At 38.3% G+C, this 72,089-nt stretch overlaps 2 long non-coding RNA genes and 1 pseudogene across 3 annotated transcripts; 1 reads left to right on the forward strand and 2 right to left on the reverse strand.

Moving 5' to 3' along the window:
* Window positions 1–14,549: 14,549 nt before the first annotated feature.
* On the forward strand, window positions 14,550–17,084 carry LOC125234079. The gene is made up of 4 exons (XR_007177927.1): window positions 14,550–14,916; window positions 15,014–15,374; window positions 15,984–16,161; window positions 16,975–17,084. It is a non-coding gene; the product is annotated as an uncharacterized LOC125234079 (long non-coding RNA).
* Window positions 17,085–18,128: 1,044 nt separating this feature from the next.
* On the reverse strand, window positions 18,129–20,716 carry LOC125234080. 2 transcript variants are annotated; one of them, XR_007177929.1, is made up of 4 exons: window positions 20,412–20,716; window positions 20,089–20,325; window positions 19,455–19,608; window positions 18,129–18,287 (listed from the first exon to the last, which is right to left on the reverse strand). It is a non-coding gene; the product is annotated as an uncharacterized LOC125234080 (long non-coding RNA). The 2 variants fall into 2 exon arrangements; XR_007177928.1 differs by having other exon boundaries at window positions 18,135–18,287; window positions 20,089–20,716.
* Window positions 20,717–26,824: 6,108 nt separating this feature from the next.
* Window positions 26,825–26,924, reverse strand: LOC125234314 (annotated as a pseudogene).
* Between the last annotated feature and the right edge of the window lie 45,165 nt (window positions 26,925–72,089).

Below are 72,089 nucleotides of genomic sequence, written 5' to 3' on the forward strand. Positions count from 1 at the left end.
CAATCAGGTTTTCGGAACTTATGTGCGAACTGTCATTTGATATTTGCCAGTCGCTTTACGGTCAAGGAAAACATCGTGAGGAAACCGAACTAATTCCAATAAGGCCTAGTTATCTACCCTTCGGGTTGGAAGGTCAGATGGCAGTTGCTTTCGTAAAACTAGTGCCTACGCCAAACCTTGGGATTAGTTGTCAAAGCGGACCCCAGGCTACCATGTGCCGTGGCAAATGCCGGGATAACGCAAGGAATAGGTTACCTATACTTCTATGAAACTAGTAACGAGAAATACCTTTCCGTTTCCTGTCCCAACTACAAATACAACAAACACTTAACTTAAGCATATAATAAAATTAATATGATCCAAATAATTATCACAATAACCAGAGTACAGAGACACAATAGGACAAGTTTAGTATTTCTCACAAGCAATTAACGGTTGTCTATTATTTGCCCGACAGTCATTTAACATAATATTCATTTGCCCGAATCTAACTTGCCTGAATTTCATTTGCCCGAATGATTTGTTTACCATAAAAATCATATGACATACTCGTTGTTTATCCGAATATTACCTTCCATAATCATACAATGCCATACTATTTGTTAGCCATATTATTAAGTGCAATAATATGGTTTCATAGAATATTCAAACGCCATAAGCAATTATTGCCATATTAATTGTTACCCATATTATTACCTAACCTAACCTACTTTCTGATAGCAGTTTCATTTTCCAGGGGTCACAGTTCTAACCTAACCTGTGAGCGTCAGAATGGCGGGTGTACATCAAGCAATCCTGGTGTGGTATACGTCAGGAGTTAGTGCTAGCAATGTGCCAAATGTGCGCCAAAATTCGAGCAATGTGCTCTTTGAACTCCAGAGATATTTAAGAAATTAATGACACCCGCCATTCTGACGTCAGGTTGGCGGGTGTACTTCCAGTTCTAGCTAATGGCTGCTTACTCGAGGGTGAAAGTACTGCCTAAGGTTAGTGCTCGCAATGTGCTTCCACATGTATGAAACACACACTAATTCAGAGAGCCGTTGAAGAGTAATATGGGATTGAATAAATATATCTATAACGCCTGCTGAAATAAAATAGCAATGTTCATTGCCTGCAATGCAGCATTAACATGCAGGCGCTTTTCACAAAAAAGTGATACTCATAGATATATTTATTCAATCCCATATTACTCTTCAACGGTTCTCTGAATTAGTTTGTGTTTCATACACGTGGAAGCACATTGCGAGCACTAACCTCAGGCAGTACTTTCACTCTTGAGTAGGCAGCCATTAGCTAGAACTGGAAGTACACCCGCCAACCTGACGTCAGAATGGCGGGTGTCATTAATTTCTTAAATATCTCTGGAGTTCAAAGAGCACATTGCTCGAATTTTGGCGCACATTTGGCACATTGCTAGCACTAACTCCTGACGTATACCACACCAGGATTGCTTGATGTACACCCGCCATTCTGACGCTCACCCTAACCTAACCTACTTTTCCAGCAGTTTCATTCTCCAGGGGGTCACAGTTCTAACCTAACCTAACCTACTTTCTGATAGCAGTTTCATTTTCCAGGGGGTCGCAGTTCTAACCTAACCTAACCTACTGTCTGATAGTATTTTCATTTTCCGGGGGGTCACAGTTCTAACCTAACCTAACCTACTTTTCAAGCAGTTTCCTTTTCCAGAGGTTCACAGTTCTAACCTAACCTACTTTCTGATAGCAGTTTCATTTTCCAGGGGGTCACAGTTCTAACCTAACCTAACCTACTTTCTGATAGCAGTTTCATTCTCTAGTCCTTCTAGTACCTATTATAGTAGTTTTCGATTCTGCCAAAGCACATTATGGAAATTGACTTTTCTGGACGCTAATTTGTATGACAAATGATGGTATGGAATGTGGTAATTACGGATTTCGATGATTCTGACAAATTACATTATGGAAACTGACTTTATGGGAAACAAAGTTTCTGGCACTAGATTAATATAGTAAACAATGATTATGGCATAAGATGTTATGAGAAACAATATTATGATTGTTGAATAGGATGGCAAATAAAATTATGGCAAATGAAATTCTGGCAAATGGGGGTATCCCGCAATTAACATTCTGTGCAATACTAAGACACGTAATGAAAAGAACGCACAGCGTCATAAGTGCCTCTCACAACAACTCATTATTCATGCTATTATATGCTACGCCCATTACAGTGACCCTCATCAAAACTTTCTTTGATATCCCACCCTCTACATCGCGGATTAATTTTCTGCTTTCGCGAATGTAAATTATACACATTAACCTACAGGAGAGATTTATAAGCGCCTCACATTTATCAGCACCTGTGCTTGTTTTGAAATTCAAGTCTTAATTAATTTTTACATCCCTGTTACGAACTTATAAGATTTATGCATGAGGCAGATGAGCCTTAGACGGGATTTTAGAAGATGTAGCGCTGATCGTAAATATTCCAGACGTATTAGACTTAAGTCTGTACAGGTGCTTTTTTAAACATAATTTGATGAAAGATATGGTATCTGCTTACTTAAACGCGGTTGTTTTACATAGACAGAGCTAGTGTTGAACGCATGCGATCATGGAACGTAGAATAAAATTGAATAATTTATTGCATATCACATACCAGTTATAAAGGTCTTTAAATATAAATTGTGGTTAGTTTCATGTGACGTCCTGATGTATGAATATGTAATTACTATTTTTGTGTCATATTCATGCTATTAAACCATTTCCATAAGGCCATTCAAATCTTCTCCAACAATTATTTAAGAAAGTTCCACAAATGATCGTCATAAAAAAAACTCAACAGCCTGCGGTCAAGGGCTTCTTCCAAAAGGCAATTAGGGGTCATCAGGTCGCAGGTCCGAGCGATGATTAATGAGCGAGGAAGGCAATCGCTTTGTCCGCTAGGGCACAATAAGTGGGCTTGGTGGCTAACGCAAAATTGAAGGTAAATTAGAAAAAAAAAGAAATAGTCTTTTGAACGTACAGTCAACCAACTGGAACCCTAGGCCACTGTAGAAATATTTCATAGTGACGTTATACATCATATTGTAAGAAATCTCTTACTGCTTGTCATTTTGACATGGTTGTAGAGTGGCCTAGGTTTCCAATTGGTTGACTTTGACACTTGACTTTGACGCTTGACTTTGGAGTGTTAGCCTAACTACATCACGAAATAAAAATAAAATGTGTGTGTGTACATGTGTGTCTAAATTCGAGTCGTTAATTATAACAACCAAACCAAACCATAACGATACTAGAATGTGAAAATTCAGACGATTTCCTAAGGGTGAGCAATCACCGTTGCCTATAAACACCCGAAACACCGGAAGGATTTTACATATGCTGCGTATGCGTATTACTCTATTAAGTATGTATCTAGAGTATAACAACAAAATTATTTACCATATTTTGCGGAATGCCAGTACGTTTAAAACATACGTTTGTTCTTGAAATATTAAAACAGTTTGCTCCTTTTCTTGGGATACTTGCCAGGCAATAAGACTTTTATGCGAGACTCCTTAAGTTAAATCTTTCACAATAAAAGTTGATTGCAAATTCTTTTAGAACGTCTGGTAAGCAAACATGCACATCTTATGCCAGGTCTTCACGTGAAAACATAATCGTACTAGCATTTTGACAAGCAAGCTTTTGGGTTGGCACAAAAGTAATGAGACACTTGGTTTACGTTTTATATTTTTTATTATTATTACAATACAAAAAGCTTAGTCGATGATGTACTCACCATTAGCATCTATGACTTCTTGCCAACGATCCGGCTAAGTTTGGATGCCTTTCGCCCAGAACTCTGATGGCTGTGCCTCGAAAAAGTTGTTCAACTCCACCTGTACATCATGGAAATCATTGAATTGTTTACCCCACAAATGTCGTTTCAGGGCTCTAAACAAATGAAAGTCTGATGGTGCTAGGTCTGGAGAATAAGGTGGGTGGGGTATCGTCTCCCAGCCCAAGTTCTACAGCTGTTGGCGAACGGTAGATGCGACATGAGGTCGAGCGTTATCATGTAGTAAAATTACAGTGGCTCGTCTTCGTCGTTTTTTCTTGATAGCAAAAGATAGTTCGGTGAGCTGTGTTGAATATTTGTTAGCGTTTACCGTTTCATTGTGTTATTACACACTATTGAATTGAACTATTGTTCATGAAACAGCATGCCTTGCGAGTCCCAGAAACAACAAAGCAAAACTTTTAAGCGGTTCTTTTGACTCAGCTTCGGTTGAGTTGGTGGCGTTTCTTCTCGAGGCAGCCAAAAATCACGACGTGTATCGTTCTCATAATAAATCCATGATTCATCTCCAGTAACCAGATCAGTCAAAAACTCTTTACGTCGGGGTCGCAGCAAAAGTGATTCACAGATGGCGACACGGACTGCACAAGTGGCGTCGGTAAGGATGTGCGGTACCCATCGAGCCAAAACTTTTCGATACCCAAGCTCATGCAGATGGTATTCCACAGCGTGGTGACTGCAGTTAAGTGCTTCCGCTAATTCACGAGTAGTAGCATCAGGATTCGACTGTAGTTCGCGGCGTAAATCGTCATCATTGAATACAGGTGGTCGCCCTGTGCGTGACTAACTTTCAAGGCTCCTGTCTCCTGATTTAAAACGGTTAAACCATCTGGACACCGTGGCATGGCTTGTACTTCCAGCGCCCAATGCAGTGTTGTTATTGTCAGCCGCAGCCCGCGCACTGTGGCCTAACAGGTACTCGTATAAGTAAAGTGTTCGAACTTGTCGCTCGTCCATTTTATTTCAATCTAACCAAACCAATCACGAGGGCGGCTTTATATACCCTCACATTAGAAGTACCTAGAATGTTCTACAACATACTAGAATATTATCGAAAACAATTAACTTAAGAAAGGAAATATATAGAGTTTTGTAGAGTGTGTCATTACTTTTGTGCCAACCCAATAACCAATACATCACGAAACGTAGATAACAAAAAAAGAGAACAATAAAAATAAAAATTAAACAATTGATTTGGGCGATGATGTCACAGCGTGGTTCCGTTGCGTCGTTTGCCCCGGTGTATGATTTGGCAGGTTGCCCCGGAATCGCCGAAAAACCACACCTTTCGGCCATAATCGGTAAGATTTTCAAAAAGGATGCTAATGCTAAACTTTATCCTACAGGAGAAAGCCAAGAGACTTTGGAAAGTAAAATATTTAAGAGCAAAGACTACCAACACATTTTTCCTTTCGACATCCTATACTATGGATTAAGAGCCCAGAGACAACAGACCTTCCTCATTTTCTCAAAGATAAAACTTTGATACAATGTAGAATTTTTATCGACGTTTCATGTCGTAAAAAGGTTTTTTTTTTAAATACTAGCTTTCCTTAAATTTTCAAGGCTGACTTTTATAAATGTGATAGAAAAGACTAAAGATTTGACAATCATCATTTCCTAACCATTTACGACATACATGTCCTAACTTGTCTTATGTACAACAAAGTGTTTACATACATACATACATATATTGACGCACGTATTCCTAAGAGGCAAAACACATGAAAATGGCCAAGTTTCATGACCAATTTTAGCCAATCCATTTTGGAGTTAAAGGAAAATGGAATTGTGAAATTGGAGTGACAGGTTGCTACCTTATATTCTATCGCCCACGGCACAATTGAACCTTTATCCCAGTCAACTTCTACAATACCCACGATGGGAAAGAGGTGGACTAACCCATGGGCGTTCTTGTCATCAAATCAAACACGATCAAATAAGGTTACATGGTCTGAGACTAAGTGCGTTTTCACATTATCCGTTCCGATATCGTATGTAGGACCGATGTCCCATATATTACAGACGCCATCTTGGTTTTTTTTTTTCATTGAAATCCTTCCAACATGCGATATCGGATCGGATAATATCAAAGGAGAATACCAAACAAACAAAACGGTCCGACACAGATAAAAATAATAATAATATGTGTTGAAAAATCGTTGTTCTACCTTCAAAAACCAAGGAGGAAATAGTCGAGAGCTTTTGTACGGAGAATTCTACAACTTGGTTATGATTACTACAGTGGTCATAATGATCACTGGATACAGGCTATATCAGTTTGTTAACTGCCTACCTGTTGATGAAATAATAATAATTGTCTTTTGAAACCGATTCTCGGGTATTTATTTCTGTGAATGGGTTCCAGCAGGCGTTCTACATGACATCAAAGCCAAACGGCCTCTACGTTTTGGATCTATGTCCTCACGCACGCCTTATATTTATAAGGCGGTCTTTTGACCGGGCTCGGAAGACCCGAGAGTTTTAACCCTTAATTGGACAGTGTTCGCTGTGGCGAACATACATTTCAAAAAAATCTACTGGACGCATTTTCATCTTTGTTTATTTTTCTTTTGACTCAAATTGTATATTTGTATTTTTTTAATTGGTAGAAAATTAATTTATTACTGTCGCAATATTCGTATGCCAGCAGTGCACGCAAAATCGCAGCAAGACGGCAACCGCGAAGTATCATCTAGTTATTTATGACATTATATTAGATTTTTATGGTATCACTTTAATAAAAACGATATTTATCGGTTACCAATTAGGTAATGAATCGAACTAAAGAGTTTCTAGTTTAGTGTAAGACTTAATTTAGTGACAGTGGCACTTAAAAAGTCATGTTCGAGGTGCCGAACACTGCCATCTTCACAGTGAAATAGTAGGTTGGTTGCATGTTCGGCGTGGCGAACACCGCCAGCTACGCAGTGTTTGAGTTCCAGGCTTGCATGTTCGATGTGACGAACATTGCCAACTAATCGGTGGACTTTATACCAAAATATTTATTTCGCAAAAGAGCACAAAAGTAAATTACATTACTCTTACATCTGAATACGTAAAATGAATAGCTAACTCTAACCTAATTACGCACATCCCGATGCAAAAGTACCTACCCGTGCTCTTACCGCGTTACGTGTTGAACCGCGATGGATACCCTTTGCACGAGGAAGGTCCTACAGCGAGGATTTAGACCCCTCTTCATCATGAGGACAAAGTATTTTAGGGGAAGTGGGAAGATTCCCCAAAAATACTTTGGCCTCCGTACACCAAAACCCGCGCTGTGAGGCATCCATGCCCGAGGTTCGCTTCACTCAAAGTATAGTTAGGCGTGCAATTTTTGCCCTCGATGTCAATAAGTCTAACGGGCCTGATGGTATACCAGCTATTGTGCTGAAAACGTGCGCTCCGGAGCTAACCCCGGTTTTAACGCATCTTTTTCGCTTTCATACTGCTCAGGTAAATGCCCGTCATCCTGGAAGACTGCTTGAGTCCATCCAATTGCAAAGAAGGGTGATCGCACAAACCCTGCACACTATCAGCCCATTGAGGCCCAGATTTGAGAATCTCTCTTCTCTCCAAGGTAATGGAGTAAGTGGTTAATAACCAGCTCTTAGCGTACCTGAAGAGCACCAGCTTATAGTGACCGGCAATACGGCTTCCGCCATGGTCGTGGCGCTGGTGATCTTGTGGTATAGTTGACTGAATGGCCACCGCCATTGATACAAAGGAAGAAGCTCTGGCGGTTAGCCTAGATATCGTTACCTAAAGTTTTTGATAGAGTTTAGCATAAGACGCATCTTCCCTAGTTCCCCTCGTACGGGCTCCCAGAAGGGCTTTGCACGTGGGTAGCCAGCTTTCTAACTGGGCGGAGCAATTCAGTTTTCATCGATGATCAATGTTCAGAAATCCGACCCATTAACGGTGGTGTACCCTAAGGAGCTATCCTATCACCGACCTTGTCCATCCTTCATAACAATGATATGCTAGTAACTAGCAATATCTATTGTTATGCGGATGACATCACAGGTGATAGACAGTAGACAGGTCGTGAAAATGCCTATCGTGAGCAGATTTTGCTATGCAGAATGCAACTTGTGTCTCAAGTCGAGGCCTCTTTTGAGCAGGTATCCGAGTGGGGTAAACATAATCTTGTCGAGTTGAACCCCAGTAAGAAGATTTGCACATTTTTCGCATATAAAACCCCATTTGACATAACATAGCGCCTAGATTCCAGGACATTCCCCTTACCGTCTCCAAGAGTACCGGGATGTTCGGTGTCAACATTACGAAGGAGGTCTAGTTTCGGGGTCACAAAGTACACAAAGGACACACAAAGTGTAAACAATACTTTTATGTTCATTTTCTACAAATAAATTTGCATGTTTCTTAAAATTTATATAGCAAATTATTTCGCACTTTTTATTCTTGATTAGCTGGCAGTGTTCGCCACACCGAACATATTTTTCCTGAAAAACTGAAAGATTGTGATTTTTTTCATTATTTTTTCGGGGCTCCTTATGACCCACAAAAATAGTATTCAACAAAAAAAACGGTATTTTTAATGTTTTCTATGTCTGCCAAATTAAGGGTTAAACGGAGATACAAATAATAACTCAGACGAAGGATACTATAGACTTGACGCAAGCGTACACCCGTAAGGGACAGATATAGAATAATGGAGCGAATTTAAGAATCACTTTAAAAATGGCTGACAGTTTACCATAAACAACCTACGTAATTTGGGCTGATAATAAGCTTGACAAGTCACGTCCTTATTGTTTGCCACAAACTCGTTTGTGGCAACGGCGGAAAAGTGAAACTATGACAAAGACAAAAAATAACATTTTGCTCTCTGTCACTCTTATTATAATTTGTATGTGACCATCTCGTTCGGTAGTGGTATTATTATTTGGCTGTCTAGTCTATAGTATCCTTTGTTTAAGAATAATAATAAATAAATTGACTCCTCCTGTTGCGTCTTAAGTCCGAATCGCGCTATCGTTCTACGTAAGTGGAAACGTAGACGCTATGCACCAAATGTGCTTGTGTGAGTTAACGCAGTTGATGTAAAGCCAAGCGCGGGGGAGCGAAAAACACAAGGGAGTGAGAAGCCAACTGGAGTTCAGCAGACTCATTAGACTTGTCGGATGGTGGACAGGAGTATAGAAGAGTGCGGAGTATTCAGATATACCTTCTGTTTTATTGAATTCCGTTAACTTTAAGTGATGGTTCTTTAGATAAAATACATTAATTTCTCTAAGAAACTAGCGTCTTAACTTTTACGGTTTTTTCGCAAAAAAAATTTTGCGAATTTAACTGAAAGTGTTATGCAGGGTGGTTCCTCTGATAACAAACCTAACTACATGTCGAATTTAACGGAAAACAAAAAAAAAAACACGGTGTATAAGTATGTAGCATGAATTAAAATGTAAGATCACAGTCACTATTTCGAACCAACAGCGGGAGGTAAGGTATGACCGAAGTTTTGACCTCACAAGAAACGAACCACTTTTACGCACTAGTGTGGGCAAAAAGCAACATCTGTACTGAAATAGTACATACACGTGCAAGTTTGAAATGAGTGGCAATAAAATAAATCAGGATGCTAAAATAATGAGGCTTCTCCATCACATTCCATTGCCTTTGCCCCTGGATATCGGGTTGTAGTCGCGTCCCAGCGAGACCATTCAGAACAGAGGAGAGGGCCACTGGCGTTGCTCAAAAACCCCCTTTACACAATACTCGGTCCTGCAAAACAAAATTTGAGAGTTTTTATTTTGGCAAGTCGTTTCCTAAAAATATGGCATTTATTTACATTAACACATTTACATAATTATATGTAGAAAAAAATAATAAATAAAAATAAAAATATTTTTATTCTTTAGCACATAAACTGTTTACAGTAGCAGGGTAGATGTCTCTTTTTAAGTATCTGAAGATACTTGTGATAAGAGACACCGCTCTTTCGTAATAGTACTTATCTTAATTAATAAGGTGATACAGGTACTTATAGTACTAGATTAGCTATAACTTAACTCACATGCATACTACGAATACAAGAGTTAGAAAATCCTATTGAATTTACAAAATAAACAAATTACAAACTGAGTTTAGCAGTTCATTTGCGCATTGTGCGCGTGTGTGTGTGTGTGTGTGTGTGTGTGTGTGTGTGTGTGTGTGTGTGTGTGTGTGTGTGTGTGTGTGTGTGTGTGTGTGTGTGTGTGTGTGTGTGTGTGTGTGTGTGTGTGTGTGTGTGTGTGTGTGTGTGTGTGTGTGTGTGTGTGTGTGTGTGTGTGTGTGTGTGTGTGTGTGTGTGTGCGTGCATGCGTGGGTGCGTATGTGTATGTGTGTGTTAGATTGCGTGTTATCTGTGCTGTGTATGCTGGGTTCGAATCCTGGTAAGTCAATTCATTCGTGTGATATATATAAGTAATTGTATGTATTATAATAATTATGTACTATTATCTGAGTAACCTACAACCCAAGGGACTAATAACTACTTATGTCAAGAGATCTTCAATTTCATTATAGCTTTTATCTTTAAGCCACTTTATTAGCATTATCTTACATTCTTTAAGCCTCACAGGGTAAATGTTAATAATTTTATTTACCATGTTATACAACCTAGTTGATTGGGCAGAATACTGTCTTTTTGCATATGCTGTGTTACTGATAGTTACGGGAACTACATTAGGTTATCTACGCGAAGTTATAGGAATGTTTTTATATATAGTATTTTTATGTTTTTTTAAAATTACATTTAGCACGTACAGTTTTCTTACTGTTAGCAAGTCACAGGTTTCATAAAGTTCAGATGTAGGAAAGGTGAACGGCTTAGTGTACATGACCTTTAAAAGAGCCCTCTGAGCTCTTTCAAGTTCAAGGAATTTAGTTTTTGTGGCCCCACCCCAGATAGGTATACAATATGTGAGAATTGATTCAGCCAAAGCAACATATATTCGATTCAGGACAGTTTTTGGAGCAGCGTGTCTTAGGTTCTTAAACAACCATATTAGTTTGCGTGTTCTAGTCATGATGATATCTGTGTGAACGTGCCATGTTAGCCTTTGGTCAATCGTGCCATGTAGAAGAAACTAATACTAAACTTTATAGCTAGGTCATATCTAAAATAGTCCCTTGAGGTATTGTGCCAAGGATGGTAGCTACATTTTCTCGGTGTACATTTACATTATTTATCAAATATAATTATATTTTCCTTTAATATATAATATATGAGTATGAGTTCCTATAATGGAATTGTGATAGTATTACAAGTGTCAATTTCCTTATTACCTATTCTCATTAGGCCATTTAGGTCTGTTAAATTAATTAATTATCGATGTAACAAGAAACTACTTATTAGGGATTGTCTCTGACTCAGGCACGTGTAATGTTTTGAGTTCTTGACTAATATAAGTACCATGATAACACGTGATTATATGGGTGAATGAACTTTTTCTTGCCTGTTATCGCCATGGTTACGGTCCCCTGAGTCACGCTGGTTTTAAGCAAAATTATGCTACTTAAACTATGCAAACTTGCATTTTTCTGGTGTTAACAAGCCCTTTCCTTAATTTGCCACCTACAAACATCCGGACTACATGCATGCTTACATAATTTCAGTAGCATAATTTTGCAGCGTGACTCAGGGGACCGTAGTAACCATGGCAATAACAGGCAAGAAAAAGTTGATTCACCTATATACACGATATTACTACTTATTTCTATCGATATACGATATTTCGAATACTAAAGTAAAATTTTAAATTTAAGAGGCCTTGTTCCCTAAATACCGCTAATGAATTTAATACTTTTACAGTGTGATAGTACCTAACGTAAATCATAATATTTTCTCCCTGTTACTTGCTTTGAGAGGGTTATTGTGATATAATAACATACTATTTAGAAGTACCCATAGTGGAGAAATCTCAACCAACAATCACTCGAAATTGACCTTTTAGAAAAAAAACGGATTTTCACGTATATTTACTACACGAAATAAATTCAAGTTTTGGCTCCTTTACTTGCTCAAAGTATTAGATATAATCAACATGTAGAACGTTAAAATTACCTATACTTTCTTGAGTACCATAATTTGAGTGGAAGTATTTTTCGAAGGCGTAAGGCCTCTTAATCAAATTTTCATGATTTTGATTATCATCTTGAAGATTGTTCACTCGAAACTACCGAAGTTGGACAGCGGTTTCGGATCGAATCCTTTTGTAATGAGGAGGCACACTGACATTTTATCTCGCCAGGCGGCGCCTGTGCAAGTGCCTAGGCATGTCACTGTCATTCATATGTGTGAGAGAGAAAAACCGGCCAAGAGCGTGTCGGGCCACGCTCAGTGTAGGGTTCCGTAGTTTTTCGTATTTTTCTCAGAAACTACTGCAACTATCAAGATCAAAACAATTTTCCTAGAAATTCTTTATAAAGTTCTATTTTTGTGATTTTTTTCATATTTTTTAAACATATGGTTCAAAAGTTAGAGGGGGGGGGACGCACTTTTTTTTCCTTTAGGAGTGATTATTTCCGAAAATATTAATATTATCAAAAAACGATCTTAGTAAACCCTTATTCATTAGGGTTCCGTAGTCAACTAGGAACCCTTATAGTTTCGCCATGTCTGTCTGTCCGTCCGTCCGTCCGTCCGTCCGTCCGTCCGTCCGTCCGTCCGTCCGTCCGCGGATAATCTCAGTAACCGTTAGCACTAGAAAGCCGAAATTTGGTACCAATATGTACATCAATCACGCCAACAAAGTGCAAAAATAAAAAATGGAAAAAAATGTTTTATTAGGGTACCCCCTACATGTAAAGTGGGGGCTTTTTTTTCATTCCAACCCCAACGTGTGATATATTGTTGGATAGGTATTTAAAAATGAATAAGGGTTCACTAAGATCGTTTTTTGATAATATTAATATTTTCGGAAATAATTGCTCCTAAAGGAAAAAAGTGCGTTATCTAACTTTTGAACCAAATGTTTAAAAAATATGAAAAAAATCACAAAAGTAGAACTTTATAAATACTTTCTAGGAAAATTGTTTTCAACTTGATAGGTTCAGTAGTTTTTGAGAAAAATACGGAAAACTACGGAACCCTACACTGAGCGTGGCCCGACACGCTCTTATTTATTTTTTAAATACCTATCGAACAATATATCACACGTTGGGGTTGGAATGAAAAAAAATATCAGCCCCCACTTTACATGTAGGGGGTACCCTAATAAAACATTTTTTTCCACTTTTTATTTTTGCACTTTGTTGGCGTGATTGATATACATATTGGTACCAAATTTCAGCTTTCTAGTGCTTACGGTTACTGAGATTATCCGCGGACGGACGGACGGACAGACAGACATGGCGAAACTATAAGGGTTCCTAGTTGACTACGGAACCCTAAAAAACATATTATTTATCATCTTCTCGCTTCTTCTAATTCTTTATCTGTGCAATGGACTTTAGGTGGCGCCATCTGTCATAAGCTTTGAGTGTGCCTCCTCATTATCTAATGCATTGCGCTATCCCATTCGGACATTTAGGCTAGAATGAAGTAGGTTTAAGTAATTATCTATGGTATAGCGCGCGCAAAGAGACGTCAAGGCGTGCTGCTCGCAGTACGTAACGATCAGAACGCAAAATGACTAGTGTACTCGTACTATTATTAAGTCTATATCGCTATTAGTCTAAAACACAAAATGACCACTTTTGTGTTACCACATTTACGTAGGCAGGTTAGGTTCGCTAGGTACGAGTATCTTCAAATGGCCGAAGGACAACCTGTCCAGAATAGGTAACCATCCGCGAATAACCCCTACGCCACACCTGGGACACTGGCCATCAAATATACCTCAAAAGAGGCGCGTTCCTAGCACACAGTCTTAGCTCGTGTAGGTGAACGCGTACTATGCCTGTATGAGTGAAACTTGACAGGTCGATTGTTCGCGTTTTTGACAGGAGGTAGCTGTGAGGTAACCGAGGTAAAGAGGGGGTAGGCGGCACTTTCAGGGGGAGCGGGAGTAGCCATACTGTACGATAGTACTATCAGGGGCGGCTCACTCCGCGATTCTATCGCCGCGCTACAAGTACATGCCGGCGGCCGCGAGTTCGCGGCCCGTTCACTGGTGACGACCTTCACGCGGCGCAATAGAATTCAATATCGGCTGCTCGCGTGCGGTCCGTTTGTTAATGTAGGTAAGAATTATAATGGCGGCATTTTGTGATCATCAAAGGAGTGAACCATCTGTACTTGTACTATTATATATTCTGTGGTACTATTTATTATACTATGCGTACGCATACAACCATAGAATATATAATGCACAACTAAACATGTCGGTATAACATTATACTTATACCGCATACGAGTATGATGATGTCTCCGTACATTAAAGCTGCAACATTCTATATGAAAACCGAGTAAATGAGCTTTACAAATTACGGTATAATTTGTTTAATGGTGTGCACGAGGAAAGGCTTTTCAGTCGTTAGACGCGCGGAAATATCGATTTAAAATTACGATTATTACCCTATTAGCTTGTAAGCTTTTTATATTTTGCCTGAGGACTTTTTTACGGGAAGAAACGAGTAGACGAGTCGCCTGATTGTAAGCAATTACTGACGCTAATGGACACCTCAGAGCGGTTACCAGTGTATAGACGGCATTAATGATTCATATAGTTAGTGTAAAAATACTCTTTCAAAGGTCGCAAGGGTCCTGCAGGGCAATTATGGTCTGTCATTAAATATATCTCTATCGTCTACCGAAGGTGGAATTATATTGTAGCTCAAAGCATACTAAAGTTATAAATCGGGGTTTAATAAAATGAACGCGTCGATAGATAAATGATAAGTGTGTGAGTGACCACTATTGTCTTTTATAAAAATCCATTCAATAGCTGCCTTTATTTCGTTGCGGAATGTGTTTTGGAACAATAAAATGCACGGATTTTTCAAATTGACAGCTGTGACACCTGTCAAAGTTTGATTTGACATATTGACAAATGTCACATACACCCGAAAAACATAGAAGTCAAAGATGAAAGTAAGTTGTGTGTTGTAAAAACTAAAGGAATTCCACCAAAAATGGTAAGTTTAATGAAATAACAATACTTAGTATATTAATGGTAATATTTGGGTTCTTGTAGTTTGTTACATTATTAATTGCTTTTGTTATATTTTTCAGTTGATGCAAGACGGACAAGCGGGCAGGAGAATGATAGTGAAATATTTAAGAGGATACGTACCCGGGAGCACAAACGTTTACGATAATATCGTTATCTCTATCGCTCTTCAATATTGGCGCGACAGAGCCAGACTGTGTTTCAATCGGCGTCTAGCGACGGCGAATTTCCTCTGAGCAATTCAGTCAGGGTATGCTGCAAACATACCAAGGAGCCAACAAGGAATGTTGCCTAGGCTTGCCGCGAGAGATGTGAAATGCCATGACACAGACAAATTTTAAGTGGGCATGATATATAATTATATACTCAACAACAGCGGGCACTACAAGGCTCTGGCATAGAGTACCTAGAGCATGGAATGAGGTACATAAATTAAATATTTATAAATATTATAGGATGTTCTTACACATATTGACTGAGTCCCATGTTACGCTCAAGACGGCTTGTGTTGTAGGTACTCAGACAATGATATATATAATATACAAATACTTATATACATAGCAACAAATCCATGACTTGGGAACAAATATCCGTGCTCATCACACAAGTAAATGCCTTTACCGGGATTCAAACCCAGGACCGCGGCTTAGCGAGCCGGGTCACTACCCGCTAGGCCAGACCGGTCATCTCATGCGAATACTATAATTTCTAATGGTTATGTAGGTACTAGCTGACCAATATAAAAAAAAAAGTGAATGACATTTCAAACAGATAATTCTTAAAATTTATTATTGAAAGAATGATAGTGTATAAAGGCAGTATAAACTTCCATAACTTAATTCTAATTAACACAAGTCACATTATAATCTATTGCCTCAAGCACGAGAGGCCTTGGTCACTTTTTCTTTCATATGTGTAATTTATTTCGGTTTTAATTCCATAACTTAATTGATACATAATAACTATAATAAATGTCTCTTGTTAATCATATATATATTTTTTCCCAAATCCAGTTTCTAATAATTGTTGCAGGCTACCATTGCATAGTTAAATATGATGTGGCTCCTTCTTGTCATACTTTCTACAGCTGCAGAAAAAGAAAAACAATATGACAGTGAACCATACTTCGGCCAGTGAGGTGTAATTGAACTAAATGCCATAAAACCAACTTGTTTGAAATAGTTTGAATTGGTCCAGAAAAGTTATAAGTGTGAGTGTTACTTTTGTAATAATTAAGCCTTTTAGCGTGCCTGCGTGGTGACAGGTTAGGAATTTCACCACCCCTTTCTTCCCGTGGGTGTCGTAGAAGGCGACTATGGGATATGGGTTAAATTGTGGTGTAGGCGAGAGGCTGGCAACCTTTCACTGCAATGCCACAGTTTCGTTTTCTTTTAGCCCCTTATTTGCCAAGAGTGGCCCTGAAGCTTTAGTGGTTTCATGTGCTCTGCCTACCCCTTTATGGGATACAGGCGTGATTATATGTATGTATGTTAAGTCCTTTATTCAACATCGTGAGGAAACCGGACTAATCCCAATAAGGCCTAGTTACCCTTCGGGTTGGAAGGTCAGATGGCAATCGCTTTCTTAAAAACTAGTGCCTACGCCAAATCTTGGGATTAGTTGGCAAAGCGGACCCCAGGCTTCCTTGAGCCATGGCAAACGCCGGGATAACGCAAGGAGGATGATGATGATTCATAAACATTTAACAGCCCCTCTAGCACAACTTGCCCTGTCGCGCGCGAGTCCATACTTGAAGTCGCGTTTGATGTATGGACTCGCGCGCGCGACTAGGCAAGTAGGCAAGTTGTGCTAAAGGGTCTAATGACCAGTTTGGCTTAGCGCATAGTGACCCTACCTTCTAAGCAGATATTCTAGGGATTGTATATGTATATTTGTCCCGGAACCATGGATGTTTATTTTGAATATTATATACTTACATCATATGACTTATTTAAGATGGTTATTCATCATTAAAGTTACCATAAAAGGTGACCTCTCTAATTTAATTTATTTTTTGTTTCAGTCATGGTATATTAGAAAACACTGAAGATGTCGAGGAAATACAAGAAGTTGATGTCGATCTAATCAGAGATATTAATTATTAGAAATGAATGTATTTGAAATACTAATATAAAATACCTATTTTCAATTTTAAATACTTTTATCAAAAACTATTTTGTATTTTATTTCAAATACTATAAAGTGGATGTGTTTTGCATTTTTTTAAACTTTAAAATACAAAATTCTTTTTCACCACACCAACTGGTAGAAGCTCTCTTCATTCTCCAAAAAACGGATGAGAAAGTTGAATTTTATCCGCAAGATTGCAAAGTTGTTTCATACAGACTTTAACTTGTCCTAAGCTGGCTGGTAGATTTTGCCTTTTAAGTAGGTATGGTGTTTTTGAATCATATCATACCTACTCGCATATGTTTAATAAATTGATGATTTTGATTTAGGTACAGTTAGTATTTTCCTCGTATTGCTGTGGTGAAAAAAACTGGTGTTTCCCTCGGGGCAAAATTTGTATAACCATTGTGCCTTGAAACCCTCGCAACGCTCAAAACTAATAGTGCTGCACCTAAGAAAGGTTACTTGTTAGATTAGTTTGTTTGTTTTTGCACTTCTTCGTTACTTTATATAAACTGCATTAAGTTGTGACAATAAAGATTATTAATTCAATATTTTTATACGACATACATAAAAAATATGGAAATATATGGAGAATGGCTCTAATTTCCAGTTATCTGAACTTGTGAAAGTTTTAACAGTGTAGAACTTAATTTCAATGACCGAAGAGCTGGCGACTTCCTCACACAACTTATCAGCATTGCGGTACAGCGAGGGATACAATGCCTTAAGGGCCTATTTTAGACATTAGATTTAGACAAAGATTATGTACATTTCTACGATGAAAAATAGTGTACAAATGTCAGTAATAAATGGTACCTATTTTCTTTAATTTATATTTTTCTGGGTTTTGTAACACAACAGTACAGTACATTTTAACTCAGAACCCATATACAAATGTCTTAAGTACATTTTACACCTACTGTACCTGAAATTTACATACTGTTTTTTGTCAAATAAAAAAAATATTTTATTTTGGAAATTGTATTATTTACCTATTTCAAATATTCTCGCCGGCACAGAGGTGACTATCAGATTTTGTTAAGGCTGTATGCAGTGTGATAGTAAAACAAAATAATGTCCTAAATAATTGTTTATTGTGGACGCTCGCACGCCAGCTCTTGACAACAGCCAGCAGTTCATTGCATCATGCTTAGATAGGCCGAGAGGCACCTCTTCCATAGTTCCTCTTGAACCACGAATTTTCTGGAAGAATAAAAAAGAAACAGGTACAGGCAACCAATCTGAATCCTAGGCCACGGTAGGATCCTTTTACAGTAAAATTCAAACTGACTTATATAGCAAATAAAGCACAGTATCAATAAGAAGGGGTTCTAGAGTGGTCTAGGATGCTAATTAGTTGACTGTAAATGTAAGCAGCAGTTTAGAAATTATTGTCACACAAGAAGTCTATTTTTAGGTTGTACCTACTTGGTTCAAAAAATGTGGCAAATTATCAATATAAAAAGAAACAGGGACAACGTGTCTGGTGGGAGGAGAGAGTAAACTTGAAAGTGAGTTGATACCTTATGTAAAGGGAACATGATGTTTGAATTGCCTTAACTGACCTAGATAATAACTTTATTTTCATAAAATAAATGATGGTATATTCTGTGGAAGTGTTAAAACTACAGCATACTCCTATACAATTGGAATCCACTGAAACAGAACAAACACACTGTAACAGTGTAAAATTAACCATTAATAGTTGTTCTCCATTGTGTGAGTTTGTCTAAATTTATACCTAATTTTAATTTAATATAAACAGTTTAATAATAACGCGCTGGTGGCCTGGCGGTAAGAGCCTGCGACTTTCGATCCGGAGGTCGCCGGTTCGAACCCCGGATCGTACCAATGAGTTTTTCGAAACTTATGTGCGAAATGCGAAATGTCATTTGATATTTTCCAGTCACTTTTCGGTGAAGTGAGGAAACCGGACTAATTCCAATAACGTCTAGTTTACCCTTCGGGTTGGAAGGTCAGATGGCAGTCGCTTTCGTAAAAACTAGTGCCTATGCCAAATCTTGGGATTAGTTGTCAAAGCGGACCCCAAGCTCCCATGAGCCGTGGCAAAACCGGGATAGCGCAAGGAGGATGATGATGATAAACAGTTTAATAAAAAGGATAATTGCAATCAAGTTTACAAATTATAAACCTGCTTAAACTTAGCTACTTAAATCATTTATGGGGCAATACATATCCTTTGTAAAACAGGTACTAAAGAATTTCATTCTCAGAGGTAACTGATTAACATATCAACCAAACAATAGCTACCTACCTACCTATCTCACTGCACAATCAATAGGTACTTATAGAGATAGTGCTAATTATTTTTTTATGTCTAATGGTTTAGTAGGTACTCAAATGACATACTTGCCTTCTGTTGACATCAGATATGTACAATGTCAATTGATTGAGATGCTGGGTCATATCACAGTAGTCTACCAAATGGATGAGCCATAATCTTGTCTAGTCTTGTGTTGGTAGTTGGCACTAGCTCTGCTAGGGTGGATAGGTAATTAAGAACCTAAAACAAATTAGTAAAATAAAATAAAATAAAAAAGCCTTGTACAAATACCAGTGGCAGCTGGTGAAAATTTCTGCAAGGCAACACTTAGCAAAAAGAAACCTGTCTTAACATTAGGTACTTTACAATTTAGTCCCATAGATCTATCATTAAAACAAATAAGTAATCAGAACAGCTGCAATTTTTTCAAGTTGATATTTCTCCTTGGGATATGAATAAATAATTATTTTGCCAAAGTAATAGCTGATTTTGTGTTTGATTAACAGATATATTAGAGTAGGTATGGCAAAGATACTTTTGAAGTGCTTTTGATAACAATGATGATGCTATGTGGGAGTTTTGTGAAATGATGATGTTTGCTTGAAGCAGCTCTGTCTGTCTCTAACATACAAACTTTTACATTAACATTAGTTAGGCATCAAGAATGTATTTACTTAACTAGATACACTGCAATCATGTCAATTTTATAAGTAGCTTTACCTTAGGGCACTAGGTAATCCATCACGGTTGTTAGATTTGTGATTCTCGGCGTTAAGTTGGGGAATGTGAAATGCACTGTCGCCTCCTTATGCACTCTGTAAATACTTATTTATGCCATTTCTTCATCGTACTTATCAGACGGGTTGCGAGCGTCTCTTGAAGCGTCTGTGTATTGGAATTTTCGACTAAAATTTCTTCTACAGCGGCGTCGAGTAGGTATAGCATAATTTGACTTTCCTGCAAAGAAATTATGAGAATAGTATACATAGCCGAACTTTCTAACTAATAAACTTCCAATATAATCATGGAAAACGGATGCTTACCGGATATTTATACTTTAAAATAGATCGATTCACTAGTTTTACTTCGACGATAAAGCTTATCGTGACCTCAGAACCACTTAGTTAAAATTAACTCCCCAAACTGTCAAAATGGGACGATCTGTCAAATGTATCCAACGAGCATGTTATGCGAATTGACGTTTATCAGCTCGGTCACTTACTGCTATAAATGTATAACTAACTTCATACTCTAACGAGCCAGCATGTTAAGAGCGATATATATCGAAAATTACTGTCATTTTATTGAACCCTAACTGTCAAATTATCTCTATCACATTTCCATGCTTCGCCCGCTGAAATATAATGTAATGCATATGCAGGCAATCATGGTCGCGCGATAAATGATAAAACATCAGGCCGTCCCTATCGCACTATTTGTAAGTTCGATAGGGACGGCCTGATGATTTATCATTTATCACGTGACCATGCTTGTCTGCTAATCATTTTCAACTGCCGCTATCAATGTTAAAACCTGCTATCCTTAGGGACCATCCACACACAAGCGACGCATGTCCTGAGACGCGGAACGGAACGGTCGCCAGCAAGCGACGACCCGCGTCGCCTGTCGGGCGTCTTACGCCTATACAAAATAAACTTTTTAACAAAAAATAAAACCGCCTTCAAAAAAAAGCGCGTTACAAAACACGTAGAAACTAAAAAGCAAAAAATAATAAACCTTTGAATTCAGATTTCTTATCGTATTGCAATAATCTAAACATCCAAATTATAAACAAATCAATTATTTTTGTAGTCGGTGCCAGACCTGTTCGTCGCCTTGCTATATTGCCTGTTTGGCCCCACCCAACCATACTCAGGCTGGCCCCGACTCCAAAAATAATTGATTTGTTTATAATTTGGATGTTTAGATTATTGCAATACGATAAGAAATCTGAATTCAAAGGTTTATTATTTTTTGCTTTTTAGTTTCTACGTGTTTTGTAACGCGCTTTTTTTTGAAGGCGGTTTTATTTTTTGTTAAAAAGTTTATTTATTTGTTGATTTTAGTGGTTCCTATTGATATTATATGTATCAATCCGAATATATGTACAGTAGTGAAATAATTATCCTTTAACTCCTAACCATTGAGGAGTTGACCTTCCATCATCAGCTCAGCCACATAAAATTATTACCATCAGGCGTAAATACTGGTGTACCTTTGAAGAATACATTAAAAACATTACATGTGCCTATAACATTTGAAGAGTTCCCTCGATTTCTCCAAGATCCCATCATCAGACCCCGACTTGGTGCCAATGGGACCATTTCGGGGTTATACCCGTTCGATCAAAAAAAAAATTTTGAAAATCGGTCCACAATTCTCGGAGATATCGAGTAACATACATACAAAAAAAAAACATTCAGTCGAATTGAGAACCTCCTCCTTTTTTGAAGTCGACGTTTTTTTTTTAAATTACATTCGGGCGGCGTGGCGCTGGCGTCCGTTCCGCGTCTCAGGACATGTGTCGCCTGTGTGTGGATGGTCCCTTACATTTTGCTCTCAACAATCCAATATCACATAACACGTTCTTACATCTTTTCTCTGCCATACCTTACCGTGCCGTCCGTGGCGTACCGTAAAAAACTCACCAAGGAACACCATTTATCACTTACCTGCTACTGACGTGAGATCGATCTACACTGGTAAATAGGTACGATAAAACAAGCTAAGCGGACGACTGCGTGTGAAGACCCCTTTACCTAGCCAACGTCACAATCACTTACGCTACGTGAGCGTCTTTTGACGTGGAACGTTAGGTGAACGTCTTTAAAAACCCGTAGTAGAGTGACCGGATCGAAAACCAGGTGTAACGAAAAGTATTATGGCGCGGTGGCTTATATCTCTGTAACTATAATACCTATATAAACAATTTTAACACGTTCGCGGACGCGTATTCTATAGCATACGTTTTTGTACTCCTTCTGGTGACGCGTATGCTATAGAATACGTTATTTGGTTTGAATTTCTGCGTCTGTTTGCTTAGTAATCTTCTTGTTCACAGTATAATATTATTCACCAACATTTCCTCTACCATTCACTAGAATCATAGTATGCATACTGCAACATTACATAGTTTTATCGCAGTTAAAAAATATGCTGTGGCGTCACAGATCGAGTTCACCTTTTTGTGACGCGTATGCTATAGAATACCTCTTTGTATAGAAATTTGCGCAGTAGCCCCGCGAGTGTCACCGGGAGTTGGCCCGTGAAATGTGGCCAAATTTCGAGCGCAAACGCAATTTTACGGATTGTTTAAAAAATCATAAGTAATTATTTTTACAGTTTATATATATTTTTGTGTTGCGGTTTTGTTAACAAACATGTCCTCTGTCGTTTTATAATAATACACCGTGATTTTGGTTACGATAAATTAAGAAAACCGAAGCATGTTTACACCTATTATTTGAGTAATTTCCTTCGTACTTAGTCATTGCTTTGCTCATATAATTGTGAATAAACCCTATTTCTGGTTGATACTGACTGTTTACGTTAAATTATATCTTTTTGAGTCAATTTTGTTGGTGTTTAACTACTTGAACTTGGTTTAGATGCTTGTAAAATAGCATATAAAGCTGGGCGAATCATCGCGTAGTGAGAGGTAGTGGATAAGTTCTACCCAGAAATCATCACACCAAATGAAGGCCTTTAGCACCTATACAACAGCAGGTTTGAACAAACATTATTCTAGTCTCAATGACGAAACGGGTGACTACAGTTCTGACGAAAGTTAGGTACTTACTCCAAAAGAGTCTGTAGGAGATACACATTTAGACAATTCTTCTTGTACCAAAAAACTCTGTATTCGTGAACAAGCTTTATACTTTTATTTGTGGGCATCATCCCCGCAGCCAGAAACACTAAATGTTTTATTTGATATGATTCTACAGAATGAATCTGCTGTATCACCATCTATGGATCGTATGCTATAGCATACGGTGTCATATAAGATCACATTTTGACTCAGTATTGTGTCACGGTATGCTATAGCATCGTATGCTATAGCATACGGTGTCACATAAGATCACATTTTAACTCTGTATTTTGTCAGGTATGCTATAGCATCCGAATGCTATAGCGTTCCTCGTCACATAATAACCCTAATATAAGCTGTCTGTAAGGACAGGTATGCTATAGCAGTCGAAAAATTCCCATACAAAATATTGGTGTCCCAGAGGGGTGACTGAGCGTCCGCGAACGTGTTAATTGATACGAATGTGTAGAGGAAAGTAGCCATTACTCGGACATACATAGTTTGCTGATATAGATGGCGCCACTTTTGCGGTAAAAGCGTTCCATTCGGGCCAAAAATAGCAGCGTTTTACCTTACAATAAAACGCATATTAAGCGAAGTACCTTATTTGAAGCCTATTTTATTATATTTGAGAGAGCAATCCTGCTAACAGATGACATAGCGGTTCACATATTAGCTGACAGTAGTCGCCATTATCCCCACCACCAGTTTTACCCTTCCAGTTTTATCCCCTCACCACCGGGCGGTGGCGCCTACGGGCGCCGTTTGCCTCATTGGTTCTCAAATTATAACCAAAACAACGTTGCAATAAGTGTACAATTTACTAAAAAGGTTGCAATAATTATTTTAATTATGTACATTTTAAATAAAAACAAATAAAAACAGGGAGATATCAGTATACATTGGAGTGTATAGGTGTTGGATTTTGCAACCTGAATGGTGAAGGTGATAAAATACATTAGTGAGTTAAACCTACCCTCCATGGGTGTAATAAAAGTAAAGTGGTGTATTGCAACGGAGTACTTTAGCCACTGGCGGCCTAAAAACTATAGGCTTCAAATAAGGTACTTCGCTTAATATGCGTTTTATTGTAAGGTAAAACGCTGCTATTAAGCTTCCTACCGTTATTTGAAGCCTATTTTATTATATTTGAGACCTGTCTGTGACCGCCTGGTGGCCCGCATAACGCCAATGTGATTAATTCCTCATCATTAGTGAAACTGGTGGAAACAACTAGTGCACTTAATAATCTGCGTGTGTGGGTGAATCATTTCAATTCAACCAACTAAGTGGAATCTGCAGTGATACATGTTACTATTTTTGTGAATACTGTATTTTTAATAAATCAATGTGAATCAAGTTATAAGATTAAATCTTATTTCTAAAAGCGAGTTCATATTTTTATTTCATTTCACCCATCAAATCATAATTTTCGGTATTGTCTGTTTCTATTAATTTCAGGATCCTTTATCATTATGCATCGATCTACTTCGCAAAAAGGAAGTGAAATCTTGTTGAGGCATTACAAGCCACAATGCTATTTGTCTTTATCACAGCAAAGCATATATGTTAGATCTATAGATCTCAGTATAACTAAGGCATAATACTGTTTAGGTTACGTTACAGACATATAAAGATATATAAAATCGACTACAATATTTCCTTACTTTGTTGTTAGCATATAATGGCTAAACAATGTCAAGTGTGTACGTACAAATTTGAACAAAGGTGATCATTGCGTGATGTCACAGTATGTACATGCATTGTATTTCCAGGCCGATTTAAGTTGGCATATACGAACAAAAGACGAATTTCATGTGCCCACCTAAAGGTGAATAATAGTAGTATACAGAGCGCAGCTATTTAGGCAATAAATTATCTTTTAATTTATAAGATTTTCGTTTCAATCCATTTTTAATATGTACCACCCTATAAGTGGTTTCATTTTGTTGTACATATACGTATTTGCAATTAGTTGGGTTGATATGGTAAGCAGCACTACCTTTGCTAATAAGTTGTAGTATAGCTAGAAAAACACTGGTTTTCACTTATCATTGTAATATATAAGTACCAACTATATCTGCTGGATACCCATTATGGTAAGATAAATAAATAACTTGGACTGTAGGCCTAACTGAAGTTCAGTTATATTTGAAAACAAGACTAAAAATAGTTCCAAAATAGATTTTAGCATTGATTTGGCCCCATAAATTAGTTATGTCACAGGCGCATAGCTCTAATATTAGTACATTTTATGTATTTTAGACGAGTAGCCAAGCAAGACACTAAATAATTCATAACTTATTTTTGTCAAAAACAAGGGAAGAATGTAGGCAGACTCGGCGATCAGTTCTTGTTGAACATTGGTAATATTCTTGCAGCAATAACCTTCGCGGTTATTTGCCTGAATGAAGCTCCCCGAATAATTAGTGTTTGATACTAAAAATCTTAAAGAGCCGTCTTTTAGCGTTAGGAGCAGATTCAAGCTAATGAAGAGGTACATGTTGTATGTACATTCTTCTAACGTCACATTTAGGATTACGGTGCATCCCTTTTCTCGAAAAGAACTTTGGCCTCCTTCTTACCCAGAGAGCGGGTTTCTGTGGGATGTTAGACAAGTTGTCTAGGAAATCTAGAAGGTTCTTGATTTGGAATCGATATCAATCATTTGATTTAAAAGCCTTGTATAGCATGGCTTATTGTCGTTCGGACAGGTACCGTACAGATAAATTTTATTCATCTCTGATCATATCATACCCTATGTGGGTCATAGGTATTTACATACGGTAAACATCCAAATTGTTCTTATATATATTATACGTGGAAGGTTAAAGAATTCCAACGTTATATTCACATACAGCGGGGTACAACCTTATATATTATTATGTCCACAGAAGGAAGTGAAGTGTCTAACTCATAGGAAATTAATAAAGGGTTAAAGATCTACCGTGCCTTTGATGACGAGAATTTGATAGTCAACACAAATTGTCAGGTTTTTGCAAGCCAATTACTCAGTTCCAGTATAGATTACCACAATCTTAGATATAGGAACAATTTGGTTATTTACCACTTTTACCAGGCAAGCTGGATTACGAAGATTACACCCACTAATCCAACCTTTATTTAATAAGGAACTAGGCTCATCCCGTTCCACGTGACTTGTATTCAAAGTCATTGATTTGGTGCTGGCACAGAATATATAAAAGTACAAGTACAGAAGGCTCACTGTCAACAACCTGTCAATGGACTGCATACGACATTGAGTTCTATTGCGCAGCGACAAGGTCGTCAAACTTTATGAGCCGCGAACTCGCGGCCGCCGGAATGTATGGAAGAAATGCGGAGTGAGCCGCCCCTGGTGCTGGTTTCAGCGCTAGTGCGAGCTTCACGCTGCTAGCGGAGCCGGCAATACATATGTGGTTGAAAGGAGCCATTGACCGGTAAGTTCGCTTAGCTAGTCGCTGGCGGCTGAATAGGTTAGGTTAGGTTAGATATTTCATGAATATGATGATTTGTATTTGAAATGTATATTTACTTAATAGCATGCGTTTTCGTGGTAGTAGCCCGATACGCAATAATACACAGTATATGACTTGTGGTTGCTTTGCGGAAGCATATATTTATGTTACATATTGTAATATGGCCAGACGCTTAATTAACCACTTTGCGGGTCTTCCCTATACGCAGGGGCTATGCTAATCTTCTGTCATTCCAATTTAAGTATATGTACTGCCGAAGCAAATACTACTTGCATTATCAAAGCACTTGTTTAGCGATATGTAACAGGCTAATACATATGTTTTATCATATCTTGCTTACCTACTTAAACCCTGCAAAAACAGTTTAAGAATGCTGTTTACATTAATTTAAGAATATCCGGTTCCTGATAGTTCTAGCAGAGAGCTGAGTTGTAAGTTTAACACGCCCTGCGGAGGCTATAGCCGTGACGGCCAAAATCTCTTCAGAGATTATGTTTCGTTGGCTGAATATTCACAATATATTCATAATATTCACACGCCTTACGCAGGCAAATTATGAATATTATGGAATGGCAGATAAAATTTTATAAAAAGGCAAGTTCTATGATCACGCTACATTGCGCAGGCCAGGACGGGCTTGCTATATTATTGGTAATTCATTACACTAGATAGATAGTCTCATAGGCTCCTTTCTTTTATTTCGTCTGCTAGTGTAGCAGTCAAATAACAAAAAATAACAAACAAAGGCCTTGCGCAGGCTTGTTATTTGTTGGGTAAGTAGAAATACTTACACGTCTTGCGCAGACGGAAGTAATTAAGATTAGATACATAGGCTTGGCGGAAACTTTCCTGTTTACACGGATTTCCCGCTAGCATTTGCCCAGCCTCGCAAATGGTCTCAATGGATATCCCAAGCAACAATGTTATTATAATGATGTCTCTTTACGCCTTGCGCAAGCGGAAATTATTAGAGTAGGTATTCGAATAAAAAACAAATTTCGGGTATTTTCTTTGTAACGCCAAATCTAGGATATGAGCTGATACAAATACTGCATAGTCAACACATCTGCTTGCGCAGCAGAATAATAATAAATTTATTGCACAACAACTTGTGTACTTAAATCAGCAGACAGCTACTTACTATTTATTTATAAATCCTATTTGGATAGAAGCAAAAGATCAATAGTGACTCTCCTGTATGTGGTAATTTACAACAGAGTAGGTACCTACTTTAAATAATAATGGTTATTCTGGTAAACTCAGACCTCACACTATAGACATAGGGTGAAATAGCCATTTTTTTAGACATAGAAAAGCATGTATATCACATTACAATTTTATATCACATACGGGGGTTTCACTCAAAATCTTTTACTTTAGCTAGAGTAGCAAACTTCCAGTAAGTCTATTATTATTATTAGTACCGGAATTTTATTCAACGCTTACACTTAGAACGATGCATCAATAGTAGGCACTCTTTAATTAAGAATGAAGAAAATAACATAATAGACCGGACCCCAATAGGGAATCCAATATGATACTAGAACCTTTACAAGTTGATACAACAAGGTTTTAAACGTGTCCTAGGTTTTATCTACTTAATCGTTAAAGAATTGCATCTTAGCTTCTTGCGAGATTATCAAAATTTTGAAAGCAATCACTGTTACACGCCATAGCCTGCATAGTAATAATACTGGGGATATGCACGGAAAATATCAGGTCATAAAAATTTAAGCGTCCCTCACAAAATAGTAATCAAGTATCCTAATAGGATGCACTTTATCCTTGCGCAGGCTTGTGCAAAAAGTTTAATTACTTAGCAACCGTTAAGAATGTAAACTTTGCATCAAACAGACATTTCTGCAAAATATGCTCATTCAGGAATGAGACCGCGACCATTTAACAACTTATAAATTATGACGACAAAGATGCGCCTTTCTTTTTATAACTAACGAACAATTTATGAAATCGTCAATTCTCAATGACCTGATCCGTGCTTATGGCGAACCGATTCACTGTAAATAAAGTAAAACAAATGCTCGTCGCTTACTTACCGCGACGCCTTCGCTGCGCTCGAAATGTCAGCTTATCTAAAAATATTGCGACGGACAAGGAATGTCCGTCACGTTTTATTATTTATAATCGAACGGTAAAACCGTTAAAATATGAAATATTTTGTAAAATATTACATATTTTTTACTTACAAAAAATTCTAAGAATCTCAGAAATTCTAAGAATTTTTTGTAGTGAACCGTACGCTCCGAAGAACAGAACGCCAATGAGGCAAACGGCGCCCGTAGGCGCCACCGCCCGGTGGTGAGGGGATAAAACTGGAAGGGTAAAACTGGTGGTGGGGATAATGGCGACTACTGTCAGCTAATATGTGAACCGCTATGTCATCTGTTAGCAGGATTGCTCTCTCAAATATAATAAAATAGGCTTCAAATAACGGTAGGAAGCTTAATGACGTTTTTTTTGTTTTTGGAAACAATATATACATACATGCATATCATTAAAGTTTTGTCAAACTGAAAAAAAGTTTGTTGGCGATGCGCTCCATCTTATTGGATCATTGTATTTGCATTTAAGTTTTTATGTAAGATGTTTGATTAAATAAATAATAATAATCCATAGGTACTACTATTATAAATGGGAAAGTGTGACATGTGTTTGTTTGTTTATTTTGTTTATTTGTCCGTCTTTTACGGCACACACTTTGTTTATTTGTCCGTCTTTTACGGCAAAACGGAGCAACGAATCGACGTGATTTTTTAGGTGGAGATAATTGAAGGGATGTAGAGTGACATATGCTACCTTTTGTCTCTTTCTAACACGAGCGAAGCCGCAGGCAAAAGCTAGTAATTATCTAAAAAATTAAAATTTTGAAAAAACTCCCGACCGCGACATAGTGGACCGATTTTCATGAAACATGGCTAAGAACACTCCCGACTAACTCACCTTTCAAACAAAAAAAACTAAATCGAAATCGGTTCACCCGTTCGGGAGCTACGGTGCCACAGACAGACACACACACAGACAGACAAACAGACAGACAGACAGTCAGACAGACAGACAGACAGACACGTCAAACTTATAACACCCCGTCGTTTTTGCGTCGGGGGTTAAAAATAACAATTTACCTACTAGATACACTACCACACATCTGTTCCCAATAATGCACCCTATTTCGACGCCACATGAGTAATTATGCCAGTAAGTACAATACTATCTGCAAAAGTTCATAGCGAATTTATTAATGAATTCATTCATAATTTCTCCATACATTTTTGCAGCTGCAACGCAACGTTCTATCAGTTAAATTAATTATTATTCTGCAAGATAAGGTGCAAACCAAGGAATATTTTGAAAGCATTTAAAGTCTCCATACTAATAACCGTACCTCATTTTTTTAGCGCCACCTATTAAATACTATCATAACTACACTGATGATGCCTACAAATTATTATTTTTATTCAAAATGTGTATTGGCGTGATATTATGATATTAAAATAAAGAAGTATGTCATTACTCATTTGTTCTTATAATAACCTAACCACAAAATTTAAATTTTGAAAAAACCCCCGACCGCGACATAGTGGACCGATTTTCATGAAACATGGCTAAGAACACCCCCGACTAACTCAGCTTTCAGACAAAAAAAAACTTAATCTAAATCGGTTCATCCGTTCGGGAGCTACGGTGCCACAGACAGACACACACACAGACAGACAAACAGACAGACAGACAGACAGACAGACAGACAGACAGACAGACGGACAGACAGACAGACAGACACGTCAAACTTATAACACCCCTTCGTTTTTGCGTCGGGGGTTAAAAAATAAAAACACGCAAAAATATTTCGGGAAAATATGATTTTGGCCACTTCCAGGCTGTGAACAGCGCCATCTAGTTGTAAGCCTAAAAGGCCCATACATATGTAGTACTTGTAGATGGCGTTAAGTGTCACTTTTGAAATAGATTTACGGCTCGGAATTGACTCTTAATGCCAATCTACAAATAATCGGTGGCAACAAGGCATTTTTTGTGGCGCCATCTATGTGTGGTGGAGTGTAAGCGCGTTCGTAGGTGGTCGCACTTTAATGTATGGGATGGTATGATCTTGTTATATTTAATTTATGCTGTAGCAAACAAAATAACGTCAACTATTCGACTCAATTTTACATGACATAATTTTAGGAGTTTTGTTAAAGTATCGCAGCTCTCTCTATTGCTCTCCTGTAGTGGCGCGAGACAGACTGCGTTTCGATCGCAAAGGAGCGTCACCGATTAAACTCCGGCTAGGCCAGGCGTTCAGATAAATCTAGCGACGACAATTTAATGATCCCCATACAACCTTGTGACTATTCCAATTTGGACTTTCAGGAGCGAACATAACAAGTCGATCGTCTATCCCCCTCTAGTAAATTCGGAATCTTGGTGTGGAAGGAGGATGGAATGAAATCTTGTCGTGTGTTGTGATGTTAGGAAGAGGGTTTAATGGCCCGGTATCGACAGGACCAATGCCGTGTGATAAAGTGTGGTATCCCGAAATATTGCGGTTTTAGCTTGAATATAAATAGGTATTTATTTTCTTTACCTTTTGATTAGCGTCTGCAGATGGTAGAAAATCCAGTCCTCGCAATGGGACCCATTTAACGTGTTGCCTCGAATACCTCGATAATTGGATTCTTTTATTACCACTTTCTTACATTATCTATTACGCATAACTGACACCTGTATTCCCAAATGGATTAAGCAAAGCACATGAAACTGCTAATGCTTCAGTGACATTCTCAGAAAATGAAATCAATATTGCTGTGACAGGTTGCCAGGCCATCGCCCGGGTCATATTTGAACCCATCCCACAGTTGACTTCTACAAAAAAAACGTGAAGAAAACATGAATTTGCAACCCGTCAGCACAAGATATAAAGTCAAGTTTTATTATTTTATTAAATACAATAAAAACACCTAAATATCACGAAATAACCCACGAAAAGGAATGACGACTACATTAAAAATGACATTCCGTTTAGTTCATCAGTTAGATTGTCCAAAAATACTGAACACGTATTTTTCGCTTTGTCTAATTAATTAAAATAGATAGATCATCAAAGTTCCGGAGTGTGACGTCACTTTTAAGTAAAAATTGCACCTAGGCGTGACGTCACGCGAAATTTCAACGCACCCTACAGTCGTCATTTTTCGTTTACGAGATTTTTTTTTTATAATCTAAATACTTTTTTTTAGTCGTCTCGGCTATTCATCAGTTTCTCAGATATGCTGTTTCGCCCGACCGACCTGAGGCCTCGCAATGGGACCCATTTAGCATGTCGCCCCGAAGGCCCCTATAATTGGATTCATTACCAGCTCTGAGAAATATGGCCCCGTTTATTGCTCCACGACTTATTGACGATTGCACGTTAATAATATTGTTCAGCGCAATTGGAATGCGAGTATGGATAATAAATTATGTTTGGTAATGTAACACATATCGATAATAATCCCTAGGTATTATAAATGGGAAAGTGTGTATCTGTTCGTTTCACGAGAAAACAGAGCGATGAATTGACGTATTTTTTTAAGTGGAGATAGTTGAAGGGATGGAGAGTGACATAGGCTACTTTTATTTTATCCATTAGCCGGGTTAGCTAGTAAGCTAGTTATTTAGTTAAGTATAAGCAAGGACGATTATAAAGGACCAGCAGAGTCCATACTAAATACCGTACCCCGTTGGCAGCCGTAAATCTATGTCACTAGATGTCACTAAGAGTGTCATTTGAATAAAAATGTCGTTTTTTTTTAAAATACGCACGCGGTAGTTCAACGGCATTACAAGTGATACAGTGAAAAGTATATAGATGACGCTAGGGGCCCGTGTCATGTTTCAGTCCCTGTTTACAACGCAAGCCATCGTTCTTATTTTGAATTATGACAATCATGCAAAAGAGTACCATACTGTCAAATTTTCTATCTCTTTCATTTTGAGCGTGACGTCAATGATTAGTAATATTACTTTCAATATATTTAAAATTTAGATTTTAATGAGGTCATTTCGAACGGTGTTTATGATAGATATCATGTTGACAATCAATCTCCTGACCGTCTCGCTCATACCAATCCTATCCTATATTTGAACGAGTGCGACCGAAACAGTTGAGTATTATTGAAGATTTAATGTCTAAAATCTTATTGGTAGTTGTCGAAAACCCGCTTTTTCCATAAAGTGTTGGCGCGACGTCAAGTGGGTGATAGGCGTACGAGCAAGTACGCGTTGGATGGTCGACTACTATGCGCAGCGGTTTTTACGCGTACTTACGGTGACACACAATCAAAAAAGGTCGTCGAGCCATAAGTACGCATACCTGCTCGTATCGTACGTTTATCACCCACTTCAGACTGCGTTTCGATCGGCGTTTAGCGACAATGATTATCAGCTCGGCTTCATGGCTTTACGAACCTTAGCTCGGACCATCGAATATGAAACTTATAAACTTCTTTATACACAAGGGTATAAAGAAGTTTATAACCAGGTGCTCCATGACACCATTGCACCAATCTGTCGCCAGCACCGCTACACTTCAACGGCCAAGTCACACAACATCCATACTAATATTATAAATGGGAAAGTGTGTGTGTCTGTTTGTTTGTCCATCTTTCACGGCAAAACGGAGCGACGTATTGACGTGATTTTTTAAGTGGAGATAGTTGAAGGGATGGAAAGTGATATAGGCTACTTTTTGTCTCTTTTTATATCCCCCCACTTCCTTAGAATGGAGGATGGAAGTTTGTGGAGAGATTTTCGAATTTAACGCGAGCGAAGCCGCGGGCAAAGGCTAGTTAACTATAATAATAAAGAAATCGCAGTAAGGAACTTTATGTACATTTCATTACTTTTTAGAGATAAACAAGCAGCTCCATCGAGACGGCTATTTTTTACAGAATGTTTTTGGTGGGATATACTCGTACATAGGCATAGGTATATAACACGTTACTAACAAGGTATCTATTGTCTTAGTCCGTTTTCACATTATCCGATCCGATATCGGATGTCGGAAGGATTTAAATGGAAAAAATCCAAGATAGCGCCTGTAATGTATGGGGTATCAGTCCTACATCCGATATCGGATCGGATAATGTGAAAACGCATTTAGTCTCATTAATTATTACTTATGTCAGAGTTTCACTAATTATTTCCTTTTATTCATTTATTATCTCAGTTTAGGTTTATACGAGTACCAAACGAGTAGTATACGAGTAAAAAATATATTACCAAAATAATACAAACTATCGGCGGCCAACTATCCGCGTTGTGTCCAAGACGAAGCCTGACCGACGAAGCTAGCAAGTCTCTCTACATGTTATCTGAAATACTGTCAAACCATTCACTGTGATTACTCAGATTATTATAAGCAAAATGATCTTCAAATGAACTTTCTGGACAATTGAGATGCATGGGCGCAGTCGAAACCAGCTCGCCCCTTCAGCCGTGTCCCGTTGAAAATCGGAAAGATTCTTTTCCTTAGCACATATTAATGTTTACAAATTGGATTCGCCTTCTGTCACCTAAACTGGTAATTTTATGTATGAGGTCATTGGTCATACAATTATTAATTTATACAGTTATTAATTCTGTATCTCTACTCGCATTGCTGCTGCGATTCTAAAATATTTAATATCCATATATTATGAATATTCAATAAATCATACAATGACATTTGTGATGTGACATGGATGTCAGATGTCACATCTGTTGGCACAATGATTGCGTTTTGTTGAACGTATTTGAGCTCAACATATAGGTTAAGGCTAAGTATATTATATTAATGAACAACGAAACGGATGTGACATTTTCCTAGTCCACCAACGTCATCTAGTCATTTTATTTGGCAATAATTAGACAACATGCGAACAAACTTAGCCAGCGAAGCGATCACAACTACGTCGAGGCCGACCAAAAAATATAATTTGTAAAAATTGTGTTTTGAGCCAATATTTTGATATTAAAATAAAGTTTTTTGATAGTTATTCATAGTATAATATAAAAACAAGTAAAAATATGTGTGAAAATATGTTTTTTTCCACTCCCGGGTTACGAAACAACGCCATCTAGTTTTAAAGCAAAAACTAAGCTTTTTTCAGGGGTACGCTTTTTTGTATGGGCTATATCAGTCTAGTATTAAATGGTCCTTGGTATAAGTAAGTATATCGTCGCAAAGCTCGTCGCTACTTTGGGGTTGATCTGTGTAAGGTGTCCCCCAGTATTTATTTATTTATTTTATTCACTTCAAGTCATGCGTAAGTCGCGGGCAAAAGCTAGCGAGATAATAATGATTTCAATATGAATTTACTGTATAAACATTGAGAATCACTAATTAAAATTCAATTTGAAGTATTTAAACAAATAAATGCACCACACCAGATGCTGCATCATGTTTCCAGTTCATTGCGTAACCACACGCGTGTACGCTCTGATTTGCATATGGAGCCTAATTCGAAAACAGGACTGACATAATTACATCCAAATGAGATATCAAAGACAAGACAAACAATATAATAGTTTTTTTTTAAATTCAATTATTTTATTTTATTGTCCCGATAGTCGTTTCAGCGAACGGTCTCAAAGCGAAGAGTTTGGCTGGATTAAGGGTCAGATGCAGAAGGCGGTGATCCTGGACACGGCGCGGATAGTCCGACGGTTCCTTTCTCTGCAGTCCTAATCACCGGCAGCATGGGCCCCGTCCCGCTGCTAGCGGCTAGGGTGGTAGGTTTTTTATAATGTATTTATATATTTTTTTTAGTCTTAGTAGTAGTTTACATGTAAATTTGTTTAGATAAAGTAAATAAATATTATTAAACTGGAAAATCTTTCACTTATGACATGCTTCACTCGTTTTTTGTTTCAGTCTGTGTACAAATATATTGACTCAGGTGACCGGCACTAAAATATTATTTTATTTTATTTTATTTATTTTTATTTCAAATACATCAAACCATAACACCACATAACCAACAAACACATCAAAGTAAGAAAAAAAAACACATTACAAATCATCTAGACTTAGGTGACAACGTAACGTCGAGGCTTCGTTGCGTCGTCTGTCCGGGCGTAGAATTCGGCAGGTTGCCCCGGAACAGTCGAAAGACTACACCTTTCGGCCAGAAGTCTGCACTCGCGATGGTGTCCTGCAGAGGCCGCGGCACGCCCACAACAAACGAGCTGAAGTGCACGTAGTGACGCGACTGCAGCTGTTGCACCCTCAGCGTGTAGCCAGTCTTCCGGCGAACGTACTCCACCACTTCGTCGGCCACGGCGGAGTAGTGCAATTACGCTTCACGTATAATTTTAATAAGCTGCATTGGGGTAATTTCTAAGCACAGAAATGTTCGGGTAATTTCGAAAAGGGAATCTTGTAATAATGGAAATAATGGTGATTTTTATCTGACTTTCGAAATTACCCCACTGCAGGGTGAATTTTCTAATGGGTCTCATATACATTTCATTATGGATAATTCAAACATGGAGAACGAATCAAATAATAATAGGTATATGTTTGTTGGTTATTATAACAATATTTTCAATTACAACTGAACAGGATTAAGAGATGAGGATTTGATCTTGACTTGGCTTAATAGTACATTACGATACAAGTGCGTAAAAAAGGAAGTTCGAAACGACTGGCGATAAATTAAAACACGACCGAAGGGAGTGTTTTAAATCGACACGAGTTACGAATTTCCTTTTCGCACGTGTATCGTACGACGTTTTTCAGTACAGATGAGCCTCCGAAGTTTCGACCTAGCATATAATGAACCACTTCTCGCACTAGTGCGTAAAAAAAACACCATCTGTACTGAAAACGTTATTACTTATTAAGCTTAACAAATCAATTTTCTATCAGCTACAACGTAGATATTCAAAGAAATGCTTTTACGAGTATAAAACTTTACCTATAAGACTAACTTAAAAGTAACTCAACTTAAGCTAGACACAATAATTATTCCCCAAAAGCAATAATAAAGATCAAAAGGTATTTAGTTACAATAGCCCCGAGTTATTTTGCTATTCGGCCATTATTTCGTTAAATTAATTCAGGCCTAGAGGACAGAACACAGAGCACCTCAAATGGATGGAGCATTCAAGTCAAGCCAACTCAAAGTCGAAGTATGATCGCTCGTAGTAATTTATGACAAGGGAACCGCTGGATCCAGTTGTGTTAATGCTTTCAACTGGCTGTTATACTATGGCAGGGCAACGGAGGTCTACAACCTTGTTCCCGAAACCCAGTTCAAAAGCGAGGGGAACAACCTAAGGGGGTATGTGGGAATCGGTCACTAACCACTTGGTTCTCTTGGGCCAGTGGGGTATATAATGTATTACGCCGACGGTCGCGTGATGGTCGCTCGACGGCGATGCGACGCATACGATAAAAAACCTTATCGATATGGAAGTATGAAACGCGCCGGCGACGGTCGCGCGACCGTCGCCCACGCAAGACATGGCGTTACCCCTCTAAGTCATAATAAAATGGGCTGGGCATTTCTCAGAGCGTTTCAACTTTCAACTTAAATTGACAAAATTTCATGTGACTCTTACAGGATTCACGTAAAAATGTTGCCACCGAAATAAAAAAAAATTAAACGCTCTGAGAAATGCCCGGCTGTTACACAATGGTCTAAGGCCGATAGTCCACTATGATATGTTTATTATGGAATTATGATCATAGCAACATCCTTTTTCTTCACGTCGGTTCTCCGAACGAAAAGGCAGGCAAACAGATTTAATGATCATATGTGACGTTATCTGGGTAAAGGGACCTTATTGTCGATGTCGCTTACGGCGTTGTGAGCGATGCCTAAATGAGTGAGCGATATACAAATACGACGCCGCGGGACGTAAGCGCCACCGACAATAAGTTCCGGCCCTAACAACGGCACATATTTCTATGACAAAAATATGATAGGGTACTTTCGGCCTAAGGTGCTACTCAGTAGCGCTGCACATATAGGTAATTTACCAGTAAAATAGGCTAGTTTCCTATATTTAAAATAATATATTTTATGCAGTGCACGAAATAAAACACCTCATAATTAGAAGAAAAATATGGACAGTAGTTATGATTAAACATAATTTCTATTTAATATGTCAAAAAGAAATATATAATGTAAAAGAATTGATCGTGACGTCCCTCCTCAGTATTTCATAGTATAGCCTGACAAGATTTTATTTGACCCTGAAAGAGTGTCGCTACAAACCGCTTTCATATGGCAATAATGTGCCGACGTTATACGTATTGGGGACAGCGTGTACTGGTTACCCGTTAATATTTGTAGAAAATTAAAACATGGTTTTAGAGAATCAAAATTTAAAAAGCAAGGTTTTAAGACTCGCTACTTCTTTCCGCACAGCCTAAAATCCATGAATCTTGTGCCTTAATCGAAGTCATCGATGTTTATTTTCTTTTTTCGTGGGACCTTGTTCTGTACTGGTGGCAGTTATGGAACGGCCTTCTTATTTCTATACATATTTTTCACGGCAGAGCTACAGACACCTTAAATTAGAACAAAAAATATATTAGGCTAAACGCGAAACTAACAAATTAATACAGGAGAACCGCACTATAAACTGTCAGTCCCGGACTTGTCAATAACCAATTTCATTACATTGGTATCGAAATGCTGTCGAATCCTTCATCCTTTTTTGTTGTAAGTAATTTATCACGTTTAGTATAATTATTTTCACTTTTAATCATATTATTTTGGACAAAATTGCGATGAAACCGTTAGAAAATTTAAAATATTTGCTTCATGTTTACATCACTGACATTCGATGACTTTCGACAACGGGTGTCAAATAGTAATCCTTGCCAGTAAAAGAAATTAGTTCAGCTGAAAATCCGCAACGCGGCGAGGGTCAAATAAAAACTTGTCAGGCTATAATTCCATATTAGCAAATCGTTTTGACAGTTCTTAAAAAGAAACTGTTTTGACTAGTAGGAAACTAGCCTATTGAAGGTGCATGATTGTGTCTGGTGAGCAAGCGCCCCTTTTAAACGCTCTATAATGATGTATCTATTTAGTCTGTGGGACAGAATAAACAAACTCATTACTCTTGTACTCTTAAATTACTCGCTTTCTCGGATATCGGCCGGCCTAGCCGAAATGACAATCGTTGACGCTATACGCCGATCGAAACGCAGTCTGTCTCTGTCGCGCCAATACGGAAAATCGATAGAGATAGCTACAAAAACGATACTAGGTATCGTAATCGTTAGTGAATTTGGCTACGTACCCAGGAGCAAAACGGACGTATTTTAATTATGTTTTGTTTGAACACGAGCGTATCGGAACTTCGGAAGGCTTATTTGAAAACTCAAATTAATTTATAAATTGAAATAGATATCGTACACGAAAGAAAAAACGGCAAGGCTCACTGGTGGCCGAGCCGGGAATCGAAACCGGGTCTTCAGCTTACGCGGCTAACGTTTTTACCACTAGACTACACGCCCGCCTAGTGCTAGCGTTAGGCGTAAGGTAACTGTACCATATTACGGGAACTAAAGGCCGGTTCACACGTATTTAGCTGTCAAGTAATTAACTAAATTTTAACTTAATTTTAAGCGACTTAAAGCGTGTAAACAATCAATTTAGTAATAAGTTACAAGTTAATATTTAGCGTGCACTTAAGCAAGTAAATTAGAATAGGCCGGTTCACACGTATTAAGTTGTCAAGTAATTAACTAAACTTTAACTTAATTTTAAGCGACTTAATTTTAAGTAAGCGTTTACACGTCGTAAACAGCTAAGCTCTTTAGTCATCCTGAAATGGACGATCAACAGCGCGTTCAAGTCATTCATTCAGTAATTACATTCGTATTCAGCGAGGTTTTAGATGAACTGAAGGATGAAATAGACAGGGAAACGAGAGCACCCACAAGACTGGGTGAGAAACTGGATAAGCAGAAGGAATGAATATGGCGCTAGTGCAACTTTGTTTAACATAATTATTCTTCAATAAACTTCACTGTAGTGTCTTCCGAACACTTCGACATTTTTCAAAAAAGATAACTCACGAACATACGATCGCAACCGCTCCGCCAAACTTATACAATTAACTAATATTTAACTAAATCATACCTGTCCAAACGTATCAAGTGGTAGTTCACGCCCACCTACTTAACCGAAAAATAAACAAAATTCTAATTTACTTGCTTAAGTGCACGCTAAATATTAACTTGTAACTTATTACTAAATTGATTGTTTACACGCTTTAAGTCGCTTAAAATTAAGTTAAAATTTAGTTAATTACTTGACAACTTAATACGTGTGAACCGGCCTAATTTTGTCTATTTTTCGGTTAAGTAGGTGGGCGTGAACTACCACTTGATACGTTTGGACAGGCATGATTTAGTTAAATATTAGTTAATTGTATAAGTTTGGCGGAGCGGTTGCGATCGTATGTTCGTGAGTTATCTTTTTTGAAAAATGTCGAAGTGTTCGGAAGACACTAGTTGCACTAGCGCCATATTCATTCCTTCTGCTTATCCAGTTTCTCACCCAGTCTTGTGGGTGCTCTCGTTTCCCTGTCTATTTCATCCTTCAGTTCATCTAAAGCCTCGCTGAATACGAATGTAATTAACTGAATGAATGACTTGAACGCGCTGTTGATCGTCCATTTCAGGATGACTAAAGAGCTTAGCTGTTTACGACGTGTAAACGCTTACTTAAAATTAAGTCGCTTAAAATTAAGTTAAAATTTAGTTAATTACTTGACAACTTAATACGTGTGAACCGGCCTTAAAGACGTTTCCTGCTTTGAGTGAGAATTGTAAAAAAAATGCGAAGTTTCTAGTCGTGTTAACTATTTTATTTTAAGGATAAGTCTTGTACGATGGATTTAAGACACTATTTTGCATCGTAACTTCTAATTTATAGAAATTACCGTTGTTTTTCTTAACCCTTGGTTTGCCCATTATTCCGGGATACAATTTTGGTATGGCTTGAATTCCGAGAGTCGTTGTACGTTAGCTAGTTACGATAACGATTGGCTCTGTACCTTTTTCGGAAAGAGAAGAGCCGTAGAATGCATTACATATGTAGATTTCACGACTCTTTGTATTAAGGGCGGAAAGTCGCACCAACACAATGTTTTTTATTCATCACACTCGCAGTAATAACCAAATTTTAAACCAAATGTATTGAAATACCTACGCTGACATTTCGAACATTCGTCCGCCATCTTGTAATTTTTGATAAGTCGTAGGCGGTAAAATAGCTCATTACGTATCAGTGTGCTGGCATGTAATGTAATAACACCGTTTACGAGCGAGTGAGATGAAAAGGTGTTTAATCTTCTATACGTAGCTGTAATAAGTTATAATCGGTTTTAAACATACATACATACATACATACAATCACGCCTGCATCCCATAAAGGGGTAGGCAGAACACATGAAACCACTAAAGCTTCAGTGCCACTTTTGGCAAATAAGGGGTTGAAAGAAAACGAAACTGTGACATTACATTGCAGTGTCATTGTGGTTTTAAAATTACATCAAAAATCGTTTCTTTGCGAAGGAAGGTTTTATTTGCACGAGCTTGATGATGTTGATACCTAAGCCTTATATTTTGTCATTGAGTTTTCTACTGACTTAGTTACCTATCGAAAATATGAGTTTCTCTTTAAATCTTGTAATCAGAGACCATTTCTCGGAAAACATGTAACGATTTCCACGCGCACTTTTCTTTGGGTTTCCAAGGCGACAAAATAATATCAAATGATATTTTTCCGATAAAACTCAAAATACGAAACCGCACGTGTTTAGTTTAGGGTTCCGCACATCAAATCAAAAACATAACCATATATTTATAAATAGTTTAGTATTTTGAATTTGGTTTCATACCAAGTTTTTTTTTTATAATGCAAACTAAATATTTAAATTATTGGAGCATTTGGAATAGGAAATAAAGCCAATTTAAATGTCAATTACGTATCAGTTGACGGTGTGTAATATCATATTTATCTCAAAACCACTGGACTTTAAACTTCATTGAAAGTGCTACATCGCCTATAAATATTTATTATAAATTGAAACAATATTATAAAACTGATTCATAAGATCTGATTGCAACGACCCTAAAAATCCTTTAGCATTAGATCAAATAAGGCAGATTTTCTTCGATAACTAGGTATAATTTATTATACTTAGTTCTTTATCTACATATTACAGAAAAATATATGTCTCGGACATCAGAGTATACCTTCGGAACCGTTTCTTTGGCAAGTTCGATTCGAACTTTATTTTTTTACCGAAGTACCCACTAAAAATAACACGCGTCACGAAACGAGCAAACTCAACTGAATATTAGATGTAAACAACTCGAGTATCCTACAGTAGCGGGGATTGGAAATAACGAAGTCAATTTGCTGCATAAAGAGAGGTCCGCGGATTCGCTCCGACAGATAGCGCATTTGCAGCTGAATGCCAAAACAGATTAAATTATTTTTATAGAAAACTATTTTTTGCCCGCGGCTTCGCTCGCGTTAAATTCGAAAATTAAGGAATGCTCCATACAAACTTCCAACCCCCATTTTAGGAAGTGGGGGGTTAGAAAGAGACAAAAAGTAGCCTATGTCACTCTCCATCCCTTCAGCTATCTCTACTTAAAAATCACGTCAAATCATAGCTCCGTTTTGCCGTGAAAGACGGAAAAACAAACAGACACACACAACTCGGGGCCTTTGGTCTTTTTTTCTTTGTATGTGACATTTATTTGTTTATTTATGAAATACCTATATGTTTTAGAGTAAACTGTGCAGTCTTCCATTTTACACTATGATATGTAAGTGTTAACTTTCTGTTCGCTTTTTTCATTATTTGTACTACGAGGGTCATGCCAAAAGAAGTTAGATACTCCATGGTCATTTGATTGATACTGGCCAGTTATACACCAATGTAAAGGTAGGTTATCTGCTTATAAATTTAAAAATGGAACACTTGGAAATTCTTAGGATTCCTTTTTTAATTATTTTTTTTCTAAATAATTTTGGCGGGAATTTTCCGCAACAATGGAGCTTACTCGACGTGATTTTCGTGTTATGATATATTATGACTTTAAAAAAGGTTTAACACCTCAAGAGTGTTTTGAACTTTTAGTCTCGACTTTTGGAGAGTCTGCGTGTTCACGTGCAACTCTTTTCAATTGGTTTGCTGAATTTAAAAGAGGACGGGAGAGCTTTGAAGATGAGGCGAAGACCGGACGGCCGCCAACCGCAGTCACTGAAGAAAATGTAAAGACTGTGGAAAAAAATATTCGTGCGAACCGACGAATTACATATGTAGAGAAACATGGCTATATAACTACGATCCCGAAACAAAGCGACAGTCCACAGTATGGTGCTTTGAAGATGAGCCGACGCCAACAAAATGTCGCCGAACCCGAAGCACACAAAAACAAATGGTTGCCTCATTTTTCTGCAAGACGAGACATATTGCTACAATAGTGCTAGAAGATCAAAAGACAGTTAATTCAGAATGGTATGTGACAGTTTGTGCCCCAAGAGTACTGTCAGCTTGGTGTGACAAGCGGCCGAAGTCAGGAACCCGGCACCTGCTCTGGCACCACGACAACGCTGCCCCGCACACTTCCGCTAGAACACTTGACTATTTCAGCTCAAAAAACGTGACTATTCTGCCCCACCCCCCATATTCCCCTGACCTAGCCCCCTGTGATTTTTATCTTTTTCCTAAAATTAAAGAAAAATTAAAAGGAAGGCGATTTGAGAACAAAGAAGATGCGTTGGCTGCGTATAATTACGAAATTTCTGAGGTGTCTAAAGAAGAGTGGTCATCGGTATTTTCTAAGTGGTTTAGACGGATGAAAACGTGTATACGTGTTCACGGTGAATACTTCGAAAAAATAGATAGCTGTAATAAAGAATAAAGTATGTAAATTTTGAGTATCTAATTTCTTTTGGCATGACCCAACTGCAACAATGGAAATAAGTAAAATAAAAGAGAAAGCACCACAGTATTGTTTACCTATGCTTGATGTGCAATATTAACGATTTTTTTTTCGAAATTCTGTTTTAATTTCGGGTTGGGAAGAAAAGCAACTTATTTGTTAAAATGGGAACCATTTTCATAAAATTTCAAAACATAAGAAATCGAAAATATTTTTAAATTACTCAACAAAGGTTGCATCATTTGAAGAGAATAATCTATGACTAACTTTATTCGCTTATTGAACAGTATACAGCCGGTATACCATCTAGTAAAAAGCAATCTATAGAGAGCTCTCAGCAAGGAGTCTTGTTTTAATGAAATTATCGACGTACTTCCGACTGATTTCAAATGCTGCTCTTGTCCGTGTGTGTCTTGCCCGCATTGGCGCAAAGGGAGCAATTGTGCTAGGAAAAATAAAATATACGACAGTGAGACTGATAAATAACACACTTTGAATTTCGTTATTATGCTTTGGTAAACATACATACAATCACGCCTGTATCCCATAAAGCATAAAGGGGTAGGCAGAACACATTAAACTACTAAAGCCTCAGTGCCACTCTTGGCAAATAAGGGGTTGAAAGAAAATGAAACTGTGACATTGCAGTGACAGGTTGCCAGCCTCTCGCCTACGCCACAATTTAACCCGTATCCCACAGTCGCCTTCTACGACACCCACGGGAAGAAAGGGGGTGGTGAAATTCTTAGCCCGTCACCACACAGGCTAAAATAAAACTTTGGCTTTGGTAAAATTGTCATATATTTGGAATTTTCTACCCTTGCCACCGTGACCAAATCGCGGCTTAGGCATCTGTCCCTAAACAGAGGACGCTGGCCGAATCCAGGGGACCAATTTTTGAATTCCGAACGCATCGAATTCGCGTTGGAAAGTCCCTGGAAAACGACTGGATTAGCCTATTTTTGAAAAAAGTCGGTTAGTAAATTTAAATCTAGTGATAATGACCACTCGTTTTCGATTACATTCAAAAATCGGCCCCCAGCTCGGACACTTGCCTTGGTCCTTTTTATATGTTTTATTCATGACATTTTTAGGCTTATAGAATTTAAATGGTCATTGGTGGAGATATTACTGAACGAAGTACACGAAATCCTACTGTACTACTAAAATACCTACTACTGACTATATTGCATTATGTTTTGATGAAAATAATATGGATGTTTTTAATTTTTATTCATGCAGTTGAGATCAATATAACCATCACAGCAGGGTTAGCACATGATTGCCGCGGGAGTATGTCGCCGCGAGATAGACTACCCGTCCTTATGTCATTAATACAGTTAGAAGAAGACGTGTGATCTATCTCGCGGCGACATACTCCCGCGGCAATCATGTGCTAGGCCTACTGATCTACAATCTGAGTTTACACGGTGTTGTACACGGGGAACCTAAAAAATCTTAATAATTCTGGGATCAAAAGAAGGAAAAATGTGTCATGAGTTTATGTCGGCAAAAAAGTTCTGGGCCTTATTGAGATTATTCCTGTTTCCACGCGACGTTTTTACCAATAAGAGGCTGGCAAATATCAAAAATTCCGAAACAACAAAGCTACAAAAATTCCGAAAATTATTTTTTCCACGGTTCTCAGGAATTTGAACCCGTAACCTCTGGATTGAAAGTCGAACTCGCACGCACTTACTGCTAAGCAACTAGCTATCAATGCTATCCCAGAAATAATAAATAAATCATGTAAAAATCGTGGAAATGTCAATCAATGAATCTGTCAATCTTACTTACGTACTTATTTATTGCTTCTTCTGAGTACAGATGTTACCTTCCCAGAAGTTCAAGCAGACGAGACTCCGCACTTTAAGCACAAAATGATAGCTATGTTCATTCGACAACCAACCCCAGGCAGGCCAGCATGGTCGTGTGATAAACGATATAAAGTCAGGCCGTCCTTTTCGCACTATTAGTAAGTGCGATAGGGACGCACCGATGCGATAAAGTTTATCGAACTATAGTGTGCTACGCCCGACGCCCGCAGGTTCCTTAATATAATAAATGCTAAAACTTCATGTTATTTCTATTGAGTACCTTTCAAATAACAGGCAGGGGCGGCTCACTCCGCGATTCTATCGCCACACAACAAGTACATGTTGGCGGCCGCGAGTTCGCGGCTTATTCAGTGGTGACGACCTTCTCACGGCACAATAAAATTCAATGTCAGCTGCTCGCGTTCGGTCCGTTTGTTAATGTAGGTAAGAATTTAGAATGGCGGCATTTTGTGATGAGCCTTCTGTTCTGACAAGATTTTATTTGACCCTGAAAGAGTGTCGCTACAAACCGCTTTCATATGGCAATAATGTTCGGACGTCATGTATAATGGGGACAGCGTGTACTGGCAGGTTTCGCGTAAATATTTGTAGAAAATGAAAACAGGGTTTTAGAGAATCAAAGTTTAATAAGCATGGTTTAAATACTCGCTACTTGTTTCCGTACAGCCTAAAATCCATGAATCTTGTGCCTTTATCCAAGTCGTCTATGTTTATTTTGTTTTTGCGTGGGACCTTGTTTTATACTGGTGTCAATGATGTAACGGCTTCCTTATTTCTATAAATCATTTTCACGGCTGAGCTACAGACACCTTAAATAAGAACAAAAAATATATTAAGCTAAATCGAAATTAAATAATCAGTACAGGAGAACTGCACTATACATTGTCAGTACCGGACATGTCAACAACCGATTTCGGAACATTGTTATCGAAATACTGTGAAATCCTTCATCCTTTTTTGTTGTTAGTAATTTATCTCGTTAAGTATAATTATTTTCACTTTTTTAAATATTATTTTGGGCATATTTGCGATGAAACCGTTAGAAAATCTAAATTTTCTCGTTTACATCACAAAATATTTATTTCTCGTTTACATCACTGACATTCAATGACTTTCGACGACGGGTGTCAAATATTAATCCTTGCCAGTAAAAGAAATTAGTTCAGCTGAAAATCCGCAACGTGGCGAGGGTCAAATAAAAACTTGTCAGGCTATATACTATTAGGTATATATTCTGTGTAACAGGTAAAAGGGTAATTGGTAATATCGCGCAATGATGTTTTCACGAGAAAAAGGCTGAATCACTAGCTACAGTAGGTATATTTTAAGGTAAGTATAATATTATACTCAGATATAAATAATAAACCTTTCCATCTGTCAGATATTTTAATCTATCCTATAAAGTATCAATATAATATATTCTATATAATATGTATAAATATGTAATTTATATTAACGGAATATATTTTCAATACAACATTTCTATGAATTTTTAGTAACCCTAAGGGCCGATTTAAAAGGTACGAGAACTATTTGATTGGTGCGATGTAAAATGTTGAGGTTGTCCGAAATACATATTATAACTAAAAACATCTGCGAATTATTTGATTTAATTTTCATATATTTGATCAAATGTAATATTTACTTAGAATAGAATAGAATAGAATTCATTTATTCAGCCAATACATCACTACAAACATCAGAAATAGAAATACAAAGACTTAAAACAAAACAGTAGAAGTAGAAATGAGAGGCCGAAATGGTCTCCACTCAGCAATGCAGCTGACACGACCGGCGTGTCAACGGCGCTGGTTTTCTGCGGAGCCAGCGAGGTATGCGGGACAGCATACTGGTTGCGGACATCGTGAATATAGATAGTGTCAATTAAATACGTTAAATTTATATTATATATACACACATACATATCTAAATATACAGTAGCAGAACTACTAAAAAGGCATATAAAAGTAACAAAGACGACATACGGAAAGGAAGATCGGAAATATATATTTTTAATGAAATAAATAAATCTAGCTCAAACTAAATAATGTAACTTAAAAATAATACATCATTCAAAATGTATCTGACTGAGTATCCTACTATTCCTGTTAAAGTTATAATAATTGAAAGTAGTGGCTTTCATAAATGATGACGATTGCCACCCGAAATCCTTTAGCACCGTTTCCGTCCAATCCGTTTCGTAACTAAAAATTGGTAACCAGCTTCGAAACGGAAAAAAAAACCCAATTCGTAACTGGCTTCAAATTGGGACTTTCCCATTACCGATTTTTAACCACGTTTGGTAACCGGCTTCGAAAAAATATCCCGTGGTTACAAAATGGGCAATTTTTTGCAGTCATGTCAATATAAGTAATATATGATTTATTCGAATAATGCTGACATAGAGTCATTTTTTTGGGTTCCGTAGTCAACTACGTTGACTAGGACCCTTGTAGTTTCGCTCTGTCGGTATGTACCTACACCGTCCTAAGTGTCCTAACTTCGATTTGGTAGAATAAACTCCGGCCCAATACGCAACCAGCTACAAACAGGGAATTTTGTATTCCCGTCCTGTAGCCAGTTACAAAACTTAGTTACCAAACGGTACCACGCTGGCTCAATACGTAACCGGCTAATACAAACTGGGAATCTTGATTCCCATTTTGTAGCCGGTTACGAAATTTTGGCTACCCAACGGTACCTACTAAAGGCCCGAAATACTGGTACACTGAGAGAAATATGCATTGTGAATTTAACAAGTTCGACTTGTTGCGGGTTTATCCGTTTGAAACTAAAGCATTTTAGTAAATGGAATAAATCACAATACTGGGGATACAAGTCGAATTTGTTTGGACAACAAGGTCAAACTTGTTAAAAGATATTTGATTGAATCAGCCAAACATAAATAAATAAATTAATAAATATTGGGGGACACCTTACACAGATCAACCTAGCCCCAAACTAAGCAAAGCTCGTATTATGGGTGCTAGGCGATGATATACATACTTATATAGATAAATACATACTTATATACATAGGAAACATCCATGACTCAGGAACAAATATCTGTGTTCATTAATTGTTGATTCAAATGACGAGTAACTTGTAGAATGTACTAGTTAAACTTAACAAAATCTAACCTGTTGTTTGAACCAAAGGCGCTATTTTAACCAAGATGCTTTTTGAAGGAACATGAAAACTGGTTGTTTTTTCTCTCAGTGTGCAAACAATGATTAATTTTCCCGGTCAAAATAAACCCCCTTGCCCCATTTAACCTTATAAAACTCCAATTTGCAGGAAAACAGAAACTTTCTGTCAAACTTTGTTTAACACTTTTTTATTGCGGCCACGAAACAAGACGTCGCGTTGATAACGACAAAAAACTTTTATTTAAAGTAAAACAAAGTTCAGGAATTTTAAGGGAGTTTGCACACGGAGTTATTTTGTGATTAAATTTCGTGTATTTCGTTCAATTATGTCTCTGTCGCAGTAAGATAGATAAAGCCGTTATATAGTTATAACCCTAGGGATATAATTATATGTCGTGACATAGTTAAACGAAAGCGATTAATTGCTATCTTACTAGGAATATAACTATAATACGTTACTAGTTTAGTGATATAATTATATGACTGGATTCAGTTTAGTGAAATGATTGTAGGCAGGAGTGCGGCCGTGCGGCGGAGGTATTTATAGTTATAACCCTAGTGATATAATTATATGCCGTAACATAACGATATCACAGAAAAAGTGGCGAAAATTCAATAAATAATTATGCACGAAAACTCAACCGTGACGTGAACGACAACTGATGCCGAACGACTGCCTTGTGGTAGCGGGTAAGCTCCCGCCCCCGTCTCCACTGCACCCCCGCACTACACTGCTACAATTATACTACTGAACTTAATCCAGTAATGTAACTATATTACTTAACTAGAGACGTATTATAATTATAATATATTATTCCTAATATATTATCCCTAGTAAGATGGTGAGGAATCGCTTTCGTTTAGCTATGTTACGGTATATAATTATATCCCTAGGGTTAATATCTCCGCCGCACCGCCGCAGTCCTGGCTACAATCATTTCACTAAACTGAATCCAGTCATATAATTATATCACTAAACTAGTAACGTATTATAGTTATATTCCTAGTAAGATAGCAATTAATCGCTTTCGTTTAACTATGTTACGACATATAACTATATCCCTAGGGTTATAACTGTATAACGGCTTTATCTATCTTACTGCGACATCTCCACTGCTTGCCAGTTAAATTAATACACTGTCAACAGTATTCCAAGTTTAAAAATCGGCTCCTTATACTAGTAGTAGTAGTAGTAGTAACTCTTTATTGTACAAAAACACATTAAAAATAACATACATTGAGATGCGAAGTACAAAGGCGAACTTATCCCATAGAGGGATTTCTTCCAGTTAACCTTTGAGTAAATGAGAGGAAAGAGTTAAAGAGGGTAACAAAATCTAGCAATTTGTACAACAAGGTACCATAAAGACAATGGATAAAAATCTATATATAGTTATAGGATAAACATAACTATATCACACAAAAAGGAATGAGAAAAATGCACTAAGTTAGAAAGAAACACAAAATACATATTTTTAAGCATTTATACTTTTTAAATTGAAAATGGTGTTTGCACACGGAGTTGATTTGTATCAATATAAGGAGCCGATTTTTAAACTTGGAATACTGTTGACAGTGTATGATTAGTACCAATAAATGTATATATCAATCTATCTACTCGATTTCGTGTATATTACACTCGGAGTTCTTTTGTATCGATATAAGGAGCTGATTTTTAAACTTGGAATACTGTTGACAGTGTATGATTAGTAGTATTAGTACCAATAAATGTATCTATCTATCTACTCGATTTCGTGTATATTCGTTCAATTATACTTTTTAAAATTGAAAATGAGTGGTTTTGTGCCAAATCATGGGTAGTAACCAATTGCACAAACGCCCTAAGCTAGCGTATCTCTATCGCTCTTCTGTATTGGCGCAAGCCGTAAGCCAGCAGCGTAAAGCCAGACGTCAGCAATTGTCATTTCGGCTAGGCCGGCTGATATTATCATGAATATCATGATAGTAGCTGAGCAATGATATAATTAATAATTATTATCTTTTCCGAGTGCATTTAATAACTACATTATCGCTCCTATCATCATCGTCATTGCGTTATCCCAGCATTCGCCACGGCTCGTGAGAGCCTGGGGTCCGCTTTGATAAGTCATCCCAAAATTTGGCGTAGACACTAGTTTTACGAAAGCAACTGCCATCTGACCTTCTAACCCACAGGTTAACTAGGCCTTACTGGGATTAGTCCGGTTTCCTCACGATGTTTGTCTTCACCGAAAAGCGACTGGTAAGTAGGTATATATCAAATGACGAAAAATTCATTGGTAGGTACGACGAGCCAGGGTTCGAACCCGCGACCGGATTGAAAGTAGAGAAGATAAGCTCTTACCGCTAAGCCAGCAGACATTATCGCTCATAGGAGTGAAAAAGGATATAGATCATAGCCTTTTTCACTTTCATCGGGTTAAAATCTCCGTGTGCTACCTCCCTAAACTCGAGTTATTCGAGCAAGCAGTTAATCTCGGGAGCACCAGGCATTATCTTGTTTATTTGAGTTCTGGACAAATGCGATTGGTCTAGAACGGCTGTGTCGATGACACCTCAGTCTGATGAACTTTACGAGACAAGCACATTTTGCCTTTCAAAGGAATTTGCAGCTTATGAATACGTTTTTACGTATCGTATTGTTGTAGTGAGACGAGGGTCGTAAGAAGTGAATGCGCGATCTAGTGTTGGTATTGAAATATGCAATTCAACTGCTGCATAGAAGGTTTAAACTTGATTGACTAGACAAATGCAAAGGAATATCTAACGAAAATTCATTTAGTCAGACACTGCGGTATAATATTGTACCGTTGTAATATTATTCAGTATTAAACACAATACATGACTGTCCTATCTAACAGTATCCAAACGATTTATTATACGTCTACGTAAAAACATGTTATGTTGTATGTAGTTGAATTATTTCGTATTACGTTACATTATGTTGTTTTCTTATATTCATTAAGTGAACATTATGTAGTTTACTGTTTGGTTTCTGAATAAACTAATTTAAAAAAAAAACGTTTTGTTTTTATTATATAGCGTGAGTTTTTCGAAAAGTGACGGTAAGATAATAGAGTTTTATTAGACTTATATTGACCGGGATAAAGACCGTGATTTTAATTTTGATTGGACAGACCAACGAGTGTGAACGCGAATGAGGGTAGATCGCGCGCTGTCTACGCAACTTTGACATCCACCCGCCTTCTTCAGGTTTCCAGTGATCATGATGCACGCAACTGCGTCGAAATATCGGGACCTCAATAAAAATCAAAAAGGTAATCACGTTCTATATCCCGGTCAATATAAGTCTAAACCGTGAATCGTAAAACTCTTATAATAATAGAGTTTTGTTCCAAATGTCGTATTCCCTAGACCCCGATGTCACCCTGAGAGACGAAGCAATAAAGTCGCTGACGCTAGGCTGTCTTGTATTTGTCTTTGTCGTTGTAATAGTAATTACATAGCCAGCTATGTAATTACTATTTCCATTTATAATAATTATATTTCTTCAAAGAATATATTTCATTTGAGTCATGGATGTTTTCCATGTATATAAGTATGTATTTATCTATTTAAGTATGTATATCGTCGCTTAGCACCCATAATACAAGCTTTGCTTAGTTTGGGGCTAAGTTGATCTGTGTAAGGTGTCCCCAATATTTATTTATTTATTTATTTATTTAATTTTCTATAGTCATTTTTACTAATTAGACATATTGCGGCAAAGCCCTAAGTCTTCATCACATTCGCTCTACCACATAGAAATAAAAATAAAACTGGCACCCAACAAATTAACTTGCGCGGCGTTTCTCAGTTTCTAAATGCTTCCCGAGCTGACATTACTGCGGAGCTGGAGTATAGACCACCTCGCATAGACTACAGAACGCTTGCTTGCTCCATGTATTCGTCCAGAAAGGCCTAGTAATTAGGCTGATACGCAAAAATAATTATGTTAACACACATATATTTTGCAATAAGATGACAATTCAAAAAACTGACTGTTAAAGTTGGCACTAAAGACGCATTTTCGGTAAGATGCAGTGGAGCTCATGCCATAAGCCAAAGAAATCTCGAAGCTCGTAGAACACAAAAATCGAAAAGAAATCTTGAAAACTATTCACAAATATTTACATCCTGAAATTTTCACAATTCACTAAGACAGTTTCTTTGTAACAAACAGTTGATGTGACATCATAAAGATGTACATAACGTTAAGTTTTACATAATAAAAATAATATAATTATTCAAGAAAATAATTAACGAAAATAAACTCAGCTGAAGTAAAATTGCGCTTTTAAGGGCCGGTTGCATCAAATCGTCTGTCACCGTTAAAGCGTTCGTTAAATTTTATTGTATGGGAAGTTCCATAGACGTCTGCTGCGTGACGATGATGTGTCTGTCAAATGTGGTTGATGCAACTGGCCCTAACGCCGTGGCTTGCGTGGGCGACGGTCGCGCGATGGTCGCGCGACGGTGATGCGACGCATACGAAATTAAACCTTATCGATATGGAAGTATGAGACGCGACGGCGACCGTCGCTCACGCAAGACATGGCGTAAGTCCGGCTGTCATTTATTATCCAGTCTACCAGTGAAGCCATCTATAATCCTGCAAATTCTAAAATAAAAGTGCAGCTTTTAAACGTGACTTTGAACTGTTGGAGCGAGTTTCCTTTGGATAAACTTTAATTTACGGCGACACTTTTTTGCCTCCGGCCTTTGAGCACGCGTCAGAGTCAAGTTCGCTGGGCTCTTTCAATACGGAGACTGTGGTCTGCCAAGTTTGCGGAGGCTATTTGTAAGGGTGTCGATGTCGGCTGGAAAGGAATGATTTTACACTTGGCTACTTCCTTGTAAAAGGTAAGGAATGAGAAAAGGTGAAGTTTAATGCACAGTAATCCACCTATTCTCTACGTGAAATCTGTCACGCCTAGGGCATACATATTCAGATCTAATGGAAAACGACGATTCACTACATCTTATAAAACTGCTCTCAACTCAAAAACGACAGAATAGATTTAGGAGTTTCAATACGTAGAGTTATCCTTGATGAAGGTTTTCAGATATTTATTATATAATTTGTTAGTTTTGTTTAAATTGGTTGAAATAAATCGATATTGCCAAAACAATTGCGCTGACTAAATGCTTAAATCAACAAATGACTGCCTAATCCACTTGAGCCTATTCCATATAGGGGGAGGGGGGAGTAGTCTCTCTTTTATATGCCTACAAAAAAGTCAGCGTTGGTAGTGTATGCCTATCTAACAAGGCTAACTTACTATATCTATTCTAAACTTCTATAAAAAGATCACATGGTATGTGGTAAAGCTATTTTGGACACGGCTACAACGTATAATATGTGCCTTCCGACGAGATCATCAAATCATGACGTAAAGTTACAGACAAATGAAGAAATACACCTGGTGCCGTAGCCGAATGGCAGTTCTGCGACGCGAAACGAAAACGAAACGCCGCGAAAGGTAGTCTGGCTCTGTCGCACCAATACGCAAGAGCGATAGAGATAGATATCTACGTTAGTTTCGTTTCGTGAGCGTTTGTGCCATTCGGCTACGTACCCTGACGTGTCCCACACACGCCAGAGTAGCCGCACTGTGATACACAGGGTGTATGTATACGTAGGCATCACTTTAAAACATCACGGGCTACATTACGACCACAGATTTCGCACGCACTGTGGGTTTTACAGGTCATAATACCCTGTCACGTGCGTCCCGGAGGTACAGACGTGTCTGTATTGCTGATGCACTAGCGAGTCAGTCGGCAGTCAAACCAGGCGGTGCGGTGTAGCAAAACTTGCGACTCCATAATTTAAGTCGCGCTAGGTATACACTCGCACGTGTGAACGCAAGCTATGCCAGCCCGCCAAAATAAGCATTAGGGTTTAACTAACTATTTGGCTCAGAGATCGCCACCTTTCCCGATCCTGCGCAGCCTCTTGCCAGTCACTGATTTGAAGCCGACTCAGATCTGCCACCACACTGTCCTCCCACCGATACCTGGGTCGACCCGCCGGACGGCCACCAGCTGGTCGACCCAAGAACGCTCATTTAGGGATTAGCGCCATGAAATTTTAGTTAACATTACCAACTACGCTTCGATAGGTACACCAAACAAATATCGGAAGGTCACAGTAGTCATATGTTTTTGGTTAGGCTTTAGTTTGGCTGAAGTTTGGACTCGTCATACATGTAGAATGATATCTATGGAATCGATGGTCCGCATTTCTCTTTCGCACATGTTTATCGCTTTTGGGTAAAGTATGCTTTATTTCCGCACCCACATTCCACACGTATTCGTTACTAACTGGTATAAATGTGACCGTGCAATAATAGAGTAAAAGCTTCTAACCCTTCAAGCAAAATAGACTGCGGCATATTCCTACATATCATATATCATCATCATCATCATCCTCCTAGCGTTATCCTGGTAATTAACAACTAATCCCAAGATTTGGAGTAGGCACTAGTTCTACGAAAGGGATTGCCATCTGACCTTCCAACCCAGGTAACTGGGCCTTATTGGAATTATTGAGTCCGGGGTCCTCACGATGTTTTCCTTCACCGAAAAGCGACTGGCAAATATCAAATGAAATTTCGCACATAAGTTTCGAAAAACTCATTGGTACGAGCCGGAGTTCGAACCCGACGAAAGTTCGCAACGCTCAAACGCTCTTACCGCTAGTCCAGCAGCGCTTATCATATCATATACCTACTTATCATATCTTCTGCACGGGTAGCATGGTCGCGCGATAGACGATAAAATATCAGGCCGTCCCTATCGCACTATTAGTAAGTGCGATAGGGACGGCCAGATGTTTTTATCATTTATCGCGCGACCATAATTGCCTGCCAGATCAATCTAGGGTGAACTGACAGCACACTCCATCGTTGGCCACGTCTTTGCCTTTGGCTAGTCTGTGGCCCAGAGTAAACCCATTTATAGCAAATACGGAACCCTAATTAAAAGATTCGTCAAGAAAAAGAAAGCAGGATACCTATAGCTAGTATAGTAGTAGGATAACTATAGCCAGGGTCACAATCGATAACGTTTCGAAAACGTTTCATAGCTAGCTCTCCACAGATGTCATATATACCATAGATCAAGCAAACGTATCTACTTAGCGTGTCAAATGAACTCAGTGAAATCCACTGAGTTGTCCGTCTTTAATCGCAGCTTGCAGCTTTCGGGCGTCAATTATTGTAAGTTGAAGTCAATCAAAACATAAAAAATGCCTCGTTACGTGATATTCAATTGCAACAACACAAAAATTATGAACAATCTAGAGCCTGAGACATATTTAAAATTACAGGCAAGATAGTCATACTAGTTATGAAAAAAAAGCTGTACTTTTGGATGGAAGCAAGCCGCTTTGCATGGTGATAGTAGACATCATAGTAAACGATTTTTTCCGAGGATATCGAAATTTCATCCCTTAGGAAGCCGAGCGTAGCGAGGTGTTTTATGAAAATTAAAAAAATTCTATCTTTTTATTGTGTAGTCCGATTTTGACAAAACGTATCTCAAATGAAAGGTATTAATTTGTGTAATTAAAAAAAATACAAAGAAAAAAATTTTGAAAGAAAAGTAAGAAAAAAATTAAAAAAAAGTAAATTTACGTCTCGCACTGAATAACTTCAAAGAATGACAGACAAAATGTACAATGTCGATATACGAGTTTTTTTAATCGAAGACAGATAAATTTGTAGTTGAAAACTGAAGACCGCATTGAAATCGGATTAGCATTTTTTAAGATACAAGTTGCCAAAGTTGGGAAAGATCGCTTTATATGGCCACTTTGAAATTCCTTTGCCAGAAAGTCAGAAATAATATGTTTTTCTGACACAGAAAAATACATAGTAACAGTACACATCAAAATAAAATTAAAAATTCCGAGGATATTATAATTTCATCCCTTAGAACGACGAGCGTAGCGAGGTCGGTTACGAAAACCGAAAAAAAAAATCTCATTTTTTTGTACGTCGTCCGATTTTGACAAAACATGTTTCATTTGAAAGGTATTGCTTTATGTAACTTAAAAAAAAATATTGAAAAAAATTGGAAAAAAAATGTAAGATTTTTTAAAAAAAAACCTTAATTTTCGTATCACACTGAATAACCGCAAAAAACGGTAGACACGGTGTATAATTTCGATATATGATTTTTTAAAATTAAAGACAAATAAATGCATGATTATAAACTAAAAACCGAATCGAAATCGAATCAGTAGTTTTTAAGATGCAAGTTGTCAAAGTTGGCTTAGTTTGTTTATATGGTCGCTTATAAATTCCTTAGGCAGAAAGTCAGAAACATTATATTTTTCTTACAGTTAAAAGTATGCATAGGTAATATACATCATAATAAACAATTTTTTACGAGGATATAAAAAATTCATCCCTTGGAAAGCCGAGCGTAGCGATGTCTGTTACGAAAAACAAAAAAAAAGGCAGTTTTTTTTTATTGGATCGTCTTTCTAAGGGTTTCTAAGGAATGAAATTTTTATATCCTTGTAAAAAAATGTTTATAATGATGTCTATTACCTATGCATACTTTTAACTGTAAGAAAAATATAATGTTTCTGACTTTCTGGCTAAGGAATTTATAAGCGACCATATAAACAAACTAAGCCAACTTTGACAACTTGCATCTTAAAAACTACTGATTCGATTTCGATTCGGTTTTTAGTTTATAATCATGCATTTATTTGTCTTTAATTTTAAAAAATCATATATCGAAATTATACACCGTGTCTACCGTTTTTTGCGGTTATTCAGTGTGATACGAAAATTAAGGGTTTTTTTTTTTAAATCTTACATTTTTTTTCCAATTTTTTTTCAATATTTTTTTTTAAGTTACATAAAGCAATACCTTTCAAATGAAACATGTTTTGTCAAAATCGGACGACGTTCAAAAAAATGAGATTTTTTTTTCGGTTTTCGTAACCGACCTCGCTACGCTCGTCGTTCTAAGGGATGAAATTATAATATCCTCGGAATTTTTAATTTTATTTTGATGTGTACTGTTACTATGTATTTTTCTGTGTCAGAAAAACATATTATTTCTGACTTTCTGGCAAAGGAATTTCAAAGTGGCCATATAAAGCGATCTTTCCCAACTTTGGCAACTTGTATCTTAAAAAATGCTAATCTGATTTCGATGCGGTCTTCAGTTTTCAACTAAAAATGTATCTGTCTTCGATTAAAAAAAACTCGTATATCGACATTGTACATTTTGTCTGTCATTCTTTGAAGTTATTCAGTGCGAGACGTAAATTTACTTTTTTTATTTTTTTCTTCCTTTTCTTTCAAATTTTTTTCTTTGTATTTTTTCTTTAAATTATACAAATCAATACCTTTCATTTGAGATACGTTTTGTCAAAATCGGACGATACAATAAAAAGATAGAATTTTTTTCATTATCATAAAACACCTCGCTACGCTCGGCTTCCTAAGGGATGAAATTTCGATATCCTCGGAAAAAATCGTTTACTATGATGTCTACTATCACCATGCAAAGCGGCTTGCTTCCATCCAAAAGTGCAGCTTTTGGCCAAAAATTCTCCATAACAAGTATGACTAAGAAACAACTTCAGTACAAAATTTGACACGCTCGGCCCCTATACAATAGTTATTTGTTATACAAGGGGGCAAAGTTGTATTTTAACGCCGAGTGTGGAATTGAAAAACGAGCAAGTGAAAGGATTCTATAGTTGAACCACGAGCGAAGCGAGTGGTTCGAGAATAGAATCCTGAACTTGCGGGTTTTTAACACACGAGAAGTAAAATACATTTGCACCCGAGTGTAACACAAAACTTTTCCTCTCACTATAGCGAGGAAACTACAACGCAAAAAATGCGTTTATCACTGCTTCCAGTAGTTCCACAGGTGGTAAATCATCTTTATTACTACCTTCACCTACTCTTATCAATTTCAAAGCAGTTAATTTTACTTTATTCAAGGTCAAATTACTTTACCCACTAGTGGATAAAATGCGTTTTTACCCGCTGGTATTAAAGGACAAAACACGTGTTTCCGAGCTAGTGAGGGGAAAATAGATGAACTTGTTTCTTCTATATAAATAAAGTTCTGTGTAGCTCTCCTTATCGATCTTCAATTGCCATAGAAACAACGATTGTCACTTCGGCCACAGTGTATTATAGAGTACTATCGTACAGTATGGTCACCCCCACTCCCGCTAAAGGTGCCGCCCACTCCCTCTTGGCTACCTCACAGTTACCGCCTGTCAAGGACGCGAACAGTCGACCTTTCATATATTACCAGGGGCGGCTCACTCCGCGATTCTATCGCCGCGCTACAAGTACATCCTGGCGGCCGCGAGTTCGCGGCCTACTCAGGGATGGCGCGCGTTCTCACGGAATGCACGTTCGCACTTTCTATTGTTACTTTACGTCGCGAGTTTTTTTAAGGTTCATATGCGATGTCCGCGTGTCGAATGGCTAATAGTAATAATACTTAGTTAAATAGACATCATGAATAAAATAAATACCATAGGACATTCTTACACAGATCTACTACTAAAGTCCCACGAAAAAGTTCAATAAGGCTTGTAATGTTGGAACTTGAACAAAAATATATAAATACAGTATATGTACCTAGAAAGTACCCAAGACTTGAATATAATAGTATAACATTTTAAGTGAGTATTAATTCGTTTTAATCCATAGGTAACCCTATCGCCGGACGCCGCGCACGTGCGGCTCGTTTCTTTGTAAGAATTTTGTAGGTATTTAAAAAGGCGGCATTTCGTAAACATCAAAGCAGTGGGCCTTCTGTACTTGTACTATTATATATTCTGTGATATTACTTACAAGCATTGTACACGTTCACCTACACGAGCTTAGAATGTGTGTTAGGAACGCGCCTCTTTCATATATTTGATCGCCAGTGTCCGAGATGTGCTAAGCCGACAGGTGCCAGTTGTCAATTGTCATCTTCTTGGATATTTCTGGGCTGAGAAGTACGAGTAACGAGGGCACTAAAAAAACTATCACTCACCAGCGATCAAAACTACAGTTGTCGTTGAGGCAAACGCTCGGTAAGCGGTACTAATATTATCCCCTGAGAGATAACGGGTAAAATGGAGCTAAGGAGAGGATTGATAGGGTTTTTTCAAATCGTGAAATTCGAAGGATAAAATAATGTGACGGAATGAAAAACAACGGCATTTACTTAGCGATGGCCGTCCATTTACATGACAGGGTTTTGCGAATTCGGGAAACGATCATTTTCTCCTCATTTATCGCTTTCATTCGATCATTTCTAGTACTAGTACCACCTTATACATTCGCTTGTTTATTTGCATGGCTGTCGAGTCGAACAAAACTATAGTCGATAGTTTTGTTCGTAAGCTACAATGGTGATAAAGCTACCAGCTACAACTATAAAAGTAAGACACCAGGTCAATAAAGTAACGCACTAATAACCTAACCACAAAATTAAAATTTTGAAAAACCCTCGACCGCGACATAGTGGACCGATTTTCATGAAACATGACTAAGAACACTCCCAACTAATTCAGCTTTCAAACAAAAAAACGAAATCTAAATCAGTTCATCCGTTCGGGAGCTACGATACCATAGATAGACACACACAAAAAGACAGACAGACCGACAAACAGACACGTCAACACCCCGTCGTTTTTGCGTCGGGGGTTAAAAACGTATTCCAGCCACCCTGTGAAAACAAAGTCATTTCTTTCGAAATTCCATTGAAAAAAAATTTCCAACGTGCTTTTAACTAACGTGCAACGGTGATCATATAGTCAGCTACCTACAACTTTAGAAGTATATAAGACATCAGTTCCTGTTCCTTCAATCAAGCAACGCACTAAAAAACAAATTTCAACGTCCCTGTGAAAAGAAACCGTTTCGAAATTCCATTGAAAAAATCTCAACCGCCGGTGATCAAAGAGCTAGGGGTACATAATCAATATCCTAAGGAACACCATTTCCGGGCACCATTCCCAGAGGCCGTAAAGGGGATGAAAAGGTTGTGGTCAAGATGACACTGCATCCTTGCCATTCTTTTTTAGGGTTCCGCTGTTTAATAAATAGGACATTCAAGCGCAGAAAAGAGGAATTTCGAAACGAACACGACCGAAGGAAGTACGAATTTCCTTTTTGCACGTGTATTGTACGACCCACTTCTCGCACTAGTGCGTAAAAAACACCATTATGTACTCTCTGTAAATCACAATAGTACATTACGATACAAGTGCGTAAAAAAGGAAGTTCGAAACGAGTGGCGATAAATTAAAACACGACCGAAGGGAGTGTTTTAAATCGACACCTTTTCGCACGTGTATCGTACGATGTTTTTCAGTACAGATGAGCCTCCGAAGTTTCGACCTGGCATGTAATGAACCACTTCTCGCACTAGTGCGTAAAAAAAGCACCATCTGTACTGAAAAGAGTGTTATAATACAGTTACGGGTACGGAACCCTACTTAATAGAATCCTTTTGAAAAACAGGGTGATCACCCTTGCCGCTTTACTGCAAATGTTTGAAATCGAAATGTGCAAACAGGATGGGGGAATCTGATAATAAAACACTTTCTTTGAATTACTTTCCATCAATTCTATGTGGAGGATAAAATTTTGGTATCCTTGGTAGTGATATGTAGGTTATTTATTCTTGTGAAATACTCCTTTAATCTTTTGTTTACGTCCAAGATCTACCGTTTGGAGTCTAATAGCAATCTCTTACTACAAAAAAGGATTTATTTGAGTTGTATCAGTTACACGCCATATACATTGTGAAATAAAAAGAACCGTTCAAACTTTGCATAGTGACGTTTGACGTCATAATGAACAACTTTATTACGGAACCAATGCTGAAATCGCAAAAAAAATTTCGCTGTTCCATAGAAATGAGCGGCATCATGACACTCGAAATGTATGAAACAGACGATTTTTTTTTTTTGCGATTTCAGCATTGGTTCCGTAATAAAAGTTGTTCATTATGACGTCAAAAATCACTATGCAAAGTTTGAACGGTCCTTTTTATTACATCCTGTGTGACCCTGTATTTCTTGAGTTCACGCCTTACTCAAGACAGTTTTTTTGCACTTTGATCTTTATTTTATTTATTCGTATATAATTAAAGTCGTGGCCTCGGGTTAAGAATTTCACCACCGTTTTCTTCCCGTGGGTGTCGTCGACTTTGGGATATGGGTTAATTTGTGGCGTAGGCGAGAGGCTGGCAATGGCAACCTGTCACTGCAATGTCACAATTGGATTTTTTCAACCTCTTTTTGCCAAGAGTGGCACTGAAACTTAGTAGTTCACGTGCTCTGCCTACCCTTTTATGGGATACAGGCGTGATTATATGTATGTATGTATGTAATTAAAGGTGTGATCGTGTTCAATCTATTTTTTCTTGTCATAGAAGTCATAAAACGTTTATAAATGCGGATTAAGTATTGGTGTTTTTTGAAGTACAAGGTAGAACTTCAAGTTTATTTGCTTCCCAGTAAAAATAAGTTAACCGGGAGCTTAAGTTGCTCTGCACAATTTACAGTCAAATGCGGGAATGAAACTCAATTAGAAACAACCGCGACGGAAAATTATATGAGAAAATATAGTTTTAAATCAGCCCGGGGGTGAATTCAGAGCGAGATTGGACCGGAAGGGACGGAGTGCTAACCTAGTCAGGTAGGGTTGACGAGTGCTCTGATATCGTAACTTTTTAAAATTTAAAAACAAGTAAAAAAAATATTAACAGGAAAACCCAGGTTGTTCGCGATAGGTGCTCTGGGTACGTAGCCAAATGCACAAACGCTCACGATAATATCTGTTTCGTAGCTATCTATCTCTATCGCTCGTGCGTAGCGCGACAGAGCAGGACTCCATTTCTGTCGTCGTTTGGCGTCGACGATTGCCATTCGGCTACGCTGGCTGTGATATCTGCCACTGTCTGTCGTAGCTGACAAACGGATAGTGAGTTTCTTTATTCTTAAAATACCTATCATAGGATCATAATAAGGTACAGCGGCGCAAATCTCGACCGGGGGACATTGTAACCGATCCATTCTTTTCATTATTACACTATGGTGTTGAGTTCTACATGTATCTACAGAACACGCCTACCATATACAACCGGTGGTCACTCTATTTAATGATGCAAACATTGTAAAACATGAAAAAAATGGACCAGCCCCCAAGTCGACGTTTGTCCCGATGTACCTTATCATAATTCCTAATATGTATTTTAGAAAATATAATTGATGCTGTTAACACTATCGTGATGATTATTCTGTCAGGTGTTTCTTTTATTAACCGTCATATTTAAAATTTTGTAAATTTTATGTAAATGTGACAACCCTGGCCTAGATTGACGTGAAGGAAATAAGTTGATTATCGCCTCCGCGCTGCTAAGATAATCTCGCATCCTTCGCAAATTGTCACCACCATCGTATACATTCATGTAAGGATATCTAAACCTTATTCCAATGAGATGAGGTAGAAAATACACACCCACATTATACCTAGAAATTGTAACTTCTATTTACTCGCACTTGGATACCCAGCAGGACTAAGATGGACGGCTGTCTATCATTTGTCACTATATCTGTTACGTTCTAAATAACAAGTATGTAGGCACATCTCGGACACTGGCGATCAAATATATAAAAGAGGCGCGTTCCTAGCACACAGTCTAAGCTCGTGCAGGTGAACGCGTACTATGCTTGTATGAGTGAAATATGACAGGTCGACTGTTCGCGTTATTGACAAACGGTAACTGTAAGGTAACCGAGAGGGGGTGGGCGGTACTTTCAGCGGGGAGCGGGAGTGGCCATACTGTATGATACCTACACACCACACTACACACGTACATCACAGTATAATAAAGAGTACTATTATTATACTGTGATGTAGGTGTGAAAGTGACATGACATGACAAGGGACAAAAAAAAAACGACCATAATACGGCCACAAGCAGGAAGTGAAATTAAATTGTAGTCAATTACAAAATATTAATGAAAAAGTGATCAAGGTCTCCAGTGCCCATGGTTCGTAGCCGAATGGCACAAACGCTCACGAAACGCTCACGAAACGAAAGAGATATCTAGAGGTATTTCTATCGCTCCCACCCATACCCATACCCAGAATATTATATACAGCTCACTGTCAACGGACCGCACACGAGCAGCCGACATTGTTCGACAAGGTCGTCAAAGGGTATGGGCCGCGCCGGCGCGGCCGCCAGGCCCAGATGTACAAAAAAAGAAGCGCTGAGCCGACAGTCTGCCTGCCCCACTTATAAATTCATTCATCATACCTACATGAAACAAATTTACTTTTTGGCACCAGCTTTTACCGCCGACCTGTGCTTTTCTTTCAACAGTCATGTACTGCTCTCTGAGACGTTTATAAAAAACTCTTACTCGATGGGGATATTGGGGATACGACATTTCATTACTTATGGCCACCTTTCTGTTCCATCATGAAATCAAATCAGCTCTATGCTAGCATAATATTGGATTGCCACGTGATTTACTTACATATGTGCAAAATTTCCGCTCAATCGGAAACCGGGAAGTGGGTCAAAATTTACTTGCAAGATTTCATTACAGACAAACAACGGGACCGGTGAAAGTAAAAATAAAAGCTTGTAAAAACCTGAAATGTTCGTGGCATTACCGCTTGTTAGTACACGCGCCCTCACTAGCTAGCTTGCGGCTTGTGGTCTCAGCTTCATACAGAATGCATGGAGAGCGCGCCTGCGGTGCCCACAAGTGGTTCAAGCTACGCTACAAAGCCCACTTGGTTGGGCTAGGTAGCTATTTTTTATGTTTATAATATGAGGTGACGGGTTAAGAATTTCACCACCCCCTTTCTTCCCGTGGGTGTCGTAGAAGGCGACTGAGGGATATGGTTTAAATTGTGGCGTAGGCGAGAGGCTGGCAACCTGTCAATTTAGTGTCACAGTTTCGTTTTCTTTCAACCCCTTATTTGCCAAGAGTGGCACTGAAACTTGAGTACTTTCATGTGCTTTGCCTACCCCTTCATGAGATACAGGCGTGTTTGTATGTATGTATGTATGTATAATATGAGTTGCTTGCGACTGGGTTGGCTCGGGCATGTGTAGCGAATGAAGCGGACTCGCTTACCACGTTAAATCCTGCTGGGAGAGGTTGCAGATGCAAAGAGACTGGTCAGACGGCTAATGCTTGCGCTTCAATGATTGCGTGAAGCGTGACATGGTCACATTTGATATTCCATGCAACCAGTAGCAGCGACTGGCCGAAGACCGACCCACGTGGCGTCGTGTTGGAGGACGAGGTACTTTTCCTGAAGGCCTTCCGCATTTTCCCGCGGCATAGCGATACTTTTATAAATTGTGCGAAACCCGAGGTCTTTATTATCATTATTAATACAGTTTTAGAACTGTTTGGGAATACCTGTTCGTTCAGAGTAAGAAATCTAAAATTTTGTAGCTAAGTTTAAAATTATTTTCACAAAAAATACCAAACATTTATTTTCAATTAGCGTCCAGTCCACCAGCGACAAAAAACAAGACATTTTAGTGCAATTTTCAATTTCCCGCACTTAAAATTAATGCCACGGTGTTTGCAATAATAGAGTTCTCCCCTTTTTACCCGAATGCGCCGCAAAGGGGGAGTAATGTGTTTTTTGTGCTTACAAAGCGGAGCATCGGGCAACAAACCGTGAACCGCGGAAACTTTGCAATTTCCTACCTCGTGTGAACACTCACGCTGACAGAGATTACATAATGGTATATAAGATACACCACTAAAGTATCAACCGCAACAATACAATACAAATTCACTTTATTGCACAACCTCAGAAAATGTACATAGGAACGCACTACAAGAAATTTTATAACAGAGGTAATCAACAGGCAACCATATGTGTCTACGATATATTTGTACGAGTACGACAGTTGCTGTTTTAAAAAATGTGCTAAAATTGTACAACGATTGAAGTACAGAGGGTACGTACGAGTAGCCAAGTGTACAAACGTTTACGATAATATCGTTACGTAGCTAACTATCTTTGTGGCTTTTCGTATGTGCGCGACAGAGCCAGACTGTGTTTCGATCTAGCGTGAACTATTGTAATTTCGGCGCAATAGAATTCAATGTCGGCAGCTCGCGTGCGGTCCGTTTGTTAATGTCGGTAAAAATTTAGAATGGCGGCATTTTGCGCATATCAAAGGAGTGAGCCTTCTGTACTTGTACTAAATATTCTGTGGTGATATCCAAATACTAACTTGACTAACGCAAAATGATATCAACAATTGATAACATCAATTCCGTTTGCTTTCTATACAACCTCTTAATGTGCTAGTGCCTTTATATTACAGTTCTTTTATATTACCTACAGGCGTGAATGTATGTTTGCATATTTATATGTTAAAAATATACCTACTTTTAGTTATTGCAAGTGAAAGATAAACATAAAAATCAAAAACAAGAAAAATCTGGTAGATCGTTTTTTGTTAAATTCGAAAAAAAAAACTATACATTTTTAGCATACAAGGTAGTCGAGTGTCTGACGCGGCACATATCAAAATAAATATTGTTAAGACGATACGGTAGGGGTCAATTCTCCATACAAACGCTCTCGACTATTTCCTCCCTGGTTTTTGAAGATAGAGCAATGATTTTTTCAACACAGATAGTTATTATTTTTATCTGTATCGGACCGTTTTGATTTTTTTTATATTCTGCTTTTTAAAAACTCTAGAGCCAATCAAACATTTCCAAAAACGGCCTTTTTCATTGTGGCGCAAAAAAAGGTGTGATACTCAAGATTGGTAAAAATTAACCAAAAAAGCTAAACGGTCCGACATAGATTATTTCATTGTTATTCAGATTCTCAAATTTCGTTCCGATTGATTAAGTTTTGAAGGAGGAAAGAGTCGAGAGCGGAACCTCGATTTTAAAGATTTTTTTGGAATATCTTTTGACTGAGTTGTTCTTAATGGACAATTTTTTTTCGATAAATCTAGTTAATAACACTTGTATATTTAACTAAAATTCCCAAGTTGAAAGGGGGGCTCCTTTCCATTTTAGCATTTTCGCTACCGTATCCTCTTAAATAGTAAAGGTTGTATTTAGGGTGGTTCTAGCGCTGGTGGCCTAGCAGTAAGAGCGTGAGACTTTCAATCCGGAGGTCGCGGGTTCGAACCCCGGCTCGTACCAATGAGTTTTTCGGAACTTATATATGTGAGAAATGTCATTTGATATTTTGCCAGTCGCTTTTCGGTGAAGGAAAACATCGTGAGGAAACCGGACTAATGCCAATAAGGCCTAGTTACCCATCGAGTTGGAAGGTCAGATGGCAGTCGCTTTCGTAAAAACTAGTGCCTACGCCAAATCTTGGGATTAGTTGTAAAGCGAAGCCCAGGCTCCCATGAGACGTGGAAAATGCCAGGATGACGCAAGGAGGATGATGATGATAAGTCAAAGGTTGTGTTTTTTTTTAAGTTGCTCGATAAACTTTTTTATTACAGAAATGAATTGTAATTGACCTTAAAAACCTTCCCTTAAAGTTAATAAGAGTTGATCTAGCACAACTGGCACTCTCGGCCGCGCGCTCCATACTTGAAGTCGCGTTTGATGTATGGACGCGCGTGACAACGCGAGTTGTGCTAAACCGCCTGGTTGTTTATTTCTGCAATATCTGCTATAATGTTATGGTAATCTGTAGCATAGTGCTTTCACCTGTTTAGCTGTGAAATTCTTAAATAATTTAACATCAAATTGCAGGTTAAGTGTGGTGTAACCGCGTTGTTATTATACGAAAATGTTAAAGCTGGGTTCTGTATAATAGTTTTAAAAAATATACAGAATAGTAGAGAGGTGCTCAGGTACTGGTAGTGGTATCCAAATCCATATACTACTATTACTAGCCTTTGCCCGCATCTTCGCTCGCGTTAAATTCGAAGATTGCGGAATGCTCCACCCCCCATTTTAGGGAAGTGGGCGGTTAGAAAGAGACAAAAAACGACCTATGTCACTCTCCATCCCTGCAACTATCTCCACTTAAAAAATTACATCCTTCGTCGCTCCGTTTTGGCCTGAAAGACAAACAAACAAACAGACACACACTTACCCATTTATAATATTAGTATGGATATACTTACATACGTAAACTCACGCCTGTATTCGCAAACAGAGTAGGCAGAGCACATGAAACTGCTCAAGCTTCAGTGTCACTCCTGACAATTAAAGTGTAGAAGTAATTTTATTTAGGGAAAGTAAAATTACATAACAAAGTTTAAGACTAGAGTAAATAAAATGCACCGCAAGGAATAGTTCCACAAAATATTTAAAACTTGAGTTGAAATTTTCTCAGCATCCCGGGCTATTAATTAAAATTGTTTTAAGTAGTATGCTCAAGTTTTGTTGCTGAAAACGAGGATTTCAGTAGTGCGGTAACGGTACACGGTACTTAGAATATTGCTGGTCTTACAGAGGACGTCTCACTGCGCCAAGAGGAACATGGCAGCCTTTAAAATCGACTACCAAAACTGGAAGAAGCTTGCGGAGAAGCGGACGGAGTGGCGAAAGTGCGTTGGAGATGGTCGCAAGTTCGTTAGTTCGCGTTCGATGAGACCTGGTTTGCGACATTTGCTGACAAAAGGGAAAGAAGACACCGTAGCGAAACGTCGCAATCGGTTGCAAGCTTCCCTTGTCAGCTATGTGGCAAAGACGTCGCTCTCGCATTGGTATCTTTAGTCATCAAAAGCGATGTCTCTCGGACATTGCACCATAACGCCTACTAAGGCCAGTAGTACAGACGCCCTGGGAGAAAAATTAAGCTTTGAATGGGATCAAAGCGCCAACCGACGACAAAATTTGTCGACTGGTCTGGCGTAGTAGTTAGTGGGTATTTGTTATCTGCTTGCTAAGGCAATATTCCCGATGGCAGGGCATTTGTGTAATAAGCACCCACAGTAGTCACTGGTCCCACCAAAAGCGAGTAAACTATGAGTCGGCTGTAAAAAACGAACAAAAGATAAGCACTCCCGTGCAAATAAAAGAGACACGGCGATATTAATAGCTCACCGCTGGGCGAGTAACTGTGAACATCGCCGTGTCTATTTTATTTACAAGGGAGTGATTATCTTTTGTTCGTTTTTATAGCGTTTACTAGCTCGCAATGGGACCAGTGCCTAAATAAAAGAGAGAGCGAGCGATTTGTAGCGGCTACGAACTATAAGTCGCCCGCGCTATCATCGCGATTCTTTTATTTACACATCTTTTGTTCGTTTTTATAGCCTAGCTTATAGTTTACTCGCTCTGGGTGGGACCAGTAGTGCCTCAATCTGTGTAAGGTACAGCGTGACAAATCTCGACTGGGGTTCAAATGTAACTACCCTGAGATGATGAGCAAGGAGCTGTCAATTTTAGGCGAGTATAAGGATGACCAGTGCCTGTAGCCAATAGTAACACCGCTTTTCCTTATTTGGTGTACCTAAACGTATTAGAGCCAGTTGCGTTTCGTTTGCCAAAAATAACAATCCAAAGTCACAATGACTTTGGTTTGTTACTTTATCATGGATCACTCTTATAATAGGTATCACATTATAGCGTGATCTTGAAAAGACAAAGTGAAGCTAAAGTGCCCAAGATTGAATTTAGGCAGGAAGTTGACACTCCCGTTCTACCTATTACTCCCACCTGGCGTTAATGGTACTTGTTTGTAATATTTTGCCACGGCATACATACCAGGATGCGTAGCCGAATGGCACAAACGCTCACGAATCGCTCACGAAACGAAACGCTCGTAGATATCTATCTCTATCTCTCGTGCGTATTGACGCGACAGAGCCAGACTACCTTTCGCGGCGTTTCGTTTTCGTTTCGCGTCGCAGAAATGGAATTCGGCTATGGCACCAGGGCACCAAGATAACGCCACAAGCACTTACACGCTTCATAGCTATAGCTATCACTATTGTTCTTCCATATTGGAGCGACAGAGTCAGACTGAGTTTCGATGGCGACGTAGCGTCAGCGATTGTCACTTTGGCTAGGCTGGAAAGTGTGGCCTGGTGCCGTAGCCGAATGGCATTTCTCCGACGCGAAACGAAAACGAATCGCCGCAAAAGGTAGTCTGGCTCTGTCGTGCCAATATGCACGAGCGATAGAGATAGATATCTACGAGCGTTTCGTTTCGTGAGCGTTTGTGCCATTCGGCTACGAACCCTGGAACGGCGAATAATTAAAAGGATAACTCTTTATAATAACAGCCATTATCCTCTCATAATAATATCCATGATTGCGGACGACCCTTTAATGATTTTAATGATATGTTTACAATTTCACATGCTCTACAAGCGAAGGTTAGCATTCACCAGCAAAAGCTTGCAAACAGGATTTCGTTGGGTTTAATTGCTGAGATTACTGTGGCGATTTATACACGGTGTATCATGAGGAAACCGAATAATTTTAACAGCGTATTCCTCATCATATTAGAAGAATAAAATGTCATATAAACTTTTCTGGATTTCGCCTACTTTCAGAGTTATAAGCATTAAAAATAGTTATTTGTTATACAAGGGGGCAAAGTTGTATTTTAATGCCGAGTGTGGAATTGAAATACGAGCAAGTGAAAGGATTATATAGTTGAACCACGAGCGAAGCGAGTGGTTCGAGAATAGAATCCTGAACTTGCGAATTTTTTAACACACGAGAAGTAAAATACATTTGCACCCGAGTGTAACACAAAACTTTTCCCCTCACTATAGCGAGGAAACTACAACGCAAAAAATGCGTTTATCACTGCTTCCAGTACTTCCACAGGTGGTAAATCATCTTTATTACTAGATTCACCTACTTTTATCAACTCAATGTCACAGTATCGTTTTTTATTTTTCCAACCCCGTATTTGCCAAGAGTGGCACTGAAGCTTTAGTAGCTTTAGTATGTGCTCTGTCTACCCCTTCATGGGATACAGGCGTGATTGTATGTATGTATGTACTTATTATTTCTCAGAACAAAATGCTGTTTTGATGGCGATGATGCCGTTATCGGACATAATCTAATTATCCTCGATAACAGTTATCAAAAAGTAACCAGTGACACATTGCAAAAAAGTAATTTTTCAGAAAAAAATTAAAATTTTTATTTAAAGTGCCAGTTTTACGAATAACATTTACTTTTTATGTGAAATTATATCCAAAAACACTAAAAAGAAATTACATGTACCTACGTGCGACCGCGAGTGAGTGATGTAGGCTTGCCTCTGCTACATAGGCCTCTCCATTATCATAGGCCATTTCGTCTGTCCGTTTTCTTCCTATAATTATCTTATAAAAAAACGCCCACAGGCGTCTGAAGGTTATAATTCTATCCCTATAACAAGCTATTTATATATTATATATGTTGGAGGCTTGAATAAAGCCTCAATAAAGAAATATACCAAAAATATTTTAAAGAATGCAGTGCAGTTGACTGCGATACTTTCCAATTCAAATCTAACTGACTGTTCCTCTCCGGATCCAACTCAACACGGCTGTCTTAATGACAGTGGTCATCTTAACCAGCCAGGAACTAATCCATTTAACAGCTGTTCGGGTCATATAAATAACAGACACTGTATCGCAGTCAAACACACTCAAGCATAGACTATTTCCATAGACTATATCTTGACATTCCAACATCCGCAGCCGTCATGCTGCGACACGGCCATTCTGACCTTCCACACGTCCGCGTGTGGAGAATACGATCAGGACCGCACAAGTAAACACTTTAGGTACAGGAGTACACATCCACTCGGTTATCCTGACCATAATCATACGTGCAAAAGCCAAAACAAGTTCGCAATAACCATTTTTAAATGACTAATGAAAATGAAACAATGCCCTAATTGCGTAACCCGCAATCTGCATCATTGGCCAAAACGACCAATGAAAAACACACGGCACACAGCCCACATTGCGTAACCCGCAATGCGCTTCATTGGCTAACCACCAACGGGAAACTCACGGCACACAGCCCACATTGCGTAACCCGCAATGCGCTTCATTGGCTAACCACCAACGGGAAACTCACGGCACACAGCCCACATTGCGTAACCCGCAATGCGCTTCATTGGCTAACCACCAACGGGAAACTCACACGGCACACAGCCCACATTGCGTAACCCGCAATGCGCTTCATTGGCTAACCACCAACGGGAAACTCACGGCACACAGCCCACATTGCGTAACCCGCAATGCGCTTCATTGGCTAACCACCAACGGGAAACTCACGGCACACAGCCCACATTGCGTAACCCGCAATGCGCTTCATTGGCTAACCACCAACGGGAAACTCACACGGCACACAGCCCACATTGCGTAACCCGCAATGCGCTTCATTGGCTAACCACCAACGGGAAACTCACAAAAATGTATGTATGAAATGAAGGTACAGGAACATTATTGAAGTACTCATTGCGAACTTGATTCAGCCTATGCTTC

Source organism: Leguminivora glycinivorella, chromosome 15, assembly GCF_023078275.1.
Source record: "Leguminivora glycinivorella isolate SPB_JAAS2020 chromosome 15, LegGlyc_1.1, whole genome shotgun sequence".
Lineage (NCBI taxonomy): Eukaryota > Metazoa > Arthropoda > Insecta > Lepidoptera > Tortricidae > Leguminivora > Leguminivora glycinivorella.